Here is a 72,089-nt window from a genome sequence, read left to right on the forward strand (position 1 = left end):
ACCAAGGACTCTTCTAAGAGTTACACACCCACGCATATCTATCAAGTTAACTCTGGTCTAACACACTTAGATTTAGCTTGAAGAATGTTCCTGTACGAGGACTGAAAATGATTTAAAAAAAAACAGCCAATGTCCAAAGAACAACTTTGACACACCTTCATAAAGCCTGCAGAGCACTTAAAAAAGAAAAACTAACTGAAAGTCTGACTCCTCTTATAAAAAGTACAGAGAGATTATGGGTCAATCAACACTTGGAACAATATGAGGGAGGTCTGGAATGGTGTGAAAACCATCACAGGCCACAACACCAAGAAAAGCACAGTGGGGGGGACTGTGGAGAAGGCAAACGAACTCAACAACTTCTTCAACAGGTTTGACCAGCCCACAACCCCCCCACCCTCACCTTCACTACAGAGTCCTCTCCCCACTCTCCTGCCTCCCTCACTTCCCCCCCTTCCTGACACCATGACACCCCCCTCCTCCAATCCCTCTCTCAGCAGCAAGACATCTCCCCCCCTCCCCTCCTCCCAAACATCTCCCAGTGTCACAGTGGATCAGGTCAGGAGGCAACTGAGGAAGCTTCGCCCCAGAAAGGCAGCAGGCCCAGACAAGGTGTGTCCTAGGATGCTTAAGGCGTGTGCTGCTGAACTTGGGGAGCCGCTACAACGAGTCTTCAACCTCAGTCTGCGACTGGGGAGAGTGCCCGCCCTATGGAAGACATCCTGCATCGTCCCGGTCCCCAAAAAGAACCGGCCCAATGAGCTGAATGACTTCCGACCGGTGGCACTGACGTCACATCTTATGAAGACTCTAGAGCGGCTCTTCCTCAACTTCCTCCGACCACAGGTACAACATGCCCAGGACCCACTACAGTTTGCATACAAGGTGGGTGTCGGAGTGGAGGATGCCATCCTGTACCTCCTACACAGAGCCCACTCACACCTGGATGGGGGAAAAGGCACGGTCAGGATCCTGTTTCTTGACTTATCCAGTGCCTTTAATACCATCCGGCCCTGTATGCTTCAGGAAAAACTGAACAGGATGGAGGTGGACCCCTGCCTGGTGGCTTGGATCTCCGACTACCTCACCGACAGACCACAGTACGTCAGGCTGAAGGACATCACGTCTGACACAGTGGTCAGCAGCACAGGAGCACCACAGGGAACTGTGCTGTCCCCTCTTCTCTTCACCCTGTACACCTCTGACTTCTGCTACAACTCTGAATTATGCCATATTCAGAAGTTTGCAGATGACACGGCCATCATGGGGTGTATCTGGGATGATCAGGAAGAGGAGTACAGAAGTCTGGTGAGGAACTTTGTCGCATGGAGTCACACAAACCACCTGCAACTCAACACCTCAAAGACTAAGGAACTGGTTGTGGACTTCGGGAGGTCCAGAGAAGGTCCACTGCCGGTTCAGATAGAGGGGGAGGAGGTGGAGGTGGTCAACAAGTACAAGTACCTCGGGCTGTGGGTGGACAATAAACTGGACTGGTCATGCAACACAGAGCACCTGTATAAAAAAGCCCAAAGCCGACTGTACTTCCTCAGGAGGCTGAGGTCTTTTAACATCTGCAGGAAGCTCCTGAGGATGTTTTACCAGTCAGTGGTTGCTGGAGTACTTTTCTATGCTGTGGTGTGCTGGGGGAGCAGCACAGCAAAGAGGGACTCATCCAGGCTGGAGAAACTGATCAGGAAGGCTGGCTCTGTGGTCGGCATGAAGCTGGACACTCTGGTGACAGTGGCAGAGAAAAGGACATTAAAGAAACTGATGGACATTATGGACAATGCTGGGCATCCTCTGCACACGGCCATAAACAATCAGAAGAGTCTGTTCAGTGACAGGTTGCTTCTCCCCAAGACAAGAACTAACAGACTTAAAAACTCCTTTGTCCCACACGCCATCAGACTGTTTAACTCCTCTCTGGAGGGGAGAGGTAGGGGAAACAGGAGGACAAAGGAGGGGGGAACAACTAAGCTGTAGTGCCTCTGCACCTCACTGTACAATACCTTGTGCAATACTTTTTGTAAATAGTCAACAGTGCAATAGACTCAATACTTGAAATGTGCAATTCACTTGTATTTTTATTTTTTATTCCTATTTATTCTATTTATCCCCTTTGTATATTTTATTTATATTTGTCTCTGTATTTATATATGTGTGTGTGTGTGTGTGTATATATATATATATATATATATATATATATATATATATATATATATATATATATATATATACATACATACTGTAAAAAAAAATGTCAAATTTACGGTAAAATACCGGCAGCTGTGGTTGCCAGGAATATACTGTGTAAAAAATGTGGAATCTGTAAAAGACAATACGGTATACTGGTTTTGTAACCCTAATTTCTAAGGTAGACAACGTATTATTTTACCAAAATCATGATAGAAAAAAACAAATGTATTTGTCAATTATACAGCAATTTAATGTAAAAAAATGCAACTTTCCATAGCTTTTTACGGATATTTGCAGTAAAAAAAAAAAGTTATATAATAATATTTACAGTAATTTGTTGTTAATTTAACAGTAATAGGATAGACCCTACTATTGTAAATAACTGTAAAAATAACAGAAATATGTTAAATCTTATTAAAACCTTTGACAGTAAAAAACACAGTGAAATCGTATAACAAATTACAGCATTTTATTTTGACCAGATACATTTTACGGTAAATTCCTGGCAACCACAGCTGCCGGTATTTTACCGCTAAAAATACAGTACAATATGAGGAACATAAATGGTTTACCGTACATTTTACATTTGCAACTGCTAAATATAGAAAAATCTAAAGATGCTCATATACAACCAAGGTAGAGAATATTACTGATAAACAATGAGAAAATTTGACATACCATTTGAAAACAGACTAAACATATCATTTTCTCTATTCCTACAAAACAGCATAGATCTTGAGAATACAGCATGTGTCCATATATATGGCTGGTAATCCATGGAGGAATGAATAAACATGAAACAAAATATTACCTGCCCCTGACCTATCAACAGTAATGAGTCACTGGGTCCTGCCTTGGTGAAGGAAAGGACTCAGTGGACTTTCTAATGCGCATGGTGTCAAAAATACAAGCTCTGCAGGAGTACTTCAATGTCCATCAGGAGTTCACTTTGGACTGGCAGGATCCCCTCTGCAGCAAAAAAATGGACAAAGTTTGATCAGTGCTTGAGCAAAATGCACAGAAATGAACAAAACGTGCTGCCAAAAACAGATCTAATGATAAATGACTTCTTAAGTGTAAAATATACAGTTCTTAAAGGATAGCTATTGTCAAAATGCAACATGGGCTGGTTTTTTTTTTTTTAACTGTAAACGAGACAAACATATCTAAAAGCATAATTACGACAAACGAGCCGTTTTTGAGATTGACCGTGATTTTGTTTTGTGGTCAATAGCCAGTGAATGGGAATACTAGGGGGCCGGGGCATAAATTTGAGCGCATCAAAATCGATACAGGGAAAAAAAAAAAAAAAAAAAAAAAAAACAGCCCAGTTTGCGTTTTGGCAATAGTTATCCTTTAAATCTACTTTTGTAAAAGTGATACACAGACAACGCAGCCCTAATCACAATCATAATTTGTTGGAAAATGTATTTAAGTTTCCTATTGATTTATCATAGAACTTGAAGTTAATGGCTGAATGCATGGTGATGAGACCTATCATTCAATCTACATTTTATAGCGTATGAAACTGCTCACCTGGACATGAACCTGAGCTCGGCTGATTAAAATTAGTGTCTCCTGTCCATCTTTCTTTAGCAAAACTTGAATAATACCACTGCTTACCTCTCATTGAATCTTTGGGTGCAGACTTAATTGAAGAGCCTCGTATAAACAGGCAGGGTGTGATGTTTAGGGAAACCAAAGAATACAGGCGCCATCATTTCTGCCAGAAGACTCATGGGGTGCAACGAAGCTTTCATTGTGGACTGGCTAGATACCTTCTGCATTCAGAAAGAAAACAAGAAGGGCATACACCATAAACAATAATAACTGACAAAAATAATGAGACAAGAAATTAAAGTAACAAAATAAGTGCAAATCAAGTTTCCCTGTGTTGCAGTGTAGCTGAATGTTTTTCAACAATTTGATTTACGGTAAAACACATACCAAATATTTCCAGCCAAGGTTTGTTTCAATCTTCAGCATGTTTTTCCTGCCATTGTCTTGAAACTGTTCCATCTGTCCCTCTCATTTGATGCTGTTTACAAAAACAAAACAGCAACATTGTAAAGGGAAAAAGGAAAATGAATTTAATGGAGAAAAAAGATTATGACCTGAAATCTCACCATTTCCTGAGAGTCACAGGTCCTTTGAGTATCCTTATGGTTTCTGCTCAAATTCATTGTCTGAAAAGGGCAGGAACAAAACAAACCTTTTTAATCATAATAAAGACAAAATTAGATTTAGAGACAGACAACAAAGAAATGTGTAAAATATCTTGTTGAATCTGTTTACTTTACTAACCTTGAAAGAGACTCTTGGGTCTTAGCTGTGCCACCACCCTTAAACCTTAAAACACATGCATCAGAAAACCACTGCAACAAAATTTCAGATGTCCTCCACTGACATTTTTATTGTCTTGAACATATTTTGACCTCCACACACTTGCTGCTAGTCAAATATATTGCTTTAAACAAATAAAGGCAAAACAAGCATCTAAAGCTTGTCCTGGCATTATGAAAAGAAAAAAGCCAAAACTGCTTATGCTCTACACTTAAAGTCAGCTAACAAATGTATATTAACCATTGTCAGGAAAACATGAATTTGAACAAGCACATAAGCTTGTGACATCACTTTTGCAGAAACGTACAGCTACAAAATGCTATAATAACAGTTAAAGTCAAGTAATGTGTGTAACAGACAGTGCTGTTTAAATTTCAATGTTAACAGTTCAGTGCAACACTTAACTTGTTTGCTAATTAGGGCAATACAAAATTCAAATAGTTTAAACTCTGTTGTATAGAATATAGAACATCTCTGAAACCTCAAAAGTAGAGTTCTCAGTAACAATCCCTAGTTAGAGGGATTGTTTAAAGATATATGGTCAAAACCTCTGAAAAGCATGCCTGTGATAACAGAAATCAGGTAAGAGCACAATACTCAATATCAGCTGGGATAACTGAAAACATAAACAACACAGTAGTTCCCAGTCAAGGTACAGTTAAGCTGACTGTACCGATCTGTTCAAAATGTCTCTAAACGGTCTCTCGCCACTCGTGATCAGAGAGATCGGCGATGAGGGTGAGTACTCTTGGGTTCACATGCAGTGTCTTCTTCTTAGTTTTTTCAACTTTTGTTCCCTTCTCTGGGTTAATGTTGAAGAAACACCTTGATAAACACAATAATCCATAATAAAACACTATACAATGAAGAAAATAAAAAAAAGAAAAAGGGAAAGGCAAGGGAAAAGTAAAAGAATTACCTCTGAAGAAATTCAAGTGTGGAGCCAAGTTCCAGGGGATAGTGGATGTTCAGGCAGTAGTAGCTACCAATCATCAGACAGATTGCAGAGATGAAGTCAGTTATTTGGTCATTTACAACTTTGTGGTCAATGCTGAGCATGAACAGTCTCGATGCAAAGCAGGAGGATCCTTGGAATGAAATACAAGTGTAAAAGAATTAACTGTAAAACCCCCTTTACCATTCAAATGTGTCTTAAAATAGTGAAAGTGCAGACATTTAATATAGCGTATCCTTGCATTAGCTTAGGTTCTGTGCACACTGTACTAATTTTCAACTCACCACAAACAATGACACATGGTGTCACAGGCAGGCTTTCCACTTGGACTTCTTTTGCCAGACATGTTTCATCAACATAGTGGAAGAGGGTCTCCTCTTTTTCATCGAAATAGGAGAGGAGGAGGAGCATCATATCTTTCACGTCTTCTGAGCAGCCCTTCAGCTGTCCCCTCTGCATTCGAAGCTTTATGACAGCCTCCAAGACACGCTTGCTCTTGTCTGCACAAGTGGTTTTCAGAAAGTCCAGAACCCGTTTTCCCTTCTTTTCCAGACTGGTGAGGAAAGTCTCTTTCAGCGGTACCCCAGTAAGTTCTTCAAAATGGACTGTCATTCCAATCGCCTGAAACAAAAAAGGCCACTCTTCTTTGAGGGTTTGCATGTCTGCTCCGCTGTTTATTGCTTTGCGCTGAGAGTAGTAGGTGCATTTCATTAGAGTTTTTACTTCTTCATGACTGAAGCTTGTCTGTTCACTGAGAATCTTCATACGTTCCTTCTTCTCCTGCTGGGTTTCCAGTGTCTCACTGACTGGCAAAAACTTCATGTCCCACTTTATGCAGCCATATGTGTCTTGAACAGATGCTCGCTTTTCAGGTGTCACTTCATCGGTGTCATCTGATCCTCCCTGTTTGCGCTTCTGTAACACTGGTGAAGTAGACCTCTTCACATTTTCAATTCGTGCCTGAATCTGTTTTACCAAAGAGTGGTACCCCTGTCCTACCACATCCCCCTCTATGACATCCTGCAGTGACTTGGGATACAACGCAACCAGTTTTTTTGCAATTTCAGTCGAGGCTCTTCTACTTGGAGAGGCACAGGCTTTCATCATCTCCTTCACAATGATGCGGATCATCTCCCTCCACAATCGAGGCTTTGGTCTTTTCTCTCTCTGAAGACACTGGATCAAGTCTTCTGGAAAATCTTCACTTGGAATTCTAAAGTTATCTACCCAGTCTAGAGAATATATTGGACTGGGTGAGGGGGAGGCAGAAAATGAGGAGCAAGAAGATGGAGACGATATGCTGGCCTGGCTTGAAATTTCCATATTTGGTGCTGTAAAACAATATCACAAACAATAGATTAATTGTACTTTTTGGACCTTGGCCAAAGCATAATAGAAAAAACAGAAAGCCCTTCATGGCTATTGTGCAATGAAATCATAATACTTACTGGTTTGTTTCCAGGCAGCCAGCAGTTTTCTTGCCTGAACTGGTCTCAGGACAGAGTTCAGATCAGTCTCACTGATGAACTGCAAGTCCTCAGATGTCTCCACTCCTAATGATTGTAGTGCCTCCACTACAATTTCAAGGATTGAGGCAGACAGGTCCGGCAGCACCTTAGTAATGGAACTCCTTATGCTGTCCCCCATTTCCGAGATGTCTGATAAAAGAATGTGAATAAAGGTCAATTTACACCAAGTTGGTACCTTTGGTCTTAAAATATGAAGCTGATCTTGCTTGATACTACACTTTTATACAGTGTTACGTAAATACCAAACTAACAGCACCATTACTGTGACAGCACACTGTTTTTCAAAGGAACCATTTGGTACCCATACTTCATGTAAGATGTTAATGGATAGAAATCAATTAAGTCAATGATGTTCACACACTGCATCTTTTCTTTTTCCTTTCTCACTGAGTGCAGATGATACTGAGAATGGTATTCTGTCACATGCACCGACACCAGAAAATAAACACTGTCATTCTTAATCAAAATGAGAACTACTTCACCAAACTCAACAGAGTCAGAGCCCCCTGTGACAAGGAAGTGTCCTTTCTTGTACTGTGTTCCCTTGTACATCATTTCTACTGTGACCTTTGTATTGGTTTCAGTAAAGTCAAACATTTGAACTGCTTCTTGAATGGCTTTACTGTACAGCACTGAGTAAAATGGAGAACCATCTTTGACCTTCAAGACAGACTGACACAATGACCCTGCTGCAAGATAGGCTTGAAACATCTGATGTCTTTCAGAGAGTGTATGGCAGAGGTTTTTGAAATTTTTCAGATTTCTGGCACACCTCTTGAAATAACTGTGCTTACTTTCAAAGCGCATTGTCCATAATCTTATCAGTGGGCCAAATTTCAGAATCAGTGCTGGGTAATGGCGTAGAAAATGGTGTTTTGGTCTCAGGTTGCATTCTGGGAACAGAGCTTTTCTTGACTCTAAATATTCTTGAATAAGAATATCAAGATATGCTACCTGAGCCACTGAAATTTTCTGAGCACACACCATGTCTACAATATCTTTCAGCTGCAGAGTTAAGTTCCACACATCATCTGTGGGGTCTGTCACTGTGTCACCAACTATGAGAGGCAGCAATCGGAGGAAGTTCCAGTTCTGTATAGCCTGTCCTGAGAGTTTAGCTGCTTGAGGACTGACCTCAGATGGCTTTGTAGAAGCATCAGAGGCATGGTAACTAAACTGTTTGATGCGTCGGTTCAGAGTGGAGTAAGTGAACCATGCTTTTTTCTTTATGAAGTATTTCAGATACAGTGCCACATCATAAGCCAAAACTCCCTCAAAGATATCATGACCTAGACATGGTGGCAAGCCTGGCATACAAACGTTGAAGTATTTCAGTGAATTGAACACTGACCTGAACTTCACTCCTTCGACGTCTGGTGTATTGTCAATCTGGAGGCGATCAACAGCAGAGTTGTAGTTCTCTTTGGTACGTTCTGGTCCACACAGATTTGGGTCAGCACCCTGAAATTCAGATTTCGTTATCAGGCAGTACCTGCAGAAGTACTTTGAAGAACTAAAGTTTTCAGTGAAGCCACCAATACAGTGAGAACCCAGATTATCACCAGCAATGCAAAACAAAGTTCCTTTGACTCTAGTTTCATCTGATGCAACAATCCCACTGTCCTCCAATTCTTTCAAGTCTGCCAGTAATTCAGAGAACACATTAGCATGACCAAACTCTTTAAAATCTTTCTCCCTGCACAGTAAGACAAGAGACATGTGATCTGTGTCTGAGCGTACATGAAGTGGCAAGTTTGCCACTGATGCATATACAGCTAATACCTTGTGTTTTGTCCTTGCAGAGCCTAAAGGGTTAGCGACTTCAAAGGCATCCTGGTAGAGTACTAGCTTGAGACATGATGGGTTTTGACCAAAAAAATCATTTGATTTAAACAGCTTACTATCACTTAAGTCACACAGAACATCAACAGGAGGCTCAGTAGAGGGCTCTTCTGATTTCTGCCACAGATCAGACTCTAGCAGACATCTCAAAGTCTCTCTTAAAGGCACATAATAGGCAAACCTATCTTTTCTGTTTTCATCTCTCCCTAAAAATATTTTCTTTGGTTCCACATAGTTGAAGGCTTTTTTAAAGATCTGAGCTCTGGAGTGCACTGTCCTCAATGGCCCGGTATGACATGCAGAAAAAAGATCATAGCTTTTGACAGACTCGCAGACTTTGTTGATGTCCTCCTCTGATAATGATGTGTCATCTTTTAACAGTGATGCAAGTTTACCCAAACTGTATGTCTGTCCCAACTCATGTATGTTCTGCATTTCCTCCACAATGTTCTGTATGGTTGAAGCAGGCAGTAGAAACTGACCCTGCAATTTTAAGTAGAATAGTGAAACGTTTCTCAGAAAAAGATCACAGAATTCAGGGGGCATTTCCATATTATCTTCATCTGTAATAGACTGTGCAGCAGGCTCGGAAATCAAGGGTACAAAGTCATCTGATGTGGTTGGAACAGATGATGATTGACATGCAGACTGTCTATATAAATCACCAATGCTGCTGTCTGAAAACTCTCTGTGTTTACGTGACATGTGAGCAGTAAAAGATGATTTAACTCTAAAGGTATTTGTGCATCCTCTTACTGGACAAGTGACCACGTGTCCTTCCACAATATGGCTCTTCAGATGAGCTATTAACTCTTTAGAGTTCTGACACTGACGTTCACACATCGCCATTGCACATGTAAACGAAGAAACCACCGCCACACCAGTGACATGGGTGGGGGCAGAGTGTCTTCGGTAAAAATGAGCCTTAAACGCAGCCTGCTTCAATACACCGAAAGAAACTACGTGGCTCATTCCGATGCAGTTTACAATGAAGCACGTAGCCCCTTGATGACTGAACTACCTTACCACAGAAATTACACATTAACATAACTCCAAGTACTTTGGTAATTCCTCCCTAGCGAATTAAGCACGCCAAATACAGAAACTAATCCAGAGCAATGCTTCCCTCGCGACAGTAATGCTAACTCAACTCACAAATGCTAACTAAATTCACAACCTCACTCATAAAAAAACGAACTGCTAAAATTATCTATAAACGCTGGGCTGGTGGATTTTTATAACAGAGATAACTTGAAGTTGCATGTACTCACCTCACCTCGAACTAATTGTAAGCTGCCAGGATGTCTACAAATTCTGAAGATGCTGTGGTCCAAGCAGCAATAAATGGCGCTAAATTGCGAGTTCAAAACTGTGTCCGTTAGTGAAGCCAACTTGAGTCTCCTGCATGAAAAAAAGAGCGGTTGGCACACAGCTCAGCAGCGCGCCGCGCTATTGGTCATTTTCAGGTGACGTTATCCCGCAATGTAACGTCGCTCTTTGTTTCTTTAGGAGGAGGTTCGAATTTGATCAGAAGTCACGTCTGCAGACCGCTGCAGCCACGTCTTGCCTTGCTTCCCCTTTTTTTGGTGAAATGGTTCGCTCATACTGCACAATGTTGCTACCAGATTTTTTTTTTCTCTGCAATTCGAACGTAAAACGTCTGTACACACAGTTTACCAGCAGTTTAGCTACCAATCAACAGCGATCACACAAACTCAAAATTTAAGGTGGACCCACTTAAGGTGGTCTGATAATATGGCGTGAAACACAACAACATATAGTTGTTTTAAAATAATAATTAAAAAAGATTATTGAAATCAATTTTATTCACAACCATGAACTTTATTTTTAACATCTTCTTTTGCTGTTGATTTTTTTATCAGAAGGTTAACAATGATATACTGCAGGCCTAACTTTTAATCTGTATATCAGTATCTGAATTTTAAAATAAAAAAATACTATCAGTTTTATTGTCTTTCACTGCTGATATTTGCTTCTTTTTTTTGTTTGTTTTTTTTTGTTAATGGTATGTACTGGTTGTTTTATTACGGTGGACCCTATTTTTTAACATCTTGCTTCTGTAAAAATGAATGTTTTTGTTTGCTTAAAAATCTACAGCTTTATACTGTGAATTCCAATGTGCACAACCCCAAAAGATGTAGTTTTACTCAAATAATACCGTAAAATCTAAGTTTTTCAGACATTTTCAACATTACAATATGTAATTGTAAAATGTATGCATATTTATTTGTTTTCACAGAAAATATTTATAATTTCAACATTTTATTACAGTAAAAAACAAAGTTTTATCCAGTCTCACAATTAACGGTTATTCAATCTATTTAATACAGTAAAAGGAAGTTTTTGGTTTTACGCTCCATTACCGTTGGAATTTGACGGTGTTTTGATGTATATTTTACTGACTTTTTTTACAGTGACAGTTCTGTAACTGTAACTTCGGTCGTTGCTGTGCTTTTTTTGGAAGTCGAATTTCCCAGAGGAACCCACCTGAGGGATTAATAAAGTTCTATCTTATCTTATCTTATCTTATCTTAACACTTGTGCACAATATAAGAGTTTAAATAAATCTAAAGAATAACTCAAAATCCTACAATCACATTGAGAAAATCATCTACAGCTAAATATCCAAGTGGATTTGTTTAAGAAATCTCCATCTGTTGGTGGCCCTCTACAGGTGCATGCAGTAGCAAGTTTGAGTGTCTGTACCTTAATTAGAAGAGATAGCATGGCAATAGTAATTAGAGTTGATTGAGCAATGCTGTCCTTGTAATGTAGTTTAGGATTTTTATGCATCTTTTTGTGGACAAGTCCAGTTTTTCTGTAGAGCCTCTCAAGTTGGTGACAGCAATCAAACTTCACGTGTAAACCAGAGCAGCAAATCAGCTCAAAATGTGTTGTTCACAGTGAGTGGGATCATCAGTGTGCCGCTATGTTAACATCCTGAGGCAGGATTTGTTTGGTCAGAGAATGGATAGATCACTAAGTCATTGTTGAGTTTAGGGGGATGGTAGACAGTTGGAGTAGGTTCAGCCAGTTGACACATAGTAGAATAAAAATAACTAAAGGCAGGAGCAGACACCTGTATGACTTTCCACCTCTCACATAGATTATTGTCCCTGGGCAGCACCACAGGTCTGGTAGATGTTAACAAACCTGGAGGAGAGGATTCAACTGAGAAAAGTCACAGAGTTGTGTCTTGATGCTCAGTCATCCAGGTAAGTAAATCCCAGAAAGGTTGATTCTGTTCACCTGGACGTTTTCAGTGCAACAAACGTTTCATCATCATCAGGTGACTTCTTCAGTCTCAGCTGACTGCAGGTTTCCAACCTTATAAACAGCACATTTGTATAATGACTGAAACCAGCAGCACTGAAGGAACAATGGGCTGGTAGGTCAGTTCATTGATCATTGGTACGCATATTGTCAGGACCATTGATCAACAACCACTGATCAATCACAGCATTGTAAGATGGTGTCAGATGTACCCTTAGGCCCCTCCTCCATTCAGAGATGGTCTTTCCCTTTTCACATAAATGGCCTCCTTGACTCCGCCCTCAAACCAGCGTTCACATTTACTCAGGGCCTTCTTGATGTGATGTTCTTCTGCCTCCCTGGCTGCTGTGTCTGTGGGGATGGTGTTTGTTCTGTGTTGTAGCATCCTGATGACAGATAAACAGAGTGAACCTTTAAGACCAGCTGTCTGTATGATCAACTCAGTCACCTATAACACCTACAAGTTTCTGGCTTTGATTCTCAACCTGTTGGTCGTTCAGCTCTGAACACCAGTGAAATGTTTCTCCCACTGAAATCACTGCATCCATATCAACAGAATCAATGTTTTGGGATCATGGAGTTGTGGACAAAGTCTCAGTTAATCAGATAAAGTCAAACTTATAATTGGTGGAGGGATCGTTTATGATGTGCCCCTTGATCGTAAAGAAGTGGATGTTGTGTAGACTGAAGTTCAGAGTGGTGGGTCATTCATAAAGTATTCTGTTCCAGCTGCTGGAGGACAACATCATTACTTTTGTGAAGAACGAGCTGAAAAAGATCCAGAAGGCTCTGCATCCAAATAAGCCCCAGTGCTTGGAGTTTCAGAGGGAGGATGATGAGCAGAGGAACAGAGAGGCATTTGTGAAGATCACAGTCGACTTCCTGAGGAGAATGAAGCAGGAGGAGCTGGCTGACCGTCTGCAGAGCAGTAAGAGGATTTCTATAAAGATTTAAGCTGCTGGATAAATGAGACACTCATGATACCAGTGTGTTCAGTCATTTCTCAGTGGGTCAGAAATTGTCATCAGCCTTTTGTAAAATACAATTGTTGAAGTTGTATTTTTAATATTATTATTATTATTCAGAACTTCCAGGTGCAGTTTGTCATCGTAATCTTAAATCTGCCCTGAAGAAGAAGTTCCAGTGTGTGTTTGAGGGCATCGCTAAAGCAGGAAACCCTACCCTCCTGAATCAGATCTACACAGAGCTCTACATCACAGAGGGAGGGACTGCAGAGGTCAATGATGAACATGAGGTCATACAGATGGAAACAGCAAACAGGAAACCAGACAGACCAGAAACAACAATCAGACAAGAAGACATCTTTAAAGCCTCACCTGGAAGAGACGAACCAATCAGAACAGTGCTGACAAAAGGATGGGCTGGCATTGGGAAAACAGTCTTAACACAGAAATACAGCCTGGACTGGGCTGAAGACAAAGCCAACCAGGACATCCAGTTCATGTTTCCATTCACTTTCAGAGAGCTGAATGTGCTGAAAGAGGAAAAGTTCAGCTTGGTGGGACTTGTTCATCACTTCTTTACTGAAACCAAAGAAGCAGGAATCTGCAGCTTTGAAGACTTCCAGGTTGTGTTCATCTTTGATGGTCTGGATGAGTGTCGACTTCCTCTGGACTTCCACAAAACTACAATCCTGACTGACCCTAGAAAGTCCACCTCAGTGGATGTGCTGCTGATAAACCTCATCAGGGGGAAACTGCTTCCCTCTGCTCGCCTCTGGATAACCACACGACCTGCAGCAGCCAATCAGATCCCTCCTGACTGTGTAGGCATGGTGACAGAGATCAGAGGGTTCACTGACCCACAGAAGGAGGAGTACTTCAGGAAGAGGTTCAGAGATCAGGAGCAGGCCAGCAGGATCATCTCCCACATCAAGACATCACGAAGCCTCCACATCATGTGCCACATCCCAGTCTTCTGCTGGATCACTGCTACAGTTCTGGAGGATGTGCTGGAAACCAGAGAGGGAGGACAGCTGCCCAAGACCCTGACTGAGATGTACATCCACTTCCTGGTGGTTCAGGCCAAAATGAAGAAGGTCAAGTATGATGGAGGAGCTGAGACAGATCCACACTGGAGTCCAGAGAGCAAGAAGATGATTGAGTCACTGGGGAAACTGGCTTTTGATCAGTTGCAGAAAGGAAACCTGATCTTCTATGAATCAGACCTGACAGAGTGTGGCATCGATATCAGAGCAGCCTCAGTGTACTCAGGAGTGTTCACACAGATCTTTAAAGGGGAGAGAGGACTGTACCAGGACAAGGTGTTCTGCTTCATCCATCTGAGTGTTCAGGAGTTTCTGGCTGCTCTTCATGCCCATCTGACCTTCATCAACTCTGGACTCAATCTGCTGGAAGACCAAATAACCTCCCAGAAGTCTGAAACAGGAGAATCTGCAGAGAAACACTTCTACCAGAGTGCTGTGAACAAGGCCTTACAGAGTCCAAATGGACACCTGGACTTGTTCCTCCGCTTCCTCCTGGGTCTTTCACTGCAGACCAGTCAGAATCTCCTACGAGGTCTGCTTACACAGACAGGAAGTAGCTCACAGACCAATCAGGAAACAGTCCAGTACATCAAGGAGAAGCTCAGAACCAATCTGTCTGCAGAGAAAAGCATCAATCTGTTCCACTGTCTGAATGAACTGAATGATCGTTCTCTGCTGGAGGAGATCCAACAGTCCCTGAGATCAGGACGTCTCTCCACAGATAAACTGTCTCCTGCTCAGTGGTCAGCTCTGGTCTTCATCTTGCTGTCATCAGAAAAAGATCTGGATGTGTTTGACCTGAAGAAATACTTTGCTTCACAGAAGGCTCTTCTGAGGTTGCTGCCAGTGATCAAAGCCTCCAACAAAGCTCTGTAAGTACAGAAGGCTTGCAAAAGTATTCGGCCCCCTTGAACTTTTCCACATTTTGTCACATTACAGCCACAAACATGAATCAGTTTTATTGGAATTCCACGTGTAAGACCAGTACAAAGTGGTGTACACGTGAGAAGTGGAACAAAAATCATACATGATTACAAACATTTTTTCAGGGTTCGTACGGGTGCTTGAAATCCTTGAAAATGCTTGAATTTTAATATTGTGTTTTCAAGGTTTGAAAAGTGCTTTAATTTCAGATGTGGTGCTTAAAAGTCCTTGAAAGTGTAGCTGTATTTCATTCACCACAAATAACTATCTGACTGAATAGTTTTCTTTTCAGATAGAGAAATAAAATGAGTCGCAAAATGTAAAAGCAAAATTTCTCAGCCTGGGCTGCCTTGCACCGCTGTCTGTTTTAATGTGTGACCCCGCCCCTGCCCCGGGCAGTCGGGATGAATGCGCTAACATACATGTAGGTTTCTGTTTTAATGAGTGTTTGATGGAAAACGGCAGTGGCAGAGTTTGCTTTCTCCAGTCGCATTAGGTGAGTCCTAGTAAATAATTTTCCAGTACATGTACATTACACATGCTATTTTTTTTTCATTCTAATTATTATTTTGCTAGCTATTGTTGCGAAATCAGTTTCACCCCGGTTCTTTTTATTCCTCGGGCATCCAGAGACGTACCGGAACTCAGTAGTCATTTTCACAAAAACCTTTATTCAATTTTATTTAAGCATGCATCTTCTAGAAGGGGAGATATGCAAAGCCGGGGTCCCTCTGCAGATCTTCACTCCTTTGTCTGTTACAACCAGCTTAATAGAAGTGACCCCATCATAAAACCCCCATGCTGAAAACTCTGTGTCTGTGTGTGTATGCACGAGCACGTGAGTGCCTGTGTGTGTGCGTACCCGTATATCTATGTGAGTGCACGCCAGTGAGTGTGAGTGTAACAGTTTAAGCACTGTGTGTGTGTGTGTGTGTGTGTGTGTGTGTGTGTGTGTGTGTGTGTGTGTGTCTGTGTAGGTGACTTCTTGACGGTCATAACAGTAATCTCCTCACCTAAGCTACACCAAATTCCTTTAGACAACATACAAAACAGAGTTAACATATTTAAAAAAAATAGACTCCCACTCTGCATCCACTGGGCCAGTGGCCTCTTCTTGTCTTACATTTACAGATCATGTGGAGAGTCTCCTGCAAACCTACTTCTAAGTTTATAACAATTATGAGTTTTATTAAAGGTACAAGCATCAGCATCAGCAACCCCCAACTGTAGCTTCCTGTCTCCTTTTATGGCAGGCAGACCCCCAGTGTCCATAAATTCCTTTCTCTCTAAACAATTACACACTCTCAGGCCTACAGCTAAGCCAAACTAAAACACAGACAAACAAATCCTTCCCTATTCCTCTGATCTAAACACATTTAACACATCATATTATACAAGTTATTTTCTTGTACTCACACTATCAAAGCATTTACTACAGGGAGAGACAGTAAAAATGGCGCTAGCAAAAACTCTCTGCCTGTAAGCAAAAAAAGGAAAAAAAAAACAGCCTTCCCTTCCCTGTTTGTGTCAAACAATCAAACATATATATGGAAACGTGACATTTGGTTGTTTAGGAAGAAGGGGAGGTTTTAGGAGTGACACCGGCAAGAGCGAGTGTAAGAAAGAAAGAGAGTGAGTTTTCACTTCTGAGAGACTTGACGTTTACCGTGTTTGGAGTCTATAGTTAGTGTGTTGTCTTGTGTACTTACTGTGTAGTTGGTGTGTAGTTAGTGTGTAGTGTAGTTGTTGTTTTGTTTTGTGTGTCAGTTCTACTAGTGAATGTCACAGTTGCTGCAAAAAAGCCACCAAAGGCAGATTCCAGTGTAAATGCTGTCTCCAGGTGGAAAACGTTAGGAGTGATACACCTGCTGTTGTCATACCTGCAGGGTTTATCCCTGTGCTGGGTGGAATAATGGTAATGGAGGTCAGTAATTTGCACCAGAGGTACACTTCAACTGTGAGAGACAGAATGTGAAAAAAAAATCCATGAATCCACATGGTAGGATTTGTAAAGAATTTATTCGTAAATCAGGGTGGAAAATAAGTATTTGGTCAATAACAAAAATACAACTCAATACTTTGTAACATAACCTTTGTTGGCAATAACAGAGGTCAAACGTTTACTATAGGTCTTTACCAGGTTTGCACACACAGTAGCTGGTATTTTGGCCCATTCCTCCATGCAGATCTTCTCGAGAGCAGTGATGTTTTGGGGCTGTCGCCGAGCAACACGGACTTTCAACTCCCGCCACAGATTTTCTATGGGGTTGAGGTCTGGAGACTGGCTAGGCCACTCCAGGACTTTCAAATGCTTCTTACGGAGCCACTCCTTTGTTGCCCGGGCGGTGTGTTTTGGATCATTGTCATGTTGGAAGACCCAGCCTCGTTTCATCTTCAAAGTTCTCACTGATGGAAGGAGGTTTTGGCTCAAAATCTCACGATACATGGCCCCATTCATTCTGTCCTTAACACGGATCAGTCGTCCTGTCCCCTTGGCAGAAAAACAGCCCCATAGCATGATGTTTCCACCCCCATGCTTCACAGTAGGTATGGTGTTCTTGGGATGCAACTCAGTATTCTTCGCCCTCCAAACACGACGAGTTGAGTTTATACCAAAAAGTTCTACTTTGGTTTCATCTGACCACATGACATTCTCCCAATCCTCTGCTGTATCATCCATGTGCTCTCTGGCAAACTTCAGACGGGCCTGGACATGCACTGGCTTCAGCAGCGGAACACGTCTGGCACTGCGGGATTTGATTCCCTGCCGTTGTAGTGTGTTACTGATGGTGACCTTTGTTACTTTGGTCCCAGCTCTCTGCAGGTCATTCACCAGGTCCCCCCGTGTGGTTCTGGGATCTTTGCTCACCGTTCTCATGATCATTTTGACCCCACGGGATGAGATCTTGCGTGGAGCCCCAGATGGTGGGAGATTATCAGTGGTCTTGTATGTCTTCCATTTTCTGATGATTGCTCCCACAGTTGATTTTTTCACACCAAGCTGCTTGCCTATTGTAGATTCACTCTTCCCAGTCTGGTGCAGGTCTACAATACTTTTCCTGGTGTCCTTCGAGAGCTCTTTGGTCTTGGCCATGGCGGAGTATAGAGTCTGACTGTTTGAGGCTGTGGACAGGTGTCTTTTATACAGATGATGAGTTCAAACAGGTGCCATTCATACAGGTAACGAGTGGGGGACAGAAAAGCGTCTTACAGAAGACGTTACAGGTCTGTGAGAGCCAGAGATTTTCCATGTTTGAGGTGACCAAATACTTATTTTCCACCCTAATTTACGAATAAATTCTTTACAAATCCTACCATGTGAATTCATGGATTTTTTTTTTCACATTCTGTCTCTCACAGTTGAAGTGTACCTCTGGTGCAAATTACTGACCTCTGTCATCATTTTAAGTGGGGGAACTTGCACAATCGGTGGCTGACTAAATACTTTTTTGCCCCACTGTAGGTGTAAATGTATGAATGAATGTGAGAGCGAATGGTTGTCTGTGTCTCTATGTGTTTGCCCTGTGACAGACTGGCGACCTGTCCAGGGTGTATCCCGCCTCTCGCCCTATGACAGCTGGGATAGGCTCCAGCGCCCCCCACAACCCTAAAAAGGAAAAGTGGAGGCGGATGGATGGAAAATAGACCCTGCAGAGCTTGATCCGGCCAGCCTGCCTCGGCAGTGGCTGTTGGGAAATCATAATTGACCACACTGTAACGGCCCTGCTGGAGAGTCAGTAACTTTCTCCCCAAACTACCCTCAGAAATGGGATGAGCAAAAGTCTTTATAAACTCAACCAGGAAATCATCATGCGAGCCGAAAGAAAAAGGATGAGCAGATAGGTAAGCAAGAGAAGCCCGCCAGTGTCCAAGGTTTCTAGACAAGTTTCAGACAGCTAGTGTTTACGGGAATAATAATTACTGAACAGAGACGTCGTGCTGTGAACTTTGTTGCTGTGGATCTAAAATGTAAAAATACATCTGAGAAGATTTATTTCTAATCATGGTTTTATGAGCCCCCACAGATTGATTCTGTTCATCTGGACGTAGCGTTTTCAGTGGGAGAAATGTTTCGTCACTCATCCAAGTGACTTCTTTAGGCTCAGCTGACTGCAGCTTTCCCCAATCTTATAAAAAGTAAATTTGCATAATGACTGAAACCTAAACACTTTACCCTACCGCCTACTGGTGTTGGCCAGAGGGGCCGATGGCGCGATATGGCAGCCTCGCTTCTGTCAGTCTGCCCCAGGGCAGCTGTGGCTACAACTGTAGCTTGCCTCCACCAGTGTGTGAATGTGAGAGTGAATGAATAGTGGAATTGTAAAGCGCCTTGAAAAGCACTATATAAATCCAATCCATTATTATTATTATTATTATTAATGGTCAAGGAACTGACCTCCCAGCCCATTGTTCCTTCAGTGGGCTGGTTTCAGTCATTACGCAAATGTACTGTTTATAGGGTTGGAAACCTGTTGTCAGCTGAGACTGAAGAAGTCACTTGGATGAGTGACGAAACGTTTCTCCCACAAAACGCTACATCCAGATGAACAGAATCAACTTTTGGGATTTACTAACCTGGATGACTGAGCATGCATCAAGACAAGTATTTATGAGATTTACAGTTTCTTATAATTTCTAAACCAGAAGGTGGAGGAGATGGAGCTCATGATGACTGGCTGCTGCCCTTCAGCATGCTTTATGAAATCATCCAATCAAAATTAAGTTGGCCTTTAGGGAGAGCGGGGCTTTAAAGGGGAATGAGTCAAAGCAGCTTTTAGACAGAAAATGAAATGAGAGTCTGCACCAAGTCTAGGATGTGATACATTATTTACAACTACATTCACACATATTAGAATTAATAAAGTGACCAGCAGTACTGTAGTAACTGTAATACTGTATAACTCACAGGCCTGTGTCAGCAGACACTAAACTAGTGTCATTAAATTAACCTGTACTTCACTGGTTTCCATTTACATACATTGGAATAATTGTGTTTAATTTGAAATATTTTTCTTCTGTTACACTTACATTCTTTAACATTTTTTATTTAATTGTGCATTGTAGCGTACTTGTACTTTGTACGCATTTGATTACTTAGGCTCAACATATAAAGAGATTTTATTTGATAATAAATATTATTGTTTTGTTGTTCTTGTTGTTTTTTTCAGGCTGAGCAGCTGTAACCTGTCAGAGGAAGGCTGTAAAGATTTGTTGTCAGTCATCAGCTCCCAGTCCTGTAGTCTGAGAGAGCTGGACCTGAGTACCAACAGCCTGAATGATTCAGCAGTAAAGCTTCTGTCTGCTGTAGTGCAGAGTCCACGCGCCAAACTGAATATTCTGAGGTCAGATCAATTTGTATTCTTTTTTCTTTTGTTTGTTTGTTTTGTTTTATTTTTTAACTGTGAAAATAAATCAAGCAATTTAACCAGTAAAGGTAAACTTTATCAATTTACTGTGTTTCGTACCATTTTTAGTAATTTTTAAGTTAAAGTGAAGTTTTACTAATCTTCTCAGCATAAAACAACAAGGATTCTGAATCAGAATCATGTTTATTGGCCCAGTATATGTGCAGACACATACAAGGAATTTGGTTACGGTAGACAGGGTTGGTACGAGTACTTGAAATCCTTGAAAATGCTTGAATTTTAATATTGTGTTTTCAAGGTTTGAAAAGTGCTTTAATTTCAGATGTGGTGCTTAAAAGTCCTTGAAAGTGTAGCTGTATTTCATTCACCACAAATAACTATCTGACTGAATAGTTTTCTTTTCAGATAGAGAAATAAAATGAGTCGCAAAATGTAAAAGAAAAATTTCTCAGCCTGGGCTGCCTTGCACTGCTGTCTGTTTTAATGTGTGACCCCACTCTTCCCCCGGGCAGTCGGGATGAATGCGCTAACATACATGTAGGTTGCTGTTTTAATGAGTGTTTGATGGAAAACGACAGTGGCAGAGTTTGCTAGTAAATAATTTTCCAGTACATGTACATTACACCTGCTATTTTTTTCATTCCAATTATTATTTTGCTAGCTATTGTTGCGAAATCAGTTTCACCCCGGTTCTTTTTATTCCTCGGGCATCCAGAGACGGCACCGGCATGCATCTTCTAGAAGGGGAGATGTGCAAGGCCGGTGTCCCACACACACACACACACACACACACACACACACACACACACACACACACACACACACACACACACACACACACACACACACACACATGTCTATATATACATCAGACATGCATACACATACATACACAAAGCTGTGTAAACCAACTATAAATAACCAATCTAAACTTATATACATAAAATACAGAAATGAAATGAGGTGGAATAAATACTACAGAATGTACATAAGGTGCAGTTGCATTCTGGCAGTGGGATCAGTGTGACAAGTCAACTGTTTAGAAGGGAGATGGCGAGGGGAAAGAAACTGTTCCTATGTCGGGTGGTCCTGGTCTGCAGGCTTCTGTACCGTCTGCGAGAGGGCAGCAGATCAAAAAGTCTGTGTCCAAGGTGTGAGGGGTCTGTGATGAGTTTCCCTGCCCATTTCCTGGTTCTTGAGAGGTACAGATCCTGGATGGAGGGCAGGAGGGTGCCGATGATCCTTTCTGCTGCCCGTACAGTCCGCTGCAGTCTGCTCCTGTCCTGTTTAGTGGCTGCTCCATACCAGACTGTGATGGAGGAGCACAGGACAGACTCAATGACCGCAGTGTAGAACTGGATTAGTAGCTCCTGTGGAAGACTGTACTTCCCCAGTTGCCTCAGGAAGTACATCCTCTGCTGGGTCTTTTTGAGGACCACATTGATCACACATGACACCACATTATATTTAGAATAGAATAGATAAGAATAGAATAGCCTTTATTGTCATTGTACAGAGTACAATGAAATTGGAGTGCCACTCCCTTGGTGCAAGTTTCAATAATAAATATAAATGTAAAATATAAAAAGTACAAAAAAACAATCGTAAGTACTCAAACAATAGTATGTACAATATATACAGGATAGCAGCATTAATATAATGACAGTGACGGTATGGAATAGGTTCAATTGTTTTTGTGCTTATTTACTACGGTGATAGCTCTGGGAAAGAAGCTATCCCTGAATCTGTTTGTCCTGGTTTTATGTGACCTGTACCGTCGGCCTGACGGTAATAGTTCAAACAGTTGATTGCTGGGGTGAGAGTGGTCCTTGATGATATTGCCAGCTCTGCTGAGGTACCGAGAGTTTGCAGTGACCTCCAGGCTGGGCAGAGAGCAGCCAGTGATCTTCTGGGCTGTGTTGATGACCCTCTGCAGTACTTTCCTGTCCGCAGCTGAGCACCCTGCATACCATGTTGTTATGCCGTACGTTAGGATGCTCTCTATGGTGGCTCTGTAAAATGTCACCAGCAGCCTCTCCTCCAGGTTGTTCCTCCTGAGCACTCTCTGAAAGTGGAGACGCTGCTGGGCCTTTTTAACCACCGCCGTAGTATTTGCAGTCCAGGAGAGGTCATCAGAGATGTGCACGCCCAGAAACCTCATGGAGTGTACCCTCTCCACACAGTTCCCGTGAATGTAAAGTGGGGCCGGGTCTGCTCTGCCCTTCCTGAAGTCGAAGATAAGTTCTTTAGTTTTCGTGGTGTTCATTTGGAGGTTGTTAACTGAACACCACTCAGTCAGTCTGTTGACCTCATCTCTGTAGTCTGACTCATCCCCCCTTGAGATGAGTCCAACCACTGTGGTGTCAACCGCGAACTTTATGATGGTGTTTGAGAGATGGGTAGGGGAGCAGTCGGATGTGTAGAGCGTAAACAGGAGGGGACTCAAAACACATCCTTGTGGAGACCCGGTGCTGAGTGTGATGGTGCTGGACCGGTGGGGGCCGAGTCTGACAGACTGTGGTCTATTTGTCAGGAAGTCCTTGATCCAGAGGCAGATGGGGGTGGAGAGTCCCAGGTGAGACAGTTTCTGGACCAGGATCTCCGGGATGATATGATTGAATGCTGAGCTGAAGTCCAGAAAGAGCATTCTCACATAGCTTCCTTGGTGCTCCAGGTGACTCAGCGCAGTGTGGAGCGCTATGGTGATAGCGTCCTTGGTGGAACGATTTGTCCTGTAGGCAAATTGGTGGGGGTCCAGAGTGGGAGGCAGACCGGCCCTGATGTGCTGACAGACCAGTCTCTCAAAGCACTTCATCACTACAGGCGTAAATGCAACAGGCCTGTAGTCATTTGGGCTGACCACAGCTGTCTTCTTGGCGATGGGGATGATGGTGGAGGTTTTGAGGCAGGGCGGGACGGTGTTTGATGACAAGGAAAGGTTGAAGATTTTAGTGAAGACTCCGGTCAGTTCGTCAGCACATGCTCTGAGAACCTTTCCATGTATTCCATCAGGACCTGCCGCCTTCCTGGGATTCACTGACCTTAGAACACACCTCACTTGATGCTCCCTGAGTGTTAGTGTGCCAGTGCTGGGGGCGGGTGGAAGTGGTGTGGCAGCTGAGGGCCTGGTCGTCTCAAAGCGGGCGAAGAAACGGTTTAGATCCTCAGCCAGTGAGGCATCAGTCCTAGATGTTGCTTGATTATTGCTTCTGTAGTTGGTAATGTGATTGATCCCCTGCCACATTTTTCTGGGGTCGTTGTCAGCAAAGTGATCTTCAATCCTCCTCCTATAGGCAGCCTTAGCTTTCCTGATGCCTCTACTCAGGTCTGCCCTGGCCGCCCTATACGCAGCCCTGTCCCCTGACTTGAAGGCAGTGTTGCGGCTTTTTAGGAGGGATTGCACTTCGCTATTCATCCAGGGTTTTTGATTTGGAAACACCCTGACCCTTTTGTTGACGGTGACATTGTCAACACAGTTCCTGATGTACGAGAGTACAGTGTCCGTGTACTCCTGGAGGTTGTGGCTGGAGAATAAATCCCATACAGTTGTTGAGAAGCAGTCCTGCAGTTGAGAAAGGGCTCCTTCAGGCCAGGTTTTTATTGTCTTTGTCTGGGGCTTTGTTTTTCTCAGCAGGGGGGTGTAGGTGGGGGTGAGGGACATGCAGAGGTGGTCAGATCCAGCCAGGGTGTCGCTCTGAAAGCATGCCTGATGTTTGAATAGACATGGTCCAAAGTGTGTTCTCCTCTCGTAGCAAAGTCCACAAACTGGACAAATTTAGGAAGCACAGTCTTTAGGCACGCTCTGTTAAAGACTCCGGCGACAATAAAAACCCCATCGGGGTGGGCAAGCTGTTGTTTGTTTATGGTGTTGAGCAAGAGGCTGAGAGCCGTGCTAACGTTAGCATCCGGCGGTATATAAACAGCTATCACAATAACTACTGTAAACTCCCTCGGGATGTAAAAAGGTCTGCACGAGACTGCCAGAACCTCCAAATCAGGAGAACAGTGTGTGTGAATGATCCTGCTGTTACAACACCACTCGTTATGCACATAAACACATAGCCCTCCTCCTCTGCTTTTACCTGAGTTGCTGTTTCTGTCATGCCAGTGTAGCTTGTGGCCTGCTAACTCGACTGCAGCGTCGGGAATCAGCGGGTGAAGCCACGTCTCCGTAATAAGAATAATGCTGCAGTTACGTACAAAGCTTGTGTTGGCTATCTGTAGCTCCAATTTGTCTAGTTTGTGGGTGATGGATCTGGCGTTCGATAGGAAAACGCTCGGAAGTGCTGGCCGGTGTGGATGTTTGCGTAGCCTAGCGTCTGAGCCCGACCGGCATCCCCTCTTCTGCTTTCTTTCCCTCCGTCGCCTTCTACGCTTGCTGGGCGGGCAGACCATCCATGGTGACCCTGGCGGTCTCGCTATCTCCACCAGGATGTTCTGTGTTCACTGATAGTCGCCATAAACAAACAAACTATATTTAAAACCTAGGTCAATTAGGTTCTGGCGACTGTAAGAGATGGCGGCGTTGCAAACATTCAAAAATATCCACATTAAAAGTAAAAACGAGCACCAAACTGGAGAGCTAAGAGCCGCTGCACCCGTGCGCGCCGCCATCTTAATGATCTTAATAATCTTAATTTAAAATATAAGATTAGTTATTGCACCCTGATTACACTTTAACGACAGTCTTTGTTCATGTTTTCATTTTCAGACTCAACGTCTGTGAACTTTTAGAGGAAAACTGTGAAGCTGTGTCCTCAATGCTCAGCTCTCAGTCCTCTACTCTGACAGAGCTGGACCTGAGTATCAAAAATGTGCAGGATTCAGGAGTGAAGCTTCTGTCTGCTGGACTACAAAGTTTAAATTGTAAACTAAATACTCTGAGGTCAGATCAATTGACATTTTTTTTAAATGAATCAATGAAACATTTTATTCAAGTTCATCCATATGATGTTGTATCTTAGTATGTTAAGGTTTCCTTCAAAAATAAAAAGATGGCATGTAATATAATAATAGAATGACAAACTTTACATAAGTATTATAGATTTATCTTTTATTTTTCAGACTGAGTGGCTGTAACCTCTCAGAGAGAAGTTGTGAAGCTCTGTCCTCAGTCCTTAGCTCCCAGTCCTCTAGTCTGAGAGTGCTGGACCTGAGTAACTGTGACCTGCAGGATTCAGGAGTGACGCTTCTGTCTGCTGGACTAAAGAGATCACAGTGTGCAGTGGAAACTCTCAGGTCAGGATTCAAACATTAACACATATGATCATTTAAAATGTGAATTATATTATTGATTGACTTATCAATAGAGCTTTTAGCTGAACTTATATTTACATTTGAGTGGATTATTAGACTCTGAATTACTGTGTAAAATATGTCATATGTTTGTTTATTTTTAAAAAAATCATGTACTGGCCAATTTACATAAATTTGGCTAATCTTCCACAATATATACATTTGATTTCGTTTGGCATAAAATGTCCAAATTACATATTTTGCTGGATATTGGGTATTAATGAAATTATTATGTCTTTAATGACCCCACATTTCCATATTTAGGAAGTTACTGGTGGTATTGTTTCAGTGTTTGAGTTTTCCTTGCAAAGAAACATCTACCTCCTGAGCTACAGCCACCCTTTATTTACTGGATGATTGATGCTCAGTCATCCAGGTAAGTAAATCTCCAAAAGTTGATTCTGTTCATCTGGATGTAGCGTTTTCACTGGGAGAAACGTTTCATCACTCATCCAAGTGACTTCTTCAATCTCAGCTGACTGCAGGTTTCCAACGCTATGAACAGTACATTTGCATAATGACAGAAACCAGCCCACCGAAGGAACAATGGGCTGGGAGGTCAGTTCTTTAATCAAAATTATACAAATTCTCATGACCATTGATCTACAACCACTCATCAAAACCCACTGATCAAAGCCCACTGATCAATGGCCATGAGAACCATTCACAGAGAGTTGGGGAATGGCTGCAATCACAGCATTTCAATCATTATTTTAAAGGCTGTAGATTGGAGCCATTGCTCTAACAGTGTATAAATATAATAGGGCTTGGTGCTGATGCTAACCATGCTAGCTGCTTAAGCCTTTATTTACACATTATAAGCACATTTAGCTTATTTTAAACAGTATATAAAACAGCTAGTAATGCTGGGACTTTATATTTTCACAAGCTAACATGAGCCAGTCAATGAGATGTCTAGCCATGACAGTTGTATGTTGCTGTGGGAAGAGTCGGGCTACATACAGTGATGCTAGTGTTAGCCATGTTAGCTTCTGTGTTTTTGTATTTTCAACTTCTTGTTTATTGTTAGCTCCTCTGTTTAGTTGCTTTAGGGATTCTTAGTTTACTTTTCCCGCTTTATTTTGGTAGTTATTGTGCCTGGTGTCATAAGTTTATTTTGACTTCCTCCCCTGACATTGTCTACATTAGTTTCAGCTGTCGAAGTTTTTATTGAGTGTTTCCTATTTCTTCCATTTGAACAATAGTGATGCACTCTATGCTTGTAGCTGCTGTGTGCTAAGTTCTTCTGTCAAGGAAAATGGTGCCTGTGTTTGGCTTTGCCGCTGCTGCAGCTCGCTGGAAGCAACAATGTAGTATTTCACTGTTGTCAATCATTTTTTGTTATGTCATTTTTGCTCTTTTGTGTTCTGACTTAATTTCTGCTGCTTTAAATTATGATTGGGAGATACTGTTAACCCTTTTACGGCCGTTCAGAGCTGAACGCTCCGTTTTGCGTAACTATTTTTAAATGCCTGTAGATCTGCAACCACATAAGCTAGTGCAATAATTTTTTTCACTCCACATCAGCCACGCCGCTTTGCTTGCTAAAACACCGGTGTCGGCACATGAGGACGCTGTCATAGCCTGTCAGCGACGTTGATTAGCTGCGTATATACAAATCTGAATCGCATCATTGGCTGGACTATGGGATAAGGTGGCATCGTTCTAATTCCAAACTGGAGCAGCCAGTAACTTACTGACTAACACTGCCAAAACAGAATTGTTAACGTATTTATTGTAATTTCAATTCAGGTTAGATTTATTCTTCTGTGCGCAATGCAGATTTTCTGTACGCAGAGACCGTGTCGGCGGTGCGCGATTGTGCATGCACGCAGCTTAGAGGGAACATTGATTATGTCCACTTGAATGAAGTCTGTCCGACTGGCTGCTCTATCATCTGAACTCCGCGTCTTTTAGGATGTGGTGGAGGACTCGCTGTTGTTTACCAGGACAGATTCACATGCAGTCTGATGACCTCGGACTCCTTTTCTTCATTTGAGTCACAGATGATGGTCAGTTCCCTAAAAACCATTTATTGTATTTTATTCTACCTGATGGGGTCTTTCTAACTGAATTTAACGACCTTCTGACATCCATCATTACATTGGAGAAGGTTGGGAGATTTAAGCCTTCATATTGATGAAGCATCCTGTAACACTACTGATGAGCTCATCACTATCACTGAGTCTTTTAACTTTAGGCAGCATGTTTCTGGCCCCACACATACAAAGGGTCACACATTGGATCTCGTTTTCTCCCTGGGTTTAAATATACACAATGTATGTGTGGAGGATGTCCATGTGAGTGACCATAGCTGCATATTTTTTAATTTGTTATTTTACTTGGATCCTTCATCTGCTAAACTGATGATCAAAAGGCGGATTAAGATGCTGCTGGAAGGTTCTCTGCCATGTTTGACCCTCACATGGCTTGTAGTGACCTCGACTTACGTATTTTGTCTTTTAATGGTCAATGTAAATTGTTAGAAAGCCCACTGATAACATGTTGTTTACATGGCTAAAATGTTATGGCTCATTCATTGATAGTATTTTCGCCGTAGAAACTGATGCTCCTTGAATGCACCACATAGGTACTCGAGGCCATGTGGTGGCCAGTGTTGCCAACTTAAAAAAAGACGTGAAAGCGCGTATCGCTTTTACTCTCAACAAGCAGCGGGTGCTGTAAAGCAGTCAGTTCTTCTTTTACTCTTTTACTGTTATGCTGTTTTGTGGATCACAAGGTTTAAAACTACTTATAAACACACACAAAAAGTAACTCCACCAGAGTGCCTATTTCGGGTCACTTTTGCCGGTGCAAGCCCGGGTAAAGGAGCAGGGTTGGAATTGTGACATTAAAAAAAACAATAATTGCTAAAAGAAATTTAATTTGTAATTCTAAATAAACTCTAAATGCATTTAGGACGTTTTTTACTCACTTTATGTCTCTTCAACGATGTTATTTCTCTCTCCAACAACATAGGTTACAATTAGATTAGCATGACCAATTATGCAACTTAGGCGATGACGTCATTTAGCGACTTCTAGCGACTTTTAGGACAGCCAATAGCAATTTTCCTTACTGAGCAGTTGGCAACACTCTCAGTATTTTTTCTCCTCTCACCGCCAACCTGTGTTTCCTTTGTTTATTGTCGTGTGTGAATGCCAGAAGGTGCGTTCTGATTGTATGATGTTGTGTAGGTCAAATGTTATTGATTATGTTTGTTCACTTGTGAGGATGCTAATGCTATCTTACGCTAATGCGCTACTAAGCTAATTGATGCTAGTTGTAACCTTGTGTGCAGTGATTGTTGAGGTGTTGGTACCTGTGAGTGTTGAGTACAGTTTTCATAAAGTGAACCATCAGTATCCACAGGTTTCTGTAAGAGCGTACGTAGGCTGCCATGACAGACCACTACTTCCGTTGTCCGGTTTTATACTTCCGGTTACTCAAAGCGAGACCCAGCGTTCAGTCGTTGCTAACAACAAAATCAGTTACTTTGTGCGGTAATAAGTGGCTTTACCTGTTCGAAGATGAGCTCGGGTTCAACGTGTGCTGTCGTCGGCTGCCACAATAATTCAAGAAAACTGAAAAACGCATTAGAAACATTTTGCCTTGAGCATCAACAACTTAGAAAGGCCTGTCCGTGCCCACCGCCCTACGCACTGCACTCTATGCCGCGGAAGGAGGATCGGAAACTGGCGTGGCTGGCAGCTTTAAGACTCAAACACCCTCCAAAGAGAGTTTATGTTTGCTCCTTTCATTTTATCGATAAAAAGCCCACAGAGCTACACCCCGACCCGGAGCTTTATCTGGGCTATGACCGACCCCCACCGAAGAAAAGAAGAAGGCTCACTCGGACCACTTTGAGTGTGACAGCTTCCAGTAATACGAACAAAAACACAGAATCTGTACCCGGTAAGTGAAAGTGTAAATGTGGTTTGCCACCGTTTCGCATTTTAAACACGCAATTCTTTACTTTTACTAAATAATAGCCTATGGTGAATGGCGTTAGTATCAGCACTAGCTGGTTATTAGCAGCAAAGTCTAAATTTTAACAAAAGTTTATAATAATAATAATAATGCCAAAAGATTAGCTCCAAGGGCTGTAAAAGTCTTAGGTTTGTGTTTATAAAGAACATGTTTTTTCAAGTCGAGAAAACTCAAGTAAAAAAGTTAAAGGCAACCTTTGCAAAAATACCAACAGTTGTGACTTTTTTTAGAATGTAAAATAAAATCTAATCACATTAATTGAATAAAATTGTGACAAATTTTTAGGGGACTTAGGAACATTTTATGTTGACATTTATGATTTTGCATTTGTGTGAAAAAATGTAGAATGAGAAATTTCACTCAAATATAATAAGCTAAGTGACACTTTACAGTTTCTCTTATGCTAACAGTTTGACTGTACATCTGATCATATTTTTGTCTTATTCAGACTCCACAGTGTTACGTTCAGTGGAATTAGACCAGGCCAGCATCTCCACACAACCCCCTGAGCCACATCTGCACTCAGTCCACACACAGTGGGAGGATCCTTCGCAACAAGACCATCAATACTGCAACAGGTCTCGCAGAAAAGATGTGCAGGATAAGATGACTCAGTGTGATGAAGTTGCATATTTCATTCTTCAAAATGATGCAGACGCTTTGCTGTACACTGGGATAGCCTTAGAAACATTTAACACACTTGTGTCGACACTGGAAGGATATGACAACAATGAATTTACCATGCCTGTCCGAGATCAAGTCCTCATGACACTTATGAAATTAAAGAGTAACCGTGTAATAGGTGACCTAAGCCGCCAGTTTCATATATCACAAAGCATGGCCAGCAAGATCATCTCACACTGGTTAGACAAGCTGGAGGAAGTTCTCCGACCATTAATTCCATGGCTGCCAAAAGAAACTATTCAAGCAACTATGCCTGAAGCCTTCAAGAAGAACTTTCCAAATAGTACATGCATTATAGACTGCAGTGAGACCCTTTTACAGAAACCCAGAAATCTGGGCTCAAGAGGGGAATCATACAGCCATTATTATTCACACAACACAGTCAAATATTTGGTTGCTGTTGCACCATGTGGACTAATCATGTTTGTGTCTGCGGCATATGGCGGCCGATGTAGTGACAAATTTATCACAATGGACTCTGGAATATTAACATACCTAAAACCTGGTGATGAAGTCATGGCAGATAGAGGTTTTACAATTAAAGACTTACTCTTTGAGAGAAAAGTTAGATTAGTAATACCCGCTTTCACAAAAAAACGTAGACAGCTAACTGAGGAACAAGTAACATACACACGTCGGATTGCAAATGTAAGAATCCATGTTGAAAGAGCAATCAGACGCTTGAAAGTCTACAAAATACTTTCACAAATTGTTCCTATAAGCATGGCTCCTAAAGTAGACAAGATACTGAGAATATGTGCTGCTCTAGTGAACTTAAGAGAGGATCTCATTCGTGATACACAATAATTGTGTATGTTATGAACAATTGTGGACTCGGGGATATTAAGATGGTTACTCAGGACATAAAGTTGCGTAGTGTAATGTAATTATTTTAAAATTTGATGTACATATATGTAGAGAGTAAATAATTCCAGGTCTCACTTTTTTATCTTGTGTTCTAGATGAAAGGTTATGTGATACAGTGTGTGTGTGCGTATGTATGTATGTATGTATGTGTATATATAAAACAATTGCAATCAATCAATTGAACAATTATTACTTTTTTATTCAACCACAATGTGATAAATTTCTTAAATGAAAAAAAAAAGTTTTTCTCAAATCTACAATAATTAGTTGTGCATTCTTGACATTTTTTTGTGTTGGAAGATTACAGAAATACAGAACTATTCACAACATTTAATGTTGTCAGTTTGTCATTCATTTCCCACCATATGTTACAACTACGTACATTTTAGTTGTATTGAAATATTTAACAGATTTCATATTGAATGTCTCCTTTCATTCACAAGACAGAGACCAAACTCTGCAGACATGTTGGTGTCTGACTGTCCCATTTATAGTTGTAACATGTATTAAAGCTTGCCCATTATCTTCAAGTATCTCTCATTTAACTGAAACCGTCCTGCTGCATACTCCTCTACAAGTCGAGGTAAGAAATATGAGAAGTAAAACCCTCTCAAGCGTTTTACTTGTTCCTTTACAAATGCTTCATCATATTGCACTGTAAATGAAACATGCTCAGTAGGTGTCCAGATCACAAGTGTGGCAGTCTTGAGCCCTGTGCAAAACATTGTAAGTTGCACTTGCATGTAATAGCCTCTGCTGCCAGTTTTCTGCAGCTGCAGTTCTCCATCTACCAGTTTGATATCGCTGCATTTCTGGGTAAGCTGCTCCGTGAGTGAAGGATAAGTCTGCACAGGACATTTATTTCTAGAAGCACATCTGAGTCAATGACCCCGTCAGGACTCGCAGAGAGCCATGGCTCCTGGATGCTGATAACACTACCCATGTGAAGGATGTTCATACCCTGTTCTTTCAGCTGATGACAAGCTTTAACTTCATTTTCTTTACCATAGTTTGTTTCATAATTCCCACGAAAGGAAGGGTACATGTGCTCAGATAAAAATTTGTCATTTTTTGTGGTGGCACGTACTGGAACTTTTTTAGCAGAGCTTGCTGTAAGTCTGATTTTCCTGCAGTTGTGCCACAAATCAGATGCACTTTGCTCTTTTGTTTCTTCTTGTAATTGTTCTGCTTGCTCTTCAGAAACTTGAATGTATGCCTGGTAGAATGCCCTGCATGGATTACAGCTTAGTTTGTAACTGTGTGCTTGGTGTGGCTGAAAAAATTGCTCATCAACTTTACTGTTGCGGTGAGGACCTGCAGATGGCGAGGCATTGTAACACTTTCCAATTAATGTGTTCTTGAGGAGGAAAAGTGGCTTCACTGGTGCTTTGCTAACACTGTCAATAAAGTCTTGATGTGTAAGGTGATATGGTGTGTTAGGGAGAGATTGTGTCACTGCAGTCCGGGAGTTCACATCGTACTGCTGCTCTGCCCTGTGATGTCTGAAGTTTATCTGGCTTAGACGTTTAGGTTCAAGGTTCTTTGCTGTCCCTGCATTCCACCTGCGCTGCTCGTCTGTACACGCAAGCCCTGTCTTTCCACTGATCGCAGCATTCTGCACCTGTAACAAACATTAATAGTTTTTTCTCACTGTCAATACTCAAGATTTAACATAACGAGGAAGTTTACACTAACAAAAGCAGTACACGGTTGGTGTCCTGCATGTTATAGATATGACCCTGGGTCAATACACCTGAATCATATCCAAAACAGATATAAACACTGGCAAAGTCACCCATATTATCCATTTCATATTAATAGTCAGTTACTTTTTGATGCAGAAATATACATCCACAGTCTAATTTTTTTCAAAGTAGTGTGTGTGTACAAATATACATATATATAAACAAACATGTATTATACTACTCTGTGTCACTTCTTATAACTATAGTTTTTCTTGTCTTGTAAATTTGACCTTAATGTTCAGTCTTTTATTTTTTTTATATTTTATCTTCATGTGATTGTACAGCATACAGCCCACACAAAGTTAACGAGTGGCTTTCACATGTAAACAGTGCTCCACGTAATACTTGGCTAGATGGCAGTAGCGTGACTCCTTAATCACAGCCTTTGACCAGTCCAGTGTTTCTGTTTCAGTGATTTAAACATTGTGATATCCAGATAAGTGATATACCTTCCACAGAATAGCAGCCGCATGGCTACATGATCTCCCTAATCCGGCGATACAGGAACAGCCGACTGTCTCCACTACTCCACTTTCTCTTAGCATTGCCCATGCTAAGTGTTTCGCTTGATTAATACTCTGGCTCGGCTCTACAGCTGCTTTAAGAAAAATAAAGTCGCCTTGTTTGTTGAGCAGTACTTTATCAATTTTGTTGCTGTGCAGGTAATTATACGCCTCGGTGCTCTTGTAATTACGTAATTCCTCGCCATCAACGCCTTCGGAAAATACAAGGTAATTAATAATGTCGATGTAGCTAACATCGGGCCATAGTTTCATGTCATCTACCCACTCCGTGAGAAGTGACGGGTGAGGCACTGCAACTGAACTGTCCTCGCTGCTTTTTAAAACATCTTTACTGTGTATCCACCTTCGATGTGTTGCCATTTACTCCAGGTAAAACAAACTGCAGTGAGAGAAATCTTTATCAACAGTGAAGGTGTAACCCCGCAACTGTCAACAACAGCGCAAGCGGAAGTAAAAAACCGGCTTCCGCTATGAATCGGGGTAATGGCGCGAAATCAGAAATACTGTGGATAGCATGCGTCAAACCTTCAATGCACCCAAACATAGATCCACGATTACAAAAGTATCATCACAACAGACCGAATAAATCACCTGAACTTGGAGGTCTGCCTCCGTGTTCTTTAACTGGAACACACCCACCACTCGCCACTCTAAATCAGCTAAACTCCTGGAGACAACACTTTCTCCATTTTATTTAGATACAGTGGCACCTCTGAAGCAAAGTGTTGTCCATTCTTCAAATTTCTATCCCTGGATAAATGAAAATACTCAAATTTCAATTGAAAGCTGCCATCAAATGTTCTAGTGAGTTAGCTCCCAGCTAACTAGCACACCAGCTAACTAGCAGACCGGCCAACTAGCAAACCGGCTAACTAGCACACCAGCTAACTAGCATACCACTAACTAGCAGCCCAGCTAACTAGCACAGCAGTTAACTAGCTGTTACATCCCCCAGGTGGATGTTTCTTTTTCCTACTAACTCTTTGTTTTGTCTAGGCTCCACCACCTCTGTTCTGATTGGATACTGCTCAGATTCCAGCTAATTGTTAATCAGCAGAGCACTACTTAAGGCCTGTGGAGCTATGTTTCTGGGCCCTTTGGCCATTTTCATTGTCATACCTGTGCAGCCTTGCATGCCTTTGACTTGTATGTGCATTTTTGTGTTTTCATGTTCAGACTGCCTGTAGGGGAGAGCTGGCTTATGTTTTGACACCCTGTTTTCTCCTGTTTATGTGCTGTTAGGTAGGTTATGGCTATATGTTGTATATTTTGTTTACTTTGGAGTTAGGTAAGTTTCTTTTATTTTCATATCAGGGATGTTTTGTTTATTACCGTATTTTCACGACCATAAGACGCACTGTGCTAAAAGGTGCAGTCTCAGTTATGTGTGCCATTACTGTATTTAACACACACATAAGGCGCACTGGATCATAGGGCGCATACAAGTACCGTATGCGTATTTAAAAATAAAGCGGGAGCAAACCTGAGTTCGGTACCTTACTCACATTTTTATTACCAGTAATCGTCATCATCAACAACACACAAGCATACAAGTGTGCGTATTTAAAAATAAAGCAGGAGCAAAACAAAGTTTGGTACTCACATTTTTATCATCAATCAAACCCATCGAAGTCCTCATCCTCTGTGTCTGAATTGAACAGCTGCGCTAAATCTCCATCAAACATTCCAGGTTCACTTTCTTCACCGTCAGAGTCACTTTCCGTGCCGTGCGGCTCCTCGGAAATGATGCCGGCTTTTGCGAAAGCTCGAACAACAGTGCCAGCAGACATGTTAGCCCAAGCATCTACAATCCATTGGCAAATTGTGGCGTAACTCGCCGGGCGCTGCCTTCCACTCTTGGTGAAACTGTGGTCTCCATCGGTCATCCATCGCTGGATGTGTTTGTCGCCGATGTGTTTGCTGCAGTAGGAGCGGAAGATGGCCAGCTTTTCCTTATAATCCGCTGGAAGTTGCTGCGCTACCGTAGTCCTGGTCCGGATGGAAAAATGGCACCGTTTCATAAAAAGTGAAAGTGAAACTGCTTTTAGCCGAATGGTGACCGTCGAAACGCTTCTCCCTTTAGCGTTCTCATTGTGTTCTCTACTACGTCCTCATTACAACACACAGGGCGCACTGCGCTATAGGGCGCGCCGTACTTTTTGAAGAAAATCTAAGACTTTTAAGTGCGCCTTATGGTTGTGAAAATACGGTATGTTGGCCTTGGCTCTCCCTGAAGTTAACCCTCAGTCTGAACCAGAATTTCAACTCTGGCATGAAATAAACCTTTTAAAATTACCATCTTGGCTCCTCCTTCACTATTTACCTTTATGTTCGTCCCTTCAAACCCCCTAGACTAGCCAGGGATTGTAACATTAGCACACCAGCTGACTAGCAAACTGGCTAACTAGCACACCAGCTGACTAGCGAACTTGCTAACTAGCATACTGGCTAACTAGCACACTGGCTAATGAGCAGACCAGCTAACTAGCAAACTGGATAACTAGCAAACCAGCTAACTGCAGCCACAAGCTGAAGGACGATTAAATGTAGTGGAGATATCAGGGATGACACTGGTGTGTCTGATTCACTCTTTAGCATTCCGGTCACTCCGGTGTGTCAGCCAGAACACCACTGAAGACCAAATTATCCCAGCATGTGGAATAAGGAGCTTAAGGTTTGGTTTGAGGCACTTTATTCTTTCACTGACTGTGATCACATGTGTGGTTTCTTACAAAAAGGAAGTACACAATACAAATACATGACAAATAAGAAGAATAGATAAGTTACATATCCAGTTATATGCATACGTCAGTATAGCTAACATAACCATATATAAGGACAAAGGTCACAGTGCTATAATGCAGTAATGTTAAACACAAAGGTGTATATCTACATAAATCTATCCTATCAGTGATTAGAGTACTGTAGTATACTTCTACTACTTACACTATACAAACTAAACAGCATTAGTGTGACTTGAAGTTACCGTCAGTACAGACGAACTGATGGTAGTTGGACAAAATAAAGGCTTTGCAATTATTGTGATGGGCTTCCGGTTAAACTAAGATCAGCTCATTACCTCATAACAAATTGCTTGCTATAGAACACAGCTCCCACTCTTCATTAATATCGTGTACTGTAACTCCCAGGTAACCATGGTTACCCAGCCACGGCCAGTAGTCTCCAGAGAGACCAACAGCTGCTCACAGGCGGAGGATAGTCCTCCCCCCGCTGCAGATGCTCACACCTGTGCATCCAAACTGCAAAAAAATCGCGCATGAGCGAAGCCGCTGTTCCCGCACTGACTGTAACGCAGTCAGTTCTTCTTTTACTGTTATGCTGTTTTGCAGATCACAAGGGTTAAAACTACTTATAAACACACACACACACAAAGTAACTCCACCAGAGTGCCTATTTCGTGTCACTTTTGCCGGTCCAAGCCTGGATAAAGGGTTGCAATTGTGACATTAAAAAACAATAATTGCTAAAACAAATTTAATTTGTAGTTCTAAATAAATTCTAAAAGCATTGAGGACGTATTTTACTCACTTTGTCTCTTCCACGATGTTATCTCTCTCTCCAACAACCTAGGTTATAATTACATTAGCATGACCAATTATACAAATTAGGTGATGACGTCATTTAGCGACTTCTAGCGACTTTTAGGACAACCAATAGCGATTTTCCTTGCTGAGGAGTTGGCAACACTGGCTCTACTATGGCTTGTTAAGATACTGGATGTTGTGTTTTTCTCAACAATTTTAATTATAAGCTAGATACATTGCTGCTAACAGCAACAGGGATGAGTCAGTGAGTCAGTTGGGCTTGTGAATCATGATTCATGAGTCAGCAAAGTGATTCTCGAGTATTGAACGATTCGTTCATTATTCGCGCATCACTAGTAAAGTATCACTTCCTGCTCAAACACAGTGGTGATTTTGAGTAGCTTATCTGCTTAGCAATTTAACTAAAAACGGTTAGATACATTCTTTTTTCATAGTATAATCTGCACGTGCTTCATCCGAAGCACACTTTTTGTGTACTCACTACGTAATTTATAACCAAAGTATTCACTCACTGTGTCTATACTGTTGCGCTAGCTTAGCTTAGCTTGTAGCCGACTCGCCAGCATCATGGCTACTTCACCTGTCCCTCCTGCACTTTCCTGCTCATTGTGTCAGATGTTTAGTTACTTTTCGGCCACCTTTAGCAGTAATGATACTTGTAACAAATGTAGCATATGTGCAGCTCTGGAGGCCAGGATTACTGAATTGGAGACTCGGCTTCATTTACCCGTAGCTAGCCAGGCCCCTGTAGATGGTGCAGCCGAAGACAGCGTAGGCCCCGCTAGCTGATCCTCGGCAGACCCCAAGCAGCTGGGGAAAGAGGGCGGCTGGGTGACGGTGAGGAGGAAGCATAGTCTTAAACAGAAGCCCCAGGTACACCACCAACCTGTTCATGTGTCTAACTGTCTTTCCCCACTCGGCGACACACCCGCCGGGGGTCAAACTCTGGTAATTGGTGATTCTGTTCTCAGACATGTGAAGCTAGAGAATCTGGCAACCATAGTCAATTGTCTTCCAGGGGCCAGAGCAGGCGACATTGAACGAAATTTAAAACTGCTGCCTAAGGGTAAACGTAAATACAGTAAGATCATAATTCACGTCTGCAGTAATGACACCCGGTTACGCCAATCGGAGGTCACTAAAATCAATATTGAATCGGTGTGCAACTTTGCCAAAACAATGTCGGACTCTGTAGTTTTCTCTGGTCCCCTCCCCAATCAGACCAGGAGTGACATGTTTAGCCGCATGTTCTCCTTAAATTGCTGGCTGTCTGACTGGTGTCCCAGAAACAATGTGGGCTTCATAGATAATTGGCAAACCTTCTGGAGGAAACCTGGTCTTGTTAGGAGAGACAGCATCCATCCCACTTTGGATGGAGCAGCTCTTATTTTTAGAAATATGGACAAATTTATTAAACCCCCCAAAATATGACTATCCAGAGTTGGGACCAGGAAGCAGAGTTGCAGTTTTACACGCCTCTCTGCAGCTTCTCTCCTCCTGCTACAACCCCCCCCCCCCCCCCTCCCACAAATAAAAAGAAGAAACTCTTCTCCATAGAGACTGTGTCAGCTCCCAAACAGACAAGAAACAAACTAAAAACCAGCAATAAACAACGTAAACATAAAAAATCACAAAGAGTGAACAACACGGTATCCACATCTGAACCAAAGAGTAAAACAGTGAAATGTGGATTATTAAATATTAGGTCTCTCTCCTCCAAGTCTCTGTTAGTACATGACTTAATAATTGATCAGCAAATCGATTTACTCTGCCTTACAGAAACCTGGTTGCAGCAGGATGATTATGTTAGTTTAAATGAATCAACACCCCCGAGTCATTCTAACTACCAGAAATCTCGAACCACAGGTCGAGGGGGCGGTGTGGCAGCAATTTTTCACACCAGCCTATTAATAAACCAAAGACCAAGACAGACTTTTAATTCATTTGAAAGCCTGATGCCTAACCTTGTCCACCCCAGCTGTAAAACTCAGTCTTACTTGTTATCATCTATCGTCCACCTGGGCCTTACATTGAGTTTCTGTCTGATTTCTCAGACTTTATATCTAATTTAGTTCTCAGCTCAGATAAAATAATTATTGTAGGTGATGTGGAGCAAGGAAATTATTTTACTGCTATTGTTAAATAATTGTCATCAGTACCATTGCATTAAAAATATAAGCTGCAGCATTGATAGTGCATTTAGAGGTTTAAACAGTGTCTCTTTCAGAAAGACTGAGTTGCAGGCTGACAGGAAGTTGCAGAGTTTGCAGAAGTGAAAGCAGACAGTTATTCTGAGGAGCAGGCTAGACGAGGCTATTTTAATTGCTAGGTTATTTAAAAGATTCTGTTATACTTTTATATTCTTGTATTAAGCTTTAGTAGAGGTTCTTGATTAAAACATTTATTTAAGTAGATGACATATCCATAGTTTCAGTTCGATTATTACATATACGAGAGTGGTTTCTGTCTCTCTGTCTGGTTAGAGGTCAGGAGCTAGTCGCGAGGTGAAACAGGGTGCAATTGTGGTTAGCACACAGACGCAGACACACACACACTTTTAGTTAGATTCATTTATAGGGGAAAGTTTGATTATGTTTTGCTGGGGTTGCAAAAAGCAGTTTGTCGCCGAACTGCTGCTGAGGTGTCAAGATGACAAGCGAGCATCCGGCAGTGACAGGATGCACCTGTTATGAAGATGGAAGACGATGTTCTTTTTAAATTGTGTTAAAAGGTCATTGTGGTTTTGATTTGACGTATGTATATATCCTGTCTGTGACGTATGAAGGGGGCGTCAGTAAATCAAACCCTGATGCTATAAAAATCTGTGTATGCTCTGATTAAGTTGAAGATCAATTCCTGTTCTTCCCACACGTGTGAAGTCATTAAAAATCATTGTTTGACCAAAGAGCTACTGGACCATGGTGGTTTGTACTCTCCTTCCTCAATTTTTGAACCTTAACATTTTGGGGGCTTCGTCCGGTAATTGAGGAGGGAGGATTGGAGGTGTAGACGGTGATGTATTCGGTGGTCCGTTGTGGTCAGACAGGCAGGCGTGACCCGGCAACCAAACTGAGGGGACAGGCGCCTTTAAAAAAGAGGTAGGCACAGGCCTGTTGATTTTATCCGAAGTGTGCTGAATTGGATGATAAAATTAAATGTCTGTTCAGTAAAAGTTGCCGGTAAATGTCTGCTTTGATTTTGATGAGAATCTCATGACAGTACTGAGGATTTAAAGCAGTTGGACTGCTGGTAATGATTGAATGCGGTTGGACCGCTAAAAGGATTTAATACGGTTGGACCGTGGGAAGCAGTTGGACTGCTTAATGATTTTAGTATGTTAGGGAATTTGCTTATTTTTTGGTTATAAGGTTGGACCTGCTTCAGTTATACACTTGTTTTGGGTGTCGATTGTTGTTTCAAAGTATTATAAATTATTTTAGAACGGAACCGTGGGGGTTCTAGGAAGCGCAGTGCTCAGAGGTAACGCTTGCCAATGCCAGGGACGCTTAGGCATTGTCCTCGAAGAGGGATAGTCAGTTGGTCACTGTGGAGCTTGGGGCACTCCAGAATAACTAGTGGTTGGACCACTCTACCATTTGGAACGGTAGTCTGCGCTTTTTTGGGCAGCAAAGGTTGGACCTTGGGTGTTGGACACTCTTAAATTGTGTTAGGGACTTTAGAGATGAGGCCAGAAACTGTTGGACAGATACTGGTTAATTGGTCGCAAAAAACTCAGGGAGTTTATCGGTTAGACTGTTATGTTAAATTTGTCGAAATTCGGTAGGTGTTAAAAGGCCTAAAATCTGTGCAGTTGTAAATATAAGACGTCTTTGTAAATATAAAATAAGAGATCTCTGTGTGAGAGGAGTCTGAGGCAATGCTGGAGCTATTTTTAGACGGAGTGTGTGTGAGTGTGAAAATGCAAATGAGTAAGCAGTGAACTGTTTAAACCACAGTTGGTTTTACAAATACTGCTGCAAACATTGTTGAGTGTGTGTTTAAAATGCCATTTATGTTTATTAGAGGACTATAAATAAAGTTTTGAGTTGCCGTAGGGGATGTATAGTAATTGACTGAAGTTGGATGTAGATATATAAATATATTGAGTGCACTGTGTATACTTAAGATTAACATATTACTTTCAGTAGTAACTTCTCTCCAGCAATAGTTGCTGGTGTGTTTTATTTTTTCAATTTCTTGTGTGTGCGGTGAGAATTAATGGAGGTTTCAATTTTTTGTTTGTTTGTTTTTTACTTGCTCTTTTTGATTATGACAAGCATGTCTAAAATACTCTTAGGAAAGTGTGTTTTGAGTTATATTCGTCAACTCTGGTCACAGTTTAAGTGTGTGAATGCGGTGACTAGAAGGTTTTGAATGATGAATAAAGGTGTGAGAGGTATTTCTTTGGTGATGTAAAGTAGGATGTTTTAAAGTTTGAAAGTGTTTTTAATTTGAGAGAGTCATGAGTGATGTTATAAGAGTTTGAGTTTCTTTTTGAGTTTTGAGTTTGAGTTGAAGGCTGTGATGTGAATGCTGACAAATGCAAAGAGTTTAGTTTATTTAAAAAAGGTGTGTGTGAGAGGATTATGAAATCATTGTGTGAATGATGCTACATTTTAGATCAAAAGTTAGTAGAATTACAGAGGGTTTGTAGATTGTAACTACAAAATAAGTTTGATTAGCCTGCAGAAACAGAAAAGCAGCTTGAGCTGCTCTGAGAAGCTGTGTGTGTGTGACAGGAAGTTACATGCCCATAAAAGGAAGTCTGAGAGAGAAGTGTGTGCGTGAAAGAGGGGGTATTGTTTTTACATCAAGGTTTAGTAGAACTAAAGTAGAACGTTATAAACAAACAGATAAAAAAGTAAAATGAAGAGAGAAAATAACTGACAATCACATTAATGAATAGAAAACACACATACACAAAGTGCCATATGTGAAATTATTCGAGGAAAGAATCAAAAGTGAGATAGTTTAATATAAGATGCAATGAAGGAAGCAGCTTACACTCCTTTAATTTCCAGAGCCAGTGTGTTCCCTATGCTCATAGCACCCCTGCCCACTTGGCCCCCGTATCAGGCGAGTATGGAAGGCTGGATAGCCCATGACGGGTAAGATCCCACCTCGAAACCCTGGGACAACCTAAGGCAGGCACAGTCACGATTACTCGGCCTCAGTAAGAAGACGGGACTTCAAGGGTAAAGCCGTTGGGCTGAGGCAGAGGGGGAGAGTGGCAAGTGGAGCCCTAACTTCTGGCTGAGGAGCAGGAATGCTGTTAATACGGTGGGAATTTAAAATTTGGGTTAGCAAATTTGGGAAAGAGAACTGACGGCTTAAGTGGAGAATTGTGCAGGAGTCTGAAGCACTGAAAAAGTAACATATGCAAATTCATATACACAAACAGAAAATGCATTAACCTTATAAAGACAAGACAAGCTCATGATGATTAATGCATAGACACTGATTAAACCTGGCTAAGAACACAAACATATGCAATGAAGAACAGCTTGCTATTTTGTATGAATGATACAATGGTGTGAATGTTTAATAAAATACATTTGAGTTTGTAATTGAGGAATAGAAGAAGCCATATGACAAAGGGAGTGAGTTATGAGAACAAAGAGTGATTATAGGTTGTCGTAAGGGGGTCTTATGCTGAATGTAAGTATGTTAAAGAGCATAAGGGGGTGATTTTTGTGTGCAAATTGTGTGGTTTTAATGAGACTTTCGGTGTATTGAGGAGGTGAAATTATGTGGTGGCAAAACTTGTGTGTTTAAGGTTGTTGAGGTTGTTGTGGTGATGGATGGATTCTGTTAGTTAGGTTTGGGTTGTTGTTTTTGTTGTTAATAAAGGGAGTTTGATTAAACATGGACATGTTTGAGGGGCCCATTATTTTGTAACAGTGCACTTAAAGAAAACCTGTCAGGTGATTTTGTTTTGTGTTCTCATGAGCTAATAATCAGCTCTATTTTTTCTCATTTCTGTTTTAAGCAGGCCTGCAACAGTGAATAACCGGCGCTGAAAATTCTCGGGAACAGCAAATATAAGGTGGGCTTTCCAGATTACAACTGGCCAAGGAGAAAGCTACCTGTGGGGACTATTCAGGTCGTAAGTCCCTGTAAAAAGGATTAGCGAGTTAATCCAGTCCAAAAGCATAAAGAAATATTTTCCTATGGAAAATAAAAAATGACTGAGCTCATTTTGCTGAGGGTGGAGAAGTTGCGCGGGAAGCTCCACTATTAGCAAATATATGGTGTGACTGCAGGTGAATGTGTGTGACTGGATGAAGGAGGATGAATTAATGTGGACAAACAATTGGCTTTTACCAGAGAAAATTTTTGTTTTGTAAACTGGGGTTAGATTATGGGATTATAGTATATTGTGGGGAGAATGCCAAATGTTAAAGGGGAAACATTTTTGATGTAACTCATGTTACCATTGATTGAAGAAAAGACATGACTGATAATTGTTCTGTTTTAAGTTTATTTTTATGACACAGATTGGATCATGAGGGGGAAAAAAAACTGAGCATTTTGAGTTCTGTATAGTATTGTGACACATTTCATGTGTCAAAATAAAAGGGGAATTTAGGGTTTAATAATTGTTTAATAATTTAGGAGCATTTTAGGACTTTTTGGGGTTTGGGTCATTTGGATATGGTAAAACTGAAACTGTTATTTTATGTTAAGGTTAAAGGATTAAAGTGAACTGAATTCTGTTTAGAAGATACAATGCTGGGTTTTTCAAAGCTGTGTACAAATCTTAGAGGGAAAATTAGTGAAGGTTCTAGACAGGTTTGATTTCTTTTTTGATTTCTAGAAGTAGTGGTTATAATGTAGGCTTACAGATATTTCATAGATTTATTTTTAGGATAAAGGGGGAGCTTATAAATAGAAATGATTTTTATACATATTGCATTTTGTGCCTTTAAAGGAGTTGTGGCTCAAATCGTCTCTGGAGGGTCACGAGCCTTTGGCTAGCGCTATGATTAGCCAATCTACTGTGAGGATGATTTGAGTTCATGAAGGATTGCACACGCTTACAGACACAGAGTCCAGAAACACACATGACAGTATTGATTCCAGGCAAAAGGCCTCAAATTCATTTAGCTTTTAACTGAACTTAAAGAAGGACCAAAGAGGAAGGAAAGCATATATTTTGGTTAAGTCTGATAAATTAGAAGTAGAAGGTATTGTTACATTAAAAGGAGCAAAATGAAATAAAAAGGCTATACCAAAAACAGATTATAACATAGAAAATGTGAGGTTTTAAAATGAAGTTAGTGTTAACACACAGGAGTTGTTTCAAGGCAGCATTTAGCTATGATGAAATTTATGCAGGAGTAATTGCTTATATGCTTAAACTTAATTGATTAAAGTGGTTGTTTTCTTTTGGAGCTTTTAGTAGAATAGGCGCTTACGATGATTTTTTGTTAAAAAGGTGACTTAAGATTAGAGGGAAAGCATTTCACCGGATGTGAAACCAGCGCTTAAAGAATTTTAAGTGATGAGGAACGTTGAAGAATATATATAAATACAAGTCAGTAAGTTAAGAGTATAATTAGGATCATGCTTTTGATTAAAGAGTCCCAAATAGGATAAGTTAGGGAGGTGCAGGAAAAGGTGTTTTGTTTCCTTTGCAGAAGATCTCGACGATCGCGAGAGAGGGACCGAGAAAACCTAAGCTTACACATGGAGTGTTCTCAAATGGGAGTTGGTGTTTATTACTGGACCAATTAGATGACATGAGGTTGTCTGATTTGCTGAGCGAGGACACAATGTATTGCGACCTCTGGTGTGCCAGAGGTCGAGAGAGGGAATGTGGAGCAAGGAAATTATTTTACTGCTATTGTTAAATAATTGTCATCAGTACCATTGCATTAAAAATATAAGCTGCAGCATTGATAGTGCATTTAGAGGTTTAAACAGTGTCTCTTTCAGAAAGACTGAGTTGCAGGCTGACAGGAAGTTGCAGAGTTTGCAGAAGTGAAAGCAGACAGTTATTCTGAGGAGCAGGCTAGACGAGGCTATTTTAATTGCTAGGTTATTTAAAAGATTCTGTTATACTTTTATATTCTTGTATTAAGCTTTAGTAGAGGTTCTTGATTAAAACATTTATTTAAGTAGATGACATATCCATAGTTTCAGTTCGATTATTACATATACGAGAGTGGTTTCTGTCTCTCTGTCTGGTTAGAGGTCAGGAGCTAGTCGCGAGGTGAAACAGGGTGCAATTGTGGTTAGCACACAGACGCAGACACACACACACTTTTAGTTAGATTCATTTATAGGGGAAAGTTTGATTATGTTTTGCTGGGGTTGCAAAAAGCAGTTTGTCGCCGAACTGCTGCTGAGGTGTCAAGATGACAAGCGAGCATCCGGCAGTGACAGGATGCACCTGTTATGAAGATGGAAGACGATGTTCTTTTTAAATTGTGTTAAAAGGTCATTGTGGTTTTGATTTGACGTATGTATATATCCTGTCTGTGACGTATGAAGGGGGCGTCAGTAAATCAAACCCTGATGCTATAAAAATCTGTGTATGCTCTGATTAAGTTGAAGATCAATTCCTGTTCTTCCCACACGTGTGAAGTCATTAAAAATCATTGTTTGACCAAAGAGCTACTGGACCATGGTGGTTTGTACTCTCCTTCCTCAATTTTTGAACCTTAACAGTGATTTTAACATCCATGTAGATGCTAAAACTGACAGCCTCAACATGGCATTTAATCTGTTATTAGACTCAATTGGCTTCTCTCAAAATGTAAAAGAACCCATCCACCACTTTAATCACACTCTAGATCTTGTTTTAACATATGGCATAGAAACTGAACATTTAACAGTGTTTCCTGAAAACCCTCTCCTGTCTGATCATTTCCTGATAACATTTACATTTACAATAATTGATTACACAGCGGTGGAGAGTAGACTTTATCACAGTAGATGTCTTTCTGAAAGTGCTGTAACTAAGTTTAAGAATATAATCCACCCACTGTTATCATCCTCAATGCCCTGTACCAACACAGAGCAACACATACAGCTACTTTTAGTACCATTGATGTTAAGTTGGACTCTTTTTCTCCAATTGATCTTTCTAAGTTAACTTCAATAATTACGTCCTCCAAACCAGCAACGTGTCTTTTAGACCCCATTCCTACAAAACTGCTCAAAGAAGTCCTGCCATTAATTAATTCTTCGATCTTAAATATGATCAACCTATCTCTAATAATCGGCTATGTACCACAGGCCTTCGAGCTGGCTGTAGTTAAACCTTTACTCAAAAAGCCATCTCTAGACCCAGCAGTCTTAGCTAATTATAGGCCAATCTCCAACCTTCCTTTCATATCAAAAATCCTTGAAAGAGTAGTTGTCAAACAGCTAACAGATCATCTGCAGAGAAATGGTTTATTTGAAGAGTTTCAGTCAGGTTTCAGAGGTCATCACAGCACAGAAAAAGCTTTAGTGAAGGTTACAAATGATCTTCTTATGGCCTGTGACAGTGGACTCATCTCTGTGCTTGTCCTTCTAGACCTCAGAGCAGCGTTCGATACTGTCGACCATAATATCCTTTTAGAGCAATTAGAACATGCTGTAGGTATTTCAGGTACTGTGCTGCAGTGGTTTATATCATATCTATCTAATAGACTCCAATTTGTGTATGTAAATGGAGAGTCCTCTTCACCCACTAAGGTTAATTATGGTGTTCCGCAAGGTTCAGTGCTAGGACGAATTCTATTTACATTATACATGCTTCCCTTAAGCAGTATCATTAGAAGACATAGTATACATTTCATTTTATTATTTTAATTTGGTTTTTGTTTTGATCTGAGTTGTTCAGCACTTTGGTCTGCCTGGTGTGTTCTTAAAGTGCTACACAAATAAACGATGATGATGATGATGATACATTTTCACTGCTATGCTGATGACACCCAACCCTATCTTTCCATGAAGCCAGATAACACACACCAATTAGTTAAACTACAGGAATGTCTTAAAGACATAAAGACCTGGATGGCCGCTAACTTTCTGCTTCTTAATTCAGATAAAACTGAGGTTATTGTACTCAGCCCTGAAAATCTTAGAAATAAGGTATCTAAGCAGATTCTTACTCTGGATGGCATTACCTTGGCCTCCAGTAACACTGTGAGGAACCTTGGAGTCATTTTTGACCGGGATATGTCCTTCAACGCTCATATTAAACAAATATGTAAGACTGCTTTCTTCCATTTGTGCAACATCACTAAAATTGGAAATATCCTTTCTCAGAGTGACGCTGAAAAACTAGTTCACGCATTTATTACTTCCAGGCTGGACTACTGTAATTCATTATTATCAGGATGTCCTAAAAACTCGCTGAAAAGCCTTCAGCTAATCCAAAATGCTGCAGCAAGATTCCTGACAGGGACTAGAAAGAGAGAGCAGATTTCTCCTGTTTTGGCTTCACTTCATTGGCTTCCTGTTAAATCCAGAATTGAATTCAAAATCCTGCTCCTCACATACAAGGTCTTAAATAATCAGGCCCCATCTTATCTTAATGACCTTGTAGTACCATATCACCCTATTAGAGCACTTTGCTCTCGCTCTGCAGGCCTACTTGTTGTTCCTAGAGTATTTAAAAGTAGAATGGGAGGGAGAGCCTTCAGTTTTCCAGCCCCTCTTCTGTGGAACCAGCTTCCAGTTTGAGTTTTTCCTTTCCAGTCACCTTTCTCACTCACTATGTGTTAAAAGACCTCTCAGCATTGAATCATACTTATTAATCTCTGTCTCTCTTCCACAGCATGTCTTTCATCCTGTTTTCCTTCTCTCACCCCAACCGGTCGCACCAGATGGCCCCGCCCCTCCCTGAGCCTGGTTCTGCTGGAGGTTTCTTCCTGTTAAAAGGGAGTTTTTCCTTCCCACTGTCGACAAAGTGCTTGCTCATAGGGGGTCATATGATTGTTGGGTTTTTCTCTGTATCTATTACTGTACGATCTACTGTACAATATAAAGCGCCTTGAGGCGACTGCTGTTGTGATTTGGTGCTATATAAATAAAATTGAATTGAATTGATAATTGTTGGTGTTAATCAATTAATGAGTTAATATGATAATAGCAGGTTAACTTGCCCTAATAATTTGTCTTTGGTGACAAACTGATGTGATCTCCATGTTTCCTTTGTTGGACTGTGGGCGAGTGTCAGAACTGAATGTACTGAGTAACATTTAGTGTTTAAATATGTGTCAGTTCCAGTTTTAGAGCTCTAAAGTGCAGCTATCATGTTAGGAATAGACGGGAACACTGAGCACACTGAGGTCAAATCTTTATTTTACCACTCGCTGCATTCTTGATGTTCATGAATTCAGCAGGTTCATGATTGTCTGCAGCATGGATCTCATATTTCCATCTAAAGTGTTGAATTTGACTGTTTGATGGTCTTTATGATCTCTAGCACCAGTTCATCTGTAGGGCGTGCTCAGTCCATCCATTTAGTGAAAGGATGTTTAAAGGTCTCCTTGTTCTGTGAGCATGCACAGATCCTGAAGCAGAAAGCCTGGGTTAACAGAGAAATGATCATCACTGTGATGATACTCATCATCTCTGACTTACCAAGTGCTGCTCACAGTGGATTGTCTGATGGTTGGGGCTTTCTCTCTAATATTGGAGGCTGTTACATTACACTGTTAAACAGCTTGAGATGACTGTTGTTGTCTGTTGGGAATTGTCACTCCTAAATAAAGTTACATTGAATGGATGTAAATGGATAGATGTTATTGTGACAAAGAGAAAATGATTGTTGACAGATGGATTGTTGTTTTGTGTGTCTGCAGTCTGTCAGGCTGTCTGATCACAGAGGAAGGTTGTACTTCTCTGGCCTCAGCTCTGAGCTCCAACCCCTCCCATCTGAGAGAGCTGGACCTGAGCTACAATCATCCAGGAGGGTCAGGAATGAAGCTGCTGTCGGCTGGACTGAAGGATCCAGGCTGGACACTGGACACTCTCAGGTATGGAGAGAATGTATGATAGAGGAGGAAGAGCTGGAAACATTTCCTGTGTCCTTCACTCACTTCCTGTTTGTTTCCTGCAGATAACACATGAACAATCACACATGCAGGAATATTTTCAGGGACGGACACACTAGTCTAACTGGGATAGTACATAGATATTTATGTAGGGGGTCTCCAAGCAGTCTGTTTGCAGGAACATTAATGATAATTGATAAGTCATGTTGAGAGTTTCATTAAAAATAGACCTACAGTTAGGTCCATAAATATTTGGACAGAAACAACATTTTGTAACTTTAGATACACTCTGCATCTGTGACCTAGATAGACTAGGTCACAGGTGTACCTGAGATAGTGGCCACTGTGTATCTAATAAAGTGTCTGCCATGTGTATGTTTCCCATGCTGTATGTCCACAGTGACAGTCAGTGTTAAGTCTAATTGTTGAATGTGTCATTGTGTTTCTTAAATTTGTAAGATCTGAGTTCAATCTGTAGGATCAAGACATTCCTTTGTCTCTGACCACCTCTCCAGCCACTCTGTGCTGGGGGAGGTTTTATTGCAGATACATCCTATCTGAAAGAACTGATTCTTGTGTGGTAAGCTTCCTGCCCTTTTGTGGCTTCACTGTGTTGTGCATGGTGAACCAATACAGGAATTGGACTATATATTGAGTGTGGGGGAGATTACCATTTTATGACTAAGGATGCTGTTAGAAACAGTTGGAAGTCATGCACACAGAGAAACACACATTGTCACACACTCACTCAAACACACACACACATACATACACATTCTCACATGCATACACACACACACACGTTTTTGCACATGCATACAGATGTTTACACATACACACATAGAGTTCCTTGTCTTAGAACCATTGGAGTTTTACGGTGGGAGGTGCTTTTGCTGTGATGTGTATTGTGTGAACTGTTTCTCCCAATAAAAGGCAGCGAGCGGAGGCCGGATTTGGGGTCAGTCTGCGATAGGATTCAGAGTGCTTTCTGAGACACCGGCCGAGGCCTCCCTTGCAAGTAAATCGATCGATCACTGACTGTCTTGTTTTCTTCATGATGAATAAGTCTCTAAACAAGCGGGGCTTGTGTAAACATGGGGCGACTGTGGCTCAGGGGGTTGGGAAGCGTATCTGTAACCGGAAGGTCGCCAGTTCGATCCCCGGGCTTTCTGTCCTGGTCGTTGTGTCCTTGGGCAAGGCACTTTACCCTACCGCCTACTAGTGTTGGCCAGAGTGGCCGATGGCGCGATATGGCAGCCTCGCTTCTGTCAGTCTGCCTCAGGGCAACTGTGGCTACAACTGTAGCTTGCCTCCACCAGTGTGTGAATGCGAGAGTGAATGAATAGTGGAATTGTAAAGCGCTTTGGGTGCCTTGAAAAGAACTATATAAATCCAATCCATTATTATAAACACAGACCCAGTCAGTGACACTGACAGAAGGATTAAACAAGGCTGTGAATCATTTCAGTGTGTGTGTGTGACAAAGAGGCAGACAGGAGCAGCTAACATTTGGAAATGGAAGCTTAAATACTGACAAACTCTATATTCACAGCTGAATTCACAATAAATTTATTCTCTAGTGCACATTTTTCTGTTATTGTTCTCAAACAACAGAATGAGATTGAAATATTGATTTTAACAGGGCCCATAAACAGCATTAGCTTAGCAGCATTAGCTTATCAAAGTTTCCATCATGGTCACACAAATCCCTAGCAGAGCAAAGTGGCCTACTTAGCATTAGCTGCTCAAGTTGTAGAAAGGGAGGGAAAACAGTATTAGCTTTAGCTGCTAATTGGAGCCTACTTAGCATAAACTCTTCACATCGTTATAACGCAAGGGAAAAGAGTCACTCATGGCAGCATTATTTAGCATTAACTTGGGCGATCGCGGGCGATCGCGGCTCAAGAGTTGGCAGTTCGTCTTGTAATCGGAAGGTTGCCGGTTCGAGCCCCAGCTCCGACAGTCTCGGTCGTTGTGTCCTTGGGCAAGACACTTCACCCGTTGCCTACTGGTGGTGGTCAGAGGGCCCGGCGGCACCAGTGTCCGGCGGCGCCAGTGTCCCAGTGTCCGGCGGCGCCAGTGTCCCAGTGTCCGGTGGCGCCAGTGTCCGGCGGCGCCAGTGCCCGGTAGCCTCGCCTCTGTCAGTGCTCCCCAGGGCGGCTGTGGCTACAATGTAGCTTGCCATCACCAGTGTGTGAATGTGTGTGTGAATGGGTGGCTGACTGAATGTGTAAAGCGCTTTGAGGTCCTTAGGGACTAGTAAAGCGCTGTACAAATACAGGCCATTTACCATTTACCATTAACTTCTCACATCATTATAACACAAGAGAAAAGGGTATTAGCGTTAGCTACTAATGCTTAGTTACCTCAAATTACTTTAGCTGCTCACATTGTTATAAGGAAAGAGAAAATGGTATTAGCATTAGCTGCTAGTAATTATTCACCCCTAATTAGAATAAGCCGCTAATGGCAGCCTACTTAGCATTAACTCCTCACATCGTTGTAACCCAAGGGAAGAGAGTATTATGATTAGCTGCTATCATTGTTAAAAAGTCAGAGAAAACAGTGCTAGCATTATCCAATAATGCTAACTCACATCAAATTAGCATTAGGTATTAACAACAGCCTACTTAGCATTAGCCGCTCACATTGTTACAGTGTTTACATTACATATAGGCTAATGCTAATTCACGTTAAATTAGCATTAGTTAATAATGACAGCCTACTTAGTATTAGTTGTTCACATCGTTATAAGGGAAAGAAAAACGACATGAGCATTAGTTGCTAATGCTTATATACCTAAAATTAGACATAACTGTTTATGGCGGCCTACTTAGCATTACGTGCTCACATTTTTATAATGCAAGGGAAAATGGTGTCGTGTTACGCCCAACTCACATTTAATTACAATTAGCTATTAACAACAGCCTACTTAGCATTAGCCGCTCACGTTGTTACAAAGTAAGGGAAAACAGTGTAAACATTAGCGCGTAATGTTAATTTACATCAAATTAGCATTAGCTGCTCACATTGTTATAAGGAAAGAGAAAACGGTATTAGCATTAGCTGGTATTATTCACCCCTAATTAGAATTAGCCGCTAATGGCAGCCTACTTAGCATTAAGTCCTCACATCGTTATAATGCAGGGGAAAAGAGTTAGCATTATTGGATAATGCTAATTCACATCAAATTAGCATTAGTTAATAACGGAAGACTTCGTATCATTAGCTGCTGTCATTCGTACAAAGCAAAGGAAAATGATATGAGCATTAGCTGCTAATGCTTATTCACCTAAAATTAGAATTACCCACTAATGGCGTCCTACTTAGCATTAACTCTTCACATCATTATAATGCAAGGGAAAAGAGTTAGCGATAACAGATGATGCTAATTCAAGTCAAATTAGCATTGGCTAGTAACGGCAGCCTACCTACTGGGCATTAACTCCTTACATCGTTATAATTATCAGATAATGCTAACTCACATCAAATTTGATTAGTTAATAACGGAAACCTTTTTCCAGTAAAAATTTGACTTTTTTCTCCTCTGATATTTTGTCCAATGACTGGAGATATGGTCTTGACGAATGTGTCAGAACTAATCCAAAGATATAACCCTGTGCAGTCTGGAGAAATGGCCATCATTCAGTCTGTCCTGTTTCCATCAATCACGGTCTGGTTGACCTCAGTCATGAAGCATGATGGGGCCAGACAATAAAGTCTTTAGAGAGGCTCATCTGTGCTGTCTTTCCTCCATCCAGGACCTGTAAAGGTCCAGAATGAGGGACAAACACATCTCTACAGACCTTTCACATCATGGAGATAAACTGTTCACATTTCTTCCTTCAGGTGGACGATACAGAGTGTTGTTAACAAAAAAACAGACACCACAGACAATTCATTCCCCCGGGCTTTCACTTTAATGAACACTGTGAATGTTCATGTTTATGAGAGCCATGTAAATGTCCATGTGTGCATGCTGACTGTGCTGGTCTGACCCCCCTCCTCCTTTCAGGGTGGAGCCTGCTGGAGTCCGATGGTTGAGACCAGGTCTGAGGAAGTGTAAGTGTGTTTTTAATGTGATTCATGAAAACAAAGCAGCACACATTCAACCATCTTCATCATTCACATCTCTGATGTCAGGAGTCATCATCAAAGTGTCAATCAATGAACAGATGATGGATCAATAACTGCAGCTGGATTGTGTTTGTTCTCTCCATCAGATTCCTGTCAACTCACAATCGACACAAACACAGTGAACACAAAGCTCCAACTGTCTGACAACAACAGGAAGGTGACATGTGTGGAGGAGGTTCAGTCATATCCTGATCATCTAGACAGATTCGATTATTATCATCAGCTGCTGTGTAGAAATGGTCTGACTGGTCGCTGTTACTGGGAGGTCGAGTGGAGAGGAAGAGTTTATATATCAGTGAGTTACAGAAGAATCAGAAGGAAAGGAGACAGTGATGACTGTTTGTTTGGATGGAATGATCAGTCCTGGAGTCTGTGGTGCTATAGTGGTGCTCCTCGTTCTGTCCTTCACAATAACAGACAAACACCCATCTCCTCCTCCTCCTCCTACTCTGTCTCTAACAAGAGTAGCAGTGTATGTGGACTGTCCTGCTGGCACTCTGTCCTTCTACAGAGTCTCCTCTGATACTCTGATCCACCTCCACACCTTCAACACCACATTCACTCAAACTCTTTATCCTGGGTTTTGGTTCTATACTGGTTCCTCAGTGAGTCTGTGCTGAGTTTAGTGTAAAGAGTGTCCTCCTGTTAGAGAAACACTCTGACCGTTGAACAGATACTTCAGTCTGTACATGTCTGTTTCTTTCACTCAGAAAAACGTTTTCAGATTCATGGATTCAATCAGTTGATGTTTGAAACGGTTCTAAATGATTCCTTGTAAACTTCTTCCTCTTCAGTCCTTTAAAGATGGAAGCTCCCATTATTCCAGGATCCATGTGTTGTTTTCTGTCTTTTTCCACTCAAAACGTCACAGTGAATCTCAATATGTTGTGTTTCTTGTGTAGTATGTTGTGTTTCTCTGAAGCTCAGTTCACAACCAGCTCCTCTGCATTTTCAACAAGTCTGAGCTCATTAAAATGAATCCAAATGTTTGATTTCTCTTTCTTAATCGGATGTTTCCAAACTCTCCACATCCTCTTACTGTTTCATTCATTGTTGGAAGCTCATCATATGAAAATGTTTCAGCCATAGAAGCTGAAAATATTGGCTCAATAGTTTTGAATGTAGTTCTAACCAGTGTGCTGGGCTTTTAAAAATACGTGGCTGCTGCCTGATGTTGGGCCCACAGAGGAAGACGACTCACTCACTCTTCTTCACTTCCTCCTTAAACATGTGGAAGGAGAGCAAAGTGCTGCCAGACTCTTATTTCTGACAGGAACGGAAGAAACCACAGCAAACTGTTCCAGTTATTCATATTCATCACAATCTATTTATTTCTGATGGTGTCTTCAGTCTGAGGTTTGAAGTTTCCATGTCTGTGTGATGTGTGGTGGGAAGGCTGCTGGTTAAACTGGGACTCACTGTTTAAAGCACTGAGTGCTCATAGAGAGATGCTCCATGCATCCCAGTACAGACTACAAACATGGTGGAAACTTAGCTTTGATATCCACACACTCTGCACGTCTGTGAGCAACTGTGATGAAGATGTGCAGAGATCTGTGTCCAAACAGGAGAAAGACTGTAAAGACTCTGTGCTTCTAACAGCCTCTGTTAACATATGTGAGGCTGTTTGTTGTTGTTGCCATGGAGCTTTTTACTGTTTGGGTCTGCGTCAGCAGGTCATGTGATCAGGTTTGTTCTGTGAAAGCTCGACGATGGTTCAGTGTCAGGGTTTGTTTGCATTCATCAATAAATATCAAAATAAATAAAAGACTCCATGTTTGTTCTTTCATCATGTGACCTCTGCTCATCCATCTCTGTGTAGATCAGGATACATTAAGTTAATAATACACGAGTCAGAAAAATGAGAGGTATTACCTGTAATAAATGTGAAAGTAAAGATTCCTTTAGTGATAACCAGGCAGGACTGAAACACATCCAAGCTCACAGCTGTTACCACAATAACAGCACCATCCATCCACAGGTGAGGGGAGGAGTAAAAAGAGGGACTTTCACCATTTTAAAAACACTGTGTTTTCATGTTAATTCAGGTAAAATTGGTAAAATATGTGTTCAGACTCTTATTGTGAAAGGGTACACTGCAAAGTCAGAGTGAATCCATAATGTTTATGTGAAGCGTAGTTTGGATCTTCTTCTGCTGCTGGTTCATGTTGTTTTGGGCTCTTGAATAAAACTCCTGCTCAAGCGATAACGTGGAGCAATAACAATCTTTAATACAGTTTTTCTCATGGCTGTTCACATGCCAACACATTTCTTGTTTGTGGGTAAGTACTGCCACCTAGTGGTGCATGCATGTACATCAATATAGATTACACCGCAGTTCAGTCAATAATGTTTGGAGAGATAAAACCTGCAGCTTCAGAATCAGCACAAACAGGGCGTAAACACGAAGCACGGACGTGCCGAAACATCAGAATCAGTGAGCTGTCGGCTTTCAGCCCCGACCATGTCCGTGCTGTCGGGGGTGAAAGCGACATCTCGCTGATTTTGATGCGTGATCCGTAAACGCTTTGTGTTTACGTCTTTGTGCAGAGTCCGTGTTCCTGCTCTCATTTACTGTTTTAACTGTTTGGTGGTTGTTGAAATTTTGTGAGGTTTAACCTGAGATTTTGGCGTTTTGGGCAAAATAAATTTATATTAAAAAATCCATTCAGGATTTTAATGAATCAATATCATGTTATCCAAGCTAGAATCGATTTTAATCGGTAATCAAACCCACCCCTAGTGATCGCTGTCAGCCTCTCTCGGTTTTAATCATCACTATTTTAAAGCTCAGGGTTTGTTTTTGGGGGTTTTTTACCTCTCCCGTTTGGATCTTTAGAGCTTTACCATGCTTTACCATCAATGAAACTGTGGAGCTAGAGCAGAGAGGGGTCGAGCTCACAGAGTTTGAACATGATGGGTTGTATTTAAACAAATGCAGCTTGGTTACTTTGTTACTTCCTAACATTTTTCTGTAAGTTTAAGAGCTCTGAATAACCCTGTGACTCTTCCTCCTGCACACTTTATTCAGCTGAATGTTCAGGCTGCTGCATGTTGTAACATCTCATTCATACATACATCTGTTTTCATAGTAATCAGCTAACAGGCTAAAAAGATCAAAAATGATTCCTCCATACTAGTTAAATGCTGCCTCAAACAGTGAAGAGGAGGTGATGAAGCTGAGCAGGGCAGAGTCACAGACTTTATGTGATGGTGTTGTAACTGTAAGCAGTGATGATGTGCTGTCAGTGTTTCTCTGTGGAAACTCCTGTTTGGTTTGTTATTAATGAGATGAAGCTTTAATCCCAGCATGTTCACCTCCTGTTACATGAACAGCATGAAACGTTGTGTGAGGGGAAGATTTGGATGGAACTTGCTGTCTTTGCCTCTATGTGATTAGAAATGTTATTTCCATGCTGATGTTAGACACACTGATAGATGCAGTTTGTTCATACTGACAGCACAGACACTGTTCAGCTCACATAAACACTGTGAGCACCAACTACTGCTGGATCGATGCTCTGTGCATGCAAAGCCTGCAGGGAAATGTAGTGCACTACCTGTTACTGTTGCACACATCTGTGTCACACAGTCATAAATTTATTTGTATGTGTTGTATTCTAACCCAACACACAGATGTAGAAGTGAGCAGATATTTGCAGTGACGTGTCCTGAAATAAGCTGATTGTGGGTCTGAATGCTCTGCAGGTCCCTGCTGTGACTACAGTATCAGCCCTGGCCCCACTGTGGATCTTCCTTGGAGCCCCTGGATGACTCCCACAGTGGAGGAGGGGTCCTTTGTCACAGTGGCTGACCCAGCTCCTGCACTTGGACTCTGGACCCTGCTCCAGGTCATCCACACAAACTCCACAGGAGGTCAGGAGAGCATTTGGAGCTGGTGTTCCTCACATGTAGTGGGAATATGTTCAGCTCAGTTTTGCTGCTGGGATTACATTTGAATGAGGAGACACCACATCACTGTGATTGTTGTCGTACAATCTGTTTATTCATGCACTACTGCAGCTGCTGATGTCACAGTGTTCATGGTTCATGTGTGTGTAAATGTTTTACTTTATATGATGTTTAGAAAAGCAGTCAAACACTTGTACTTCCATAAAACTCTACAGCAGATTAAATGGTTACATCCATCTTCAAACGTCCACACTGATGAAGCAGCAACAGGTTTGAACCCTCTATGTTTAACATCACTGGGGCTGTGCGCTATGACCATAATCTCATATCCTGTCATCCTGATAAACATATATATATCACAACAATTTTACATTTTCTGTGAATTTTCTGAATCTCGGGCAAATGAACTTGAATGAACCTGAACTTCCCTGAAGTGTTTCCATTTGGGCGTCGAGTGTTTTGACCAATGCATGAAATGATACATTTGTGAGTATCTGTGAGTATTTATTACACGGCGTGCTGCGGGGAAAAGCCTGTTGCAACATTCATTTTTTAGCCCCTGACGGCTCTTTTTGGTTTTTCATCCGTAAACTCTCTGCATGCTCTTTCATGTGATTCATTTTATTTTGAAAAGTCTCAATAGGATCTTGAGCTTTATTGTGAAAGGTTCAAGTGGAAAATAAACAAGCAGACGGCGGAGCCACGCGATGGTTTTACCATCGTTGTTGCTAACGACCGTCCGTAGTGTGGTTATATTAAATATAAGAGAAAGAGACAACTTTAATATAGACACTACAGTGAGCATCACAACCATGTAACATAATTTTACAACACCATGAAACAAAAGATTTTTCATATCATCATCCAATATATATCGTTATATGGAACAGGCCCAGCTCAGGCTTCCTATGATGACTTTAAAGCACAGCGCCACCCTGTGGTCATCACTGCACTGGTGAAACTACACATAACAAGATACTCTACAGGATGGACGGTGGCCCTGAGAGCTCACACACACTGCTACTTATAAAACACCATGTAAAAGCAGGCACAAAATAATCAAAGTTCAAAGAGACAATAGTGACAGAAACAGAGGGTTCACTGGTGCCGTGAGGGAGAAATCCCAGAGAAACTTCCTTCCTGCCAGTATATGACCCCACCAACAGAGACAGAACCAGTTCATCCTCCATCACTAATTTTGGCTCACGTTGCTCTTCTGTTGCTTTCCATCATAGATGTGTCTTTACTTGCTTCTTGTTTTAATTGCACTTAGAAACATGTTGTCTTTAACCTGTCACAGCTGCCTCCATGTTGCTGCTGAGAACATGTGGAGCTGATTCATGTAGTCAGACATGTCTCTGTGAACAGCCAATCACAGGAAGACATTCAGAAGCAACAGAAACTCAGAGAAACAGCTGAGATGTGCTGAGTGACACAAGAACTGACAACAAATGTTAAAGTTTCAGTTCAAATGGTCATTTTGTTTGACTGTGAGTAGATGGAGATCCTCGTCTTCCTCAGCTTTGAGTTCTTCCTCTGTTATGAGAACCTCAGGGGGAGAACATGTGCTCACTCTCAGCTGGTTTAACAGGAAAGAACCTCTTTTAGATCAAAGTGAGCTGAGAAACTGTGTGTAACAGCGTGTTTGAACTCTGTCACCTTTCTCTCCTCAGCCTGCTGCTGGACGCTGTCAGGCGCATGAAGCTCTGCTGTAAAGGCTTCCATGTCCCAGGCTTCACCTTTACCTGCTGACCAATGGGAGGCGTGGCCAAAACAGTGATGGGGAGTGGAGCAGCAGGTAGGAGAGGTGAGCCTCTTGTATGCAGCCTGTTATCTGTGGCACAAGGGAGGATGTGACAGCAGATGTTGCTGATTCAACATCTGTGTGACAGCTGGAGCAGCACAGTCTGTAGGAAACATCTGTACATGTAGGAGACACCAAGGTTTACATGGTCTAAGCAGAAAACTGACTCAAGCAGCTTCACATTACAGGCTGCTGGCTACAAGCACATGCTGATGAACACAGTGACTGGTTTCACTGGTGTCTGTCCCAGTCTGTGACAGAGGGCAAAGAGCAGCATGCGGCAGAGATACAGGAAGTGGCAGACAGATCCAGCCTGCACACAGCGTTTCCTCTGGGAGTGTGTTTCACACCCTGTTTGTGTTTATCACTAACATGTTGTAGTTTTTCCTGCACACAGCAGCACTTTGATCATTTCTTCTGGTTTTCTTCTTTTTCTAGCTTTTATACACTGACAGTAAAACAAAACTCCAAAGTCATCATTTGAGGAGCTTCTTAACAGTTTCTGTGAGTTTAGTGAAGCCAGCCTCTCAAAAATAAGTGTGTGTGTGTTGATCTATGTTATCTAATGTTCAGAGAGGACTGCACTGATTTAGCATCCAGGTGAGCAGCTTAAAAGCCAACAGGGGAAATTTAGCTGTATTATTTTGGTTTAAATGTAATAATTTATGATTAATGTTGGGTCTGTCTAGCACAGGCCCACCGCTGGAATGAGACAATTTAAAAACACAGCAAAAGCATTGAACACCAAGTAGGCAAAGTTCTTCATGTTACTCATGCATGAGGGAGACCTGCCTGGAGCCAAGTGTCGTTCCACCACTTGACCTCCGTCAGACTCTCAGCCAGGTTCCCCATAGCACTCCTTTTATTGTGGTTACATGAATATGCATAGGGTCATTAACCCTTTAAGACAGGGGTGTCAAACTCAAATACACAGTGGGCCAAAATTCAAAACTGGAACAAAGTTGCGGGCTAACATTAATATTTATTGAAAAAAAAACTTCCTCTAGATATAAGAATGAATCTTTTCTTATGGACTCAAACAAGTTTTGCTGAAAAACTGAATATGGAACAAGCAAAGCTTAATACAAAACGATATATATATTAGCTGTATAATACCAGTAGGCCAGCTCTAATAGTAATTTGGCATGTCTTTGCGGGCCAAATGTAATTAGGCTGCGGGCCAAATTTGGCCCGCGGGCCAGAGTTTGACACCTATGCTTTAAGACCTACCATAGAACCAAGTCCGCCAGAGCTTATATTATATTTTTACATGCTGTGGAGCCATTTTTGGGAGAATTTCAAGTTGCTATACATCAGTACAACAATTATAGACCAGATTTTAATAATATGTATTCATTAAGTACATAGTAATTACATAAATTGCAAAAAAGTGCGATAAACTACAAAAGAATTGAAAATCGTTTTTGCTTTTTTAACATATATTTCTAGTTAGAGAAATTTAAGACTGTAAATACAAAAAAGTTGCACAAAATAGTTTCCCACCACAGGAAATTTATTTTGAGTGTCTTCATAGTTTTATTTTTGAAATACACCAATTTTTATATACTGCAGGAAAAATGAAAATAAATATTATACTGCAAATTTGCAAAAAAGCAGCATATGCATCAAAATAAACTATTTCCAGCAGTGCAATATGAGTCCTAAGCATCCCAGAAACGACACAGAAAGTCATAAAGTCAAACATAAATTTTAAAAACACCAGTAGAGGCCCTGAGGCCCTGATGGTAAAAAAAACCTACATTTCCGTGAAAATGACGTCACTTCCGGTTTCGGGCAGGTAATGGCAGACATGCAAAGGTTCGTGCTGACGTCTATTCCAACGTAGGAAGTGTTATGAACAGATGATCGGATCGGCAAAGCGTGTTTCTGGAATATTATGTTTTTGTTGCTGCAAGTGCTTTTTATGCAGTTTTTGCAAAGCTATATGTGGAAGGAAACTGTGACCTAGGACAAGCTGATGGCATAAGATGTAAGTACAACTCCTCCGGTTTCATATGCAAAAAAAAATTATTGCCCTAGCTTATGTGGTTGCAGAGCTACCGGGATTTAAAAATAGTTACGCAAAACAGAGTGTGCCCACTCCGACCGGCTCTAAAGGGTTAACATATAACATCTTACATAGGTATACATGTGAACAAAGAATACTGTGTGTGTGTGTGTGTGTGTGTGTGTGTGTGTGTGTGTGTGTGTGTGTGTGTGTGTGTGTGGGGTCAGAGTGTGACCCCATAAATGACTTCCCTAAACCTGCTGGTCTGGAAGTCCAGCAGTTCATCTAAACAAAGGCACTTAGACTAAAACAGATATAGACACGTTTATCCTACCATAAAACAATAAGACAAGGTACGACCTCTCCCATGCTCCCAGAATGTAGGTGTGCACAAGCCTTTGTAGCCTGCTAAAGATCACACCTCCTATCACTACACAATTGATTATACACCTCTAAGCATATATGGTTAAATATTTCTAAGCATAAATGACAATCAAAAATACAAAACCTAACATTCCCCCCTTTTTGACCTTTATGCTAGAAAAGTTCCCAGTTATGAATACCTCATGTCTGACAGTTTCAATGCAAACATTTTTATACTCAGCATATGTCAAATCACCCTAAATTACTGTAAAAGTACACAGTTTAACAAATGTATTAGCAGTTATCCCATTCCTCATTGATCTCATCCAATGGCAAACTACATCCTACGAGCAAACAAAGGAATTGTTAATTTAATAGTGAAAATAAGAAAGAAACATTTTCAAAAACATCCCAGCTCTGCGGTGATCACCCATCATCTGTGCAGGGTGGTTTTAGTTCGGCAGGGCGTCATGAATGTTTCTTCCAGTTGTTTCCATCACTGTCCATAGGACCAGAGTCCAAATGTATGTAGAATAGACATTCAAACGTACCAGTTGGTTTGGTTGTTTGTCAACATGGGTCTCAGTTATCTTGAAAGCTGCAGACCTTGTCAGCACTCTAGTTTTATGGCCTCTACCAACCCCCATCACCTCACTTCAGGCCTTCGTCCTGCGAGGGGGATACTTATGACTCCTCCATTGTCCACGCTCTGCAGAAAAACCCCTCTGTGGAAAGGGTGCTGGGTCCAGTTATCTTACTGCTGTTGTGATCCCAGCAGCCTTCAGAGTGTCATCATATGCATAGTACAGTGACACAACATTAGGTGATGTTCATAGGAAACTGCTGTCATCACCACCATAGCTTCTGGTTCCTGTGCTTTTCACAGAATCATGATGCAATCCTTAGACTCCCTCTGCGCTGTCGATGGAGCTTGGCACGCTCCCCTCATCCTTCAGGTGCCCGTCTGTTGTCCACAATCTCCTCTGTTGGCCTCTGGAAAGCCCCCTTGGCACAGCTCTCATTCCAACGCAGCTTCATAGTCCTTGCTGTGGCTCCTGATGGGCCCCAAACAGCTTGACCTTTGACCTCAACCACTGCCTGGGCTGTTAGCTATACCTGGAATGGTTCTTGCTTCTCACTGGGCCTCTGAAGATTTCTCAGGAGATCCCTTTCAGCAACACTCTGACTGCTGCACCTGTATTTCCTTGCTAGTAGGAAAAACTTCTATTTGGAGAGCATGTCAACAATCATCAAACCACATTCTTTAGTTCAGTGAACTTCACTTATAGGCCATCAAAGCGTCATCTGAACATGGATGCACCACTTGCATAGGTTTAATACCTGTAAATGAACTGTTAATCACACAAATCTCACAAAAATCATAAAAATCAAAATTTAATATTAATTCATTGTTTCATGTTAATCCTGGACCCCTCCTCTTGATGCATGGACACTCCCATGAGTCAACTCATCAAACCTAGATTCCTGTCTTAAAGAAAAAGGTTAGCTAAATCCTGTCACTGTCATGGTCCGGGTGTGTGCCAGTGTGTCTCCCTCTGAGCCGGCGTCTCCACCCCTGGGAGGGGCCTCAGTGTTTTTGCTGATCGCTTACACCTGTGGGTAATTTAGCCGGGGACTCATAAGGCCAGCGTACTCAATCTCTCTTCGCCAGATTCTCTGCTAACATCAGTCAGTGCAGGCCACCACCATAATTCCCTACGTATTTTGTGAATCACCTTGCCTCACTGTATGTTTGTCTTTTGTGCTCCTCTCTCTTAGCTACACCTAACTGCCAACCCCTGCCGAAAAGCTCCTACTTGGATACTGGACCATCTGGCAGTCCCACAGGCTATTACCCGAATCACCTACCTGCCTCTCTGCCTCCACGCCAGGAGTTTTTGGATTACACACTACTCACCCCTCTATGTCATCTCCGACCACCTGTGGCAAGTACGCAGTACGAAGGAGGATTCTGAACCAACAACATAGTCATATGTCTCCTTATCCGTATCTGAACATCTGCACTCTGTTACAGTGACCCCGACCTTTTCCTGGATCTAATGTGACTCGCTTTCCAGTCCAATCCCCGGAATAGCTGTCCCCTCTGACCCGGACCAGATTGTTACTTAGTTTCAGTGGTGGAACGTCGTACTTGTCTAACTCACCTTTTTGTTTATGAATATTTGTGGAGTCATTAAACATTATTCTTAAAATCTACTTACGAGCTGTTCGGCGTCCTGCATTTGAGTCCTGTCACTCGTCTAAAACGGTCTCGGCCGTAACAGTCCCAGGCAACATCAGGGCATCTCCTCCTCTGGAGCAGCACCACCCTGGACCTATAATCCTGCAATAAAAGATGTTAGCGTGTTTTGCATATTAAGTTTGCTTAACACCTGGCTCTGCCAGGAGCCTGCATACACACCATCATGGCCTGGAAAACAAGATCTGGAAGTGAAATCAAACTTCACACTTGTAAACAATTATATCACAAGAGCAATAAGCATTCAACATCAGCAAGACAAGGATCATGTGCAGGTTTTCTCAAAACAGTAAACTACAACTATTACCATAATTTGCCTCAGACATGGATCATCCCATGTACTCAGTCAACATTAATGTAATCGGTGACTTCTCTTAAGCAAAGTCACTCCACTCATATATCACTAGGAGCTCAAAAGTGGCCAGCTAATGAGCTCCATATTAAACTATTCCACAAACACTGCATCTCTTATTCGTTTTTCTCATGTCACTTGTCCGCTTCTGCTGAATCCTCCACATACACTCTTAGAAAAAACAAACATTAGCAATACACATTGACCATCAGTGGTCAGACGCAGGTCGACAGGTTCCAGAGGTGCTATAAAAACACCATAAAGTCAACCATCCATAGCTGTGGAAAGAATGTTATTCACATCATCAAAGTAACCTTCACATTTTCCCAACAACACAGTGTAACAGCATCACCACTCCTAACCTATAAACACAGTTTTCTTCACACACAAACCCAAAAATCCTGTAGTAGGAAAAAACATCAGCCAGTGGTCCTGGTATAAATCGCATCATCAAGTCACATGAAGAACTGTAATGCTATAGAATAGAAATGTAAATGTTAGCACTGCGCAGGTGTGTACACACTTTCTCACAGTTTCCTCTGTGAGCAACACAAGGTAGTGAATAACACCCCTGATAGATGCACAGACACAGAAAGTGGCATTTAAATTAATTATTATTATTATTATTATTATTAAAACCATCACGCAACCTCGAATGTTGCTGTCATCTTCTGCTCCTGTAAAAGGAAACACACATAGATTCATCTGCACCTTTGTCAGGTGGGGGTTAACTTCACACAGTCGTGTTACATCAGTAAAGTCTTGTCAGCTTTTGTCAGCTTTTACCAATCAGTCAGTTTTTTTTCTCTTTCACTCATTCATTCATACATTCATTCTTTCTTTCTTTGCTGATAGTGGAATCGATCGTCGCATTTAGTTTCCACTCTCAGCAAAATGACGTCATTTCAAAAAGAAAAAGAAGAACTTTAGATCGGATTACCTCGCTGAATCCTTTTTGGGCAGGAACTATCATTTTCTAATTGTCCCAAATAAGTGGCTTTCTCCAGAGCCCATTTTAATGTGGAGAAACTCACTTGTAACAATTTTCTCGACGACGTGTAGCACTTTTAATTCCCGACGTGCAGATCTGCTCAAACAGAGATTATCAAAACAAAACTTTCAGTGCACTGTGAAAGTATCAAAATAAAAAGGCCTTGTTAAGTCATGACACAAGCTCCTCATCTCAGGAGGGTAAATCATACCATTAGCATGATTTATCATACCATCATACTAATTGGCAGGCTCAACTTCACAACAACAAAAAAAATCATCAGCTAGATTCACTCCAAACCAACCATCAGCCGCACAACACACAACATAACCCTAATGTCCTATTAGCTATGAGTTTAATCCCCAGGTCTGTGCTCTTCACTCATTTAGGTCACAGATTTTATTCAGTTTTCCTTTTTTCCCTTCATCATAAAACATGTGACATGTTGTCATGCACTTCACAAAAGAAGTTTGTTCTGACGTATTCAAAGTTGTGTATCTAGATACAGAATTCACTCGCACATCAAAGCAGGAAACCCACTGTTTTAGAGTCTCCACTCAACACACAACAAACTCCAACACATCCCATTCACTCGTGCTAGAATTCAATCACCTTTCATTAATCTAAAAACGATCAACTAATTTGCATATCAGCTATTAACCCACTAAGATGACAGGACAACAGAAAAGCATGTTCAAAATAGTATCACAAAAGACAATTCCCCTCATACAGTAAATCACTTGTGCTGCATCAATCAAGCAGGAAGCTTCTTCCAATTTACTATATCAACGACTAAATTTATTGTCTGATCACTGGTTGGTCAAACCAGAATCTTTTTCCCACAAAAATTAAACTGTTGTCCTGCAACCTAGAGTCAATTTTTTGCATTGGATAAATTCAGCATTTGATAACAAGTGTCTGCTAAATTAACACTATTTTAACACTGATGAGAGATAACAAGCTGATCTTCATTGCATGTGTGTTTGTGTTATTAGGCAGGTCTAATGCATGTCTGTGGAGCTGCATCTCCAGCAGGACATGTTCTTAAAGCTGCCTTTCCTACACACTTCTCTACTATTATTTGACCATTTCTTAACTAATGTGCTATGAGTCCACTGGTCTCGAGGTGACTTGGACAAGATGATAAACAGACTCACACGCTTAAGATGTTGTCTAATCTTCATAAGCTCTCTTGTGTTTGTGTTAGTAGGGTTAATGCATGTTCTGCTTGTGTGTGTGACTTTCTTTTTTGCAGTGTTTCAGACTCCTTCTCAATTTTCCAACTTAAGCAGTCAGTTTTCTTTTCCCCAGGTTTGCTAACCTAAATTTTGATTTCCCACATTAAACACCAGCACTCCTCTGTGTTCTCACCTAGTCTTCTCACTCTGTTGTCCTCTCACTCTGTTGTCCTCTCCCACTTCAACAGTCCAACAGCCGGCAGTTCTCCTTCAGCTTTGTCCTGTGTTTCACTGTCTCTTCTTGCCATTTTACTCCAAAGGTGGCAAATGTCAATGTTAGAGTTTGTATTGTTGATTGTCATTTATGCTTAGAAATATTTAACCATAGATGCTTAGAGGTGTATAATCAATTGTGTAGTGATAAGTTGTGTGATCTTTAACAGGCTACAGAGGCTTGGTGTATATTCCACACTAGAATGCACACCTACATCCTGGGAGCATGGGGAAGTTCGTACCTTGTTTAATTGTTTTATGGTAGGATTAACGTAGTTACGTCTGTTCTAGTCTAAGTGCTTTTTGTGTATAAATGAACTGCTGGACTTCCCCACGGTGTTATCTAGGATGAGGGAGGGTCTACCCTCTTCCTGACCAAGGATGTTTGCTTGTGTGCTTTTATGACCCTTAGATCAGCAGTACCCCACACACACACATCCACCACACACACATACATCCACCACACACATACATCCACCACACACACACACACACAGGCAAGGTACTCTTTGTGTGTATGTAGACGTCATATGTTAGTGAACCTATGCATATTCATGTAACCTCAATAAAAGGGCAGTGGTACGGGAGAACGGACGAGAGCAACTGGGGTCAAGCGAAGGGACGGCGCTTTGTCCGGTTTTCTCCCGTGCACGAGTAACATGAAGAATTTTGCCTACTTGTGTCTTGCTTTGCAGTGTAATTATATTGTCTTCAACGTTCCAGCGGATGGGTTCAAGCTACAAACCTATCATTAATTGGTCCTTCGAGCCGGATCCCTGGAATCGCATTCACCGAGGGGAGGAGAGGCACGCTGAAAGACTGACGTCAGCCAGGAAGTTCCTGTGGATTCGCAGTCTGTCTTTTCTCCTCGATGAATGACGAGGAGTGATAACTGGGTTAGTGTCCCGAAAAAGAAGTTTTGTTTAAATCGCCCAAGGGCCCAAGCGTCCGGTGAGTGTCCGGTTTTGAAATCGCCCTGGGTGTGTGTCCCGAGCGTCCCTTCATTGGGTTTTGTCGCGCGACTGGGTGAGCATCCCACAACTGGGTCAGGGTCCCGAGCGGTCCGGTGTGAGTCCGGAGTAGGCCTATTTTGTGTTGTTGTCGTTGTTGTCGTCGTTGTTGTTGTTATTGTTGTGTGAGTGTTTGCGGAGCAGAACACGTGGTCAGTGACACCGTCTGTTGTTGTTATCATGGTTTCCTAAGCAACCGGGGGTGTGTGGAGAAGGGCCAGCCCACATCAGCAGCTATGCTCTGGTGAAGGGCTTTCCCCCACCCCTTGCTGACACAAAACGTTAACTCTTTAGCTTGCCCTGATCGACAACAGCCTGTGTGCCAGACCATAGACGTAATTGAGGTGGATAGTTGTTAAAAGTAATCTACATTAAGCTTGTGGTTGCTCAAATTCAGTACAATGACATATGAGGTGAAGTGATATGGGCAAATATTTAAACTCATGAAGTGCATAGAGGCACTTGACCTGTGTGAAAGACTGTCGTCTTATTATGAGCCATTGTTGAGATATAGAGCACACCTGTGAACACAACTAATATGCTGAACCCTGTATGAAACATCTAAAAGTACGTGATGGAGAAGCTGTATTGAATATGAAAGTGGCAGTGGTACGGGAGAACAGACGAGAGCAACTGGGGTCAAGCGAAGGGACGGCGCTTTGTCCGGTTTTCTCCCGTGCACGAGTAACATGAAGAACTTTGCCTACTTGTGTCTTGCTTTGCAGTGTAATTATATTGTCTTCAACGTTCCAGCGGATGGGTTCAAGCTACAAACCTATCAGTCAAACTCCAACAGTCTCCTCAGTTCTCCTCAAAAGTTTTCTTCACATGCACAGTGAAGTTGCAGCTTGTTGGAAACACGGTGCCATTCATCCAATCAGGCAGGATGATGGGTTTGCTCTTCTTCTCTGATGCTGTTTGTCCACACTGCTGCTGTTTGCTGGGACTCTTTGCTCAGGACTTTGCTGCTGTCTCTTTATCTGCCATGTTATTGCTCTTTGGAGCTGCATTCCTTGTCTTCAGGGAGGAGTGAGAGCTCGCTTGTGAGGTTGAGAGACACATGGCGCTGTAAATAAGTCAGCCAGAAACTTGGCCTGCATGTTTCCAATGATGTTAAACTATAACTTTCTTCCGACCGCTGCATGTGGAAAATTGATTCAGGTCTGCTTTTCACCTGAAAGTGACAAACTAAGACATGTTCATTATTATCATCACTGCTTAATCAACAAACATCTCTCTCTCTCTCTCTCTGTTTTTGTGAACAATCCTTTCTTAAAAGCAGAAAATTAGATTGTAGTTGTTCTTGGCTGATCAACACAAAACCTTTTTCCTATTATTATTTTCATCTAAAATGTAAATTTTGTCTAATTTTCACTCTTCTTTTTTTTTTAAATAGCTGGTGACCTGTAGAATCACCGCTCTCACAATCAAAGGCAATTACTTTCACACAGCGCACAAAAACACTGTGACGTCAGACACATTCACACTCACTTTTTCATCTGCATAAATAAATCATATGGCTGATGATATGTGCCATGGTGATCCATAGGCATGATCACAAGTTTATTTAATTATTTTCGCCTCAACAAAACAAATAAACAAAAACATGATGCTGATGCTATAAACACTCTACACACGAGTCAAGATGCAGGAAAACTGCTCAAATTCAAATTCAAATTTTATTTGTCACGTACACAGTCATACACAGTACGATATGTAGTGAAATGCTTGGACAACTGCTCGTGACCTAAAGAAAACAAAAAAGGAAAAGGCTATGAATAAGATAGGAAATAAATATGAAAAATTAAAAAGGGTAAATTTAACTGGGAAAGAATAAGATAAAATATATAAATTAAAGTTGAAAATAAAATAACTGTACAACAAAATACACAATATAGAACTATATAAGAATGTATGAAGAAATATAAATAAATATATACACAATAACAGCAGCTGTACAAGTATTAACTGGAAATGAAGAATATAATGTCCAGTGTTGTGCAATCCACATTATGTCTTGTGCAGTGCAAATATGCTTAAAGTGATTTAAGTGATGAAGTGAAAACAATGTCCAGAATGTCCAGTGTGTGTGTAAGAACTGTATGTGTGGGTCAGTACTGTGTGGTGGTGTGATTGTGATTGAGAGACCGTATCGCCTGCGGGAAGAAGCTCCTCCTCAGTCTCTCTGTGTTGGTCTTCAGGGAGCGGAATCGCTTCCCTGACCTCAACAGAGAGAACAGTCTGTTGTTGGGATGGCTGAGGTCCTTCACGATCTTCCTGGCCTTGGTCCAGCACCGCCTGCTGTAGATTGAGTGCAGGTCAGGGAGCTCGGAGCGGATGGTGCGCTCAGCTGATCGCACAACCCTCTGTAGAGCTCGTCTGTCCTGCATGGTGCTGTTCCCGAACCAGGTTAAGATGTTTCCCGTCAGGATGCTCTCTATGGTGCACGAGTAAAAGTTCCTGAGCACCTTGGAGGGCAGTTGGAAGTCTCTCAAGCATCTGAGGTGGTAGAGACGCTGACAGGCCTTTTTCACCACGGTGTTGATGTGACAGGACCATGACAGGTCCTGCGTGATGTGAACTCCGAGGTATTTGAAGCTGTCCACTCTCTCCACTGGGCACTCGTTGATGACAGGGGTCTGGTAGTTCCTCTCCTGCTTAGTGCTGAAGTCCACTATCAGCTCCTTTGTCTTACTGACGTTTAGAAGGAGGTTGTTCCTCTGGCACCAGTTCTCCAGATTCCTAATCTCCTTCAGGTAGGCCGTCTCGTTGTTATCAGAGATCAGGCCCACCATGACGGTGTCATCAGCAAACTTGATGATGGTGGTGGAGCTGGTAGTGGCCACGCAGTCATATGTGTACAGAGAGTACAGCAGGGGGCTCAGAACACACCCCTGGGGGCCTCCAGTGCTGAGAGTGGTGGAGGCTGAGACATGTCCGCCCATCCTTACTGCCTGTGGTCTGCCAGTTAGGAAGTTGGAGATCCACTGACACATAGATGAGCTGAGTCCCAGATGCTCCAGCTTGGTGGTGAGTGTGGAGGGAATTATGGTGTTAAATGCAGAGCTGTAGTCTATGCTCACGGAAACGCTGCACACTCCAGTTATCACAGTTATCATAGTTCTATTTCCCTCTCTTTGATGAGTTCTCAGACAGCTCTCGATCTGATAATGTGTAGCTTGCTCATCAGTTCAGAAGAGACCGCAACGCAACCTCACAGTGGTTGCGTGCCTTGCACACAGTGGCAAAGACTTGCACTTTCATATTCAACTCAGCTTCTCCATCAAGTAGTTTTCAGCTGTTTCATACCATGTTCAGCATATTAGTTGTTTTCACAGGTGTGCTCTATATCTCAACAATGGCTCATAATAAGACGATAGCCTTTCACACAGGTCAAGTGCCTCTATGCACTTCATTAGTTTAAATATTTACCTATTTTACTTCATCTCATATGTCATTGTACTGAATTTGAGCAACCCTAAGCTTAATGCAGATTACTTTTAACAACTGACACAGACGTACACAAACAACACAAATAGGCCTATAACTTTCCCCAGCCTGCGTGAACCCGCACGGCCGTTGAGCTCCTGGACTCGCGTGTACCCGCGCAGTCAGTGAGCTGCACCTGCCTGCGTGAAACCGCACGGCATAGTCGTCGCTCTCTTTTGTTTATAAGCCTGCGATTAACCGCATGGCTCAGGTCCGCGTGACACCCGCGCGACCGTGCTCGCGTGTATCCATGCAGCTACAGCGCTCTTCTTTGTACAGTACTTACTTGGTGCTATTCTTGCATTAATCTCGAATCCCGTCAATCACCATCCAGCGAGGAGAAAAACCAGACAGCTAATCCACCGGCCCGACAACGAATTCTCACGTCTCAGGACTTTACTACAGGAACTTCTATACGTCCTGGCTGACGTCTTTCGGCGTGTCTCTTTTTCCCCTCGTTGAATGTCAATTCTAGGGGTCCGGCATCGAAGGACCAATTAATGTTGGGTCTGTCTAGCACAGGCCCACTGCTGGAACGAACAATTTAAAAACACAGCAAAAGCATTGAACACCAAGTAGGCAAAGTTCTTCATGTTACTCATGCAGGAGGGAGACCTGCCTGGAGCCAAGTGTCGTCCCACCACTTGACCTCCGTCAGACTCTCAGCCAGGTTCCCCATAGCACTCCTTTTATTGTGGTTCCATGAATATGCATAGAGTCATTAACACATAACATCTTACATAGGTATACATGTGAACAAAGAATACTGTGTGTGTGTGTGTGTGTGTGTGTGGTCAGAGTGTGACCCCATAAATGACTTCCCTACACCTGCTGGTCTGGAAGTCCAGCAGTTCATCTAAACGAAAGGCACTTAGACTAAAACAGATATAGACACGTTTATCCTGCCATAAAACAATAAAACAAGGTACGACCTCTTCCCATGCTCCCAGGATGTAGTTGTGCACAAGCCTTTGTAGCCTGCTAAAGATCACACATCCTATCACTACACAATTGATTATACACCTCTAAGCATATATGGTTAAATATTTCTAAGCATAAATGACAATCAACAATACAAAACCTAACAATTTCATGTTCCAGTATTTCACTTTTCCCAACGTTTTGTTATCATTGGTCTAAAAACCATGACAAACAGCAGTGTTACAGTTGTTAGCATTGGCTCCT

The 72,089-nt window shown here is 41.7% G+C and overlaps 1 protein-coding gene and 1 pseudogene across 8 annotated transcripts; one reads left to right on the forward strand and one right to left on the reverse strand.

The window, feature by feature from the left end:
* Positions 1-2,323: 2,323 nt before the first annotated feature.
* On the reverse strand, positions 2,324-10,622 carry LOC308383718 (uncharacterized protein). Of its 7 annotated transcripts, none has more exons than XM_080861798.1 (10): positions 10,140-10,622; positions 8,378-8,487; positions 6,946-7,155; positions 5,782-6,828; positions 5,462-5,630; positions 4,504-4,548; positions 4,326-4,385; positions 4,147-4,237; positions 3,823-3,980; positions 2,324-3,168 (listed from the first exon to the last, which is right to left on the reverse strand). In XM_080861798.1, the coding sequence occupies exons 3-7, from the start codon at positions 7,142-7,144 to the stop codon at positions 4,379-4,381; spliced, it is 1,467 nt and encodes a 488-aa protein (XP_080717924.1). In that variant the 5' UTR covers positions 7,145-7,155; positions 8,378-8,487; positions 10,140-10,622; the 3' UTR covers positions 2,324-3,168; positions 3,823-3,980; positions 4,147-4,237; positions 4,326-4,378. The 7 variants fall into 7 exon arrangements, with proteins under 7 accessions (XP_080717924.1, XP_080717921.1, XP_080717922.1 ...); XM_080861795.1 differs by having other exon boundaries at positions 4,504-5,367; XM_080861796.1 differs by having other exon boundaries at positions 4,147-4,385; positions 4,504-5,367; positions 10,145-10,622.
* Positions 10,623-12,871: 2,249 nt separating this feature from the next.
* LOC308398086 (NLR family CARD domain-containing protein 3-like) lies at positions 12,872-54,987 on the forward strand (annotated as a pseudogene). The gene is made up of 8 exons (XR_013974755.1): positions 12,872-13,090; positions 13,248-15,042; positions 20,263-20,436; positions 25,172-25,345; positions 25,525-25,698; positions 48,936-49,109; positions 53,143-53,189; positions 53,351-54,987. The product of XR_013974755.1 is annotated as an NLR family CARD domain-containing protein 3-like (transcript).
* The last annotated feature ends 17,102 nt before the right edge of the window (positions 54,988-72,089 follow it).

Source organism: Rhamphochromis sp. 'chilingali', assembly GCF_963969265.1.
Source record: "Rhamphochromis sp. 'chilingali' genome assembly, chromosome: 1".
In the NCBI taxonomy this organism is placed as follows: domain Eukaryota; kingdom Metazoa; phylum Chordata; class Actinopteri; order Cichliformes; family Cichlidae; genus Rhamphochromis; species Rhamphochromis sp. 'chilingali'.

Excerpts from the sequence above, each read along its gene's own strand:
- LOC308383718 (XM_080861796.1), bottom strand. The coding sequence starts at position 7,144 with ATGGGGGACAGCATAAGGAGTTCCATTACTAAGGTGCTGCCGGACCTG. Across the intron at positions 5,631-5,781 it reads ACCATGTGTCATTGTTTGTG|GATCCTCCTGCTTTGCATCG; the intron begins GTGAGTTGAAAA and ends TTTCATTCCAAG. Across the intron at positions 5,368-5,461 it reads ACACTTGAATTTCTTCAGAG|GTGTTTCTTCAACATTAACC; the intron begins GTAATTCTTTTA and ends GTGTTTATCAAG.